This window comes from Chanos chanos, chromosome 2 (genome assembly GCF_902362185.1).
Source record: "Chanos chanos chromosome 2, fChaCha1.1, whole genome shotgun sequence".
Lineage (NCBI taxonomy): Eukaryota > Metazoa > Chordata > Actinopteri > Gonorynchiformes > Chanidae > Chanos > Chanos chanos.
The window spans coordinates 29,383,263-29,455,351 of NC_044496.1; the positions used below are offsets into that span (position 1 = coordinate 29,383,263).

The following is a 72,089-nucleotide window of genomic DNA, read 5'->3' on the forward strand; positions in this document are numbered from 1 at the left end:
TGAATCTCACTCTTTTATTCCCTATACACGGTCATTGTGCATACCTTGAATCCTTCTATTTCAATCCCTAATCTTCTGGATCACGGAGAATCTCATTCAACTCCAGCTCAAAACCCACTTAAAACTGTGCTCACATGTAAGTACTGTCATCTCTACTGTATCAGAAACAGATCTGACCATTAGATAACACTGTAGGTTTTGGAAACTGACCTGATCATTAGATAATGCTATAGGTTTGGTGAGACAGGACTGATCATTAGATAACGCTGTATGTTTGGTGAGACAGGACTGATCATTAGATAACACTGTGGGTTTGGTGAGACAGGACTGGTCATTAGATAATGCTGTATGTTTGGTGAAATGGACCTGATCATTAGAACACTGTAGCTTTGGTGAGACAGGACTGATCATTAGATAACACTGTAGGTTTGGTGAAATGGACCTGATCATTAGATAACACCAGTGGTGGAGGAAGTACTCAAACACTGTACTTAAGTAAAAGTACAAGTAAACAGACAAAAATGTACTCTAGTAAAAGTAAAAGTACCACATTAACCTTTTTACTTGAGTAAAAGTAAGTACCTACTTTTAAATATACTTAAAGTATTAAAAGTAAAAGTACTTGCTGAATGTATTCCCTAATGCAATGGTCTACAATATCATTAAGTGTGCCTACTGTATGTATATTTTGTTTAATACATCAATAGTATGGGCTGTGCCATTTTAATTAACAATGCTGCAGATGATGCTACTGACAACACAGGCAAACAATCTCATATCGGTTATTTGAAAGGTTATTGTTTTTATTGTGTTTACCCTCTGTGACTCAGTTCACACTTGGACTTATGATTCTGTGAATGAGAATTTCAGGGGTGACCTGCAGAGTTAAATGCCATTAAGCAAAATAAGAAAAAGGACTGATTATACCTTTGAAAGTTTTTATTTAACTGTAAATAAAACCAAACACAATATAACACAATGCAAAACCATTGTGTTATATTGACTGCAGTAAACACATTCAAGTCAAAGTTGTTTGCCTGAAAAACGGGGCATTAAACACACCTAACAAAGGAATAGGCACTGATCCTAACACAGGATTTCAACATATTATATATTACAAAATTTATACTTTTGCCAGACTGTTCTTACAGGAGATGGAAATTTGGTTTGGCTCAATATAAGCATGCCAAGTAGGGTTGACAGTCTGACTTTTATGTTCCATTTCAGTGTAATTAAGACAAAGGTATCTTTAAAGTAATTACTACGATGTTAATCCTGTCATTCTATAATACCAACTAATTTTAAACCTTAACTCTGACGGAGCACAGGGCTAAAGAGCCCCTAGCCACACAAGCAACATAACCACCGCTGTTCCTGAGATCTAGCATCCCAGCAAACACCCAGGACCAAAACTACATTGCGTTAGCAACATGCATGTGTTACTTGCCGGTTAACACTAGATTATAATAATTTAATCGTGTTTACTTGTTGCTAGTGGTGCATTTGAATAAGAGGCTAGCTAAGGTTACATAAGACTTCACTAACCTAAATTAATTTAACATGCAAAAGTCAGGTAGCGTTAAGCAACTTAATTTACCTCAATATGTTTCTTCAAATTTGACGGCGAATTTTTGAAAGCTAGTATCTCGTGTTTTCGAGGGAAACAAAGATGGCAACGGAATCTCCATGAATCATTTTTAGAACCGGTTATCTCAAACAACTCTTTTAAATAAGGCCATGGGCGGCACATGTCTAATGGCTGAATCTCCGTGGTGGCCTCTCTCGAATCCATTTTGGGTGTTTTATCACCGGTTAGTGCTGCTGCTGATGCTGCTGCTGCGGGCGCGCCCCGCTCTTGTTGAAGGAGGGTCTAACATTACCTGCCCGCTTTGATTGGTTCAGTGGACCAATTCCCCTCTCGCCATTGATTACTTTAAAGCTAACAAACAATCAAAAAAACGCAATGTGACTGTAACGTGTAACGCAACGCATTGTAGAAATGTAGTGGAGTAGAAAGTATAGATATTTGCTGTAAAATGTACACTGTAGGTTTGGTGAGACAGGACTGATCATTAGATAATGCTGTATGTTTGGTGAAATGGACCTGATCATTAGAACACTGTAGCTTTGGTGAGACAGGACTGATCATTACATAACGCTGTGGGTTTGGTGAGACAGGACTGATCATTAGATAATGCTGTAGGTTTGGTGAGACAGGACTGATCGTTAGATAACACTGTGGGTTTGGTGAGACAGGACTGGTCATTAGATAACACTGTGGGTTTGGTGAGACAGGACTGATCATTAGATAACACTGTGGGTTTGGTGAGACAGGACTGATCATTAGATAACACTGTGGGTTTGGTGAGACAGGACTGATCATTAGATAACACTGTGGGTTTGGTGAGACAGGACTGATCATTAGATAACGCTGTAGGTTTGGTGAAATGGACCTGATCATTAGATAACACTGTAGGTTTGGTGAGGCAGGACTGATTCTCTGTGATGATGGCAGTCTAAACACAGTATGACTGAATGAGACCCATAGAGCTACAAAGTGAAAGAACTAAATTAAATAAACCAGCAGGTCAAATCCTAAATGCCATCATATCACAGTAATCTACAGATGCTCAGTCAATACACAACTGGCTGACCAGTCCCTGTGAGACACAATGCAATCGTGTCGGTGTTTCCTAGCAAAGGTATCCATGACACTGACGAGATGACCGTTGCCATGGAGACAAGACCCAAACTGAAGGATCTGAACGCGTCTATCCTGTCAGATGGGATGACCTCAATCAGTCTGTGAATCCATCGCTCTCTTCTTCTCCATCCTCACAGGTGAAGAATGACCAGCAAACCTTCATCTGTGTGCCCCTTTCATCTCCAGGTAGACACCTCCATTACTGCAGGAGCAGGTGGAGAACTGCACCTCCTAGAGAAAGACAGAATTACAATGCTAGCAGCAGGACCACTGCTGTCCATCACTGTGTGTGTGTGTGTGTGTGTGTGTGTGTCTGGCCATGTGTTTACGTGTGTGTGTATTGGTTTGCGTGTTTGGATAACCCATGTGTGTGCAAGGAAAAGGGAATGGAGAAAATGGGATGCTGATTTTGTTTTTAATTATCCCTAACACACATATTCATGTATGCTGCTAAGTATGCAAATGACCAAGATTTCATTTCAGTACAGGATGTAGTGTGTTTGCTTCAGTGAAAGGTCATAGATCATAAAATATATATCCAATAAAAGTAATCATAAAGAAATTAAATGACTAGGTGCAGCCTCCTTTCAGATGTACTGTCTGCAAATTGGTTTTAAAACTTCATAAAGTGAGGCCAGCAGGAACAGTGTTCTCTGAATGCATAAATCCACTCAGAACACGATCATCTCCGATAATCTCTACTGTTAGCCCACCAACCCTCGTCTCGTACCCTCATCTATCCAACGGGAATGAATATATGGTACACCTAACTGCTGACCTGAAATCAGTGACAGCCTTACAGATATAGTAGACATTAGTGCAAAAATACTGCTGGAAAACCAAATCTTGAACTGCCGTCGGAAAGTAACGAGGAGCAAGTTAATGACTGCAATGTGCCAAGCTCCAAGCGACACGTCTCCTATAAGTTAATAGCCATATTTTATGGACAGCGCAGACTTTCCATTATGGCCAAATGGTACGTCAGCTAATGCAAACAGCCCCAGAGCTGGCGCGAGGCTGCAGGGTTTTAACAAAGTTAAAGAGTTCCCAATGACACCCCAATTACCTCAGCCATTCTCCGCGAGTCCTCTCTCGCAGACACATTTAAAACTCTTTAACTCTGCAGATAAGAATCGTTTCTATCTGGAGGGTCAATTCCCCTGCTCGCTGCATAATATTCTGTTTGCTCCCTAAATAATGGATTGACAGAATCTTAATACACGCCCTTAAAATCACCTAGAAATAAATAAATTAAGGAGAGTTTCGAGGTTCATTGGGTTGGTATATTAAACTTGTTTAAAACTGAAAACAGCTCGATACATTATTTCAAATTTACCTCAACAGTGCGTAACCAGCTTGTATATGTGTATGTATAAATACCCAAACCTGAATATTAGATTAGCTGAGAAACTTCTCAAATTCCTTGTCTTAAAATAAAAAATGGATGTTATGCAGGGTGTAAACAGAACAGGTTTCATCTTCTGGATGTGCGTTGATACTGAGCTGATTAATTAAAGTAGTGCTGAAGTTAAGTACGGGTCATCTCCAGTCACGGTTTGGTTAAACTGATCCATGTGAGAACTCACCTGACCCGAGAAGGCGCTAATTTCACAGGCACATCTTCAGTGATATTTAACTCATTTCTCGCATGACTTCACAACCAAAGCTTTTATTTATATATCCACCTTGTTTTGATTTAATTTACAGGGAGTTACATGGTTTGTGGTCGCCTGTCCACTGATTTCAATTTTCTTTCTTTCTTTCTTTTTTTTACAGTCTTTCAGGTAACACAGTAGATAGTTGATACTGTTCTTATTGATTAAAGACTAAAAACTTTAGCCCTGTACAAACTTCTCCACACAAAATTCAATGTGTTAAACTAACACCAATAGTGTATTTATGGGTCTATTTGGATACAGACACACACACACACACAGATAAAAGTTTTCTTGTGTTCACTTATCTAGACTTTATATAAGAGGGCACAGACTGAGAGGTGTCTGAGAAACTGTCCCATAGAACTTTCTAAATGGTAACAGGCTAGCCTTTCTAACACAGAGTGACTGAAGTAGCCAGGCCCAGCCTTTCTAACAGAGAGTGAGACAGAAGCAGCCAGGCCCAGCCTTTCTAACAGAGAGTGAGACAGAAGCAGCCAGGCCCAGCCTTTCTAACAGAGAGTGAGACAGAAGCAGCCAGGCCCAGCCTTTCTAACAGAGAGTGAGACAGAAGCAGCCAGGCCCAGCCTTTCTAACAGAGAGTGAGACAGAAGCAGCCAGGCCCAGCCTTTCTAACAGAGAGTGAGACAGAAGCAGCCAGGCCAAGCCGTTCTAACAGAGAGTGAGACAGAAGCAGCCAGGCCAAGCCGTTCTAACAGAGAGTGAGACAGAAGCAGCCAGGCCCAGCCTTTCTAACAGAGAGTGAGAAAGAAGCAGCCAGGCCCAGCCTTTCTAACAGAGAGTGAGAAAGAAGCAGCCAGGCCCAGCCTTTCTAACAGAGAGTGAGACAGAAGCAGCCAGGCCAAGCCTTTCTAACAGAGAGTGAGACAGAAGCAGCCAGGCCCAGCCTTTCTAACAGAGAGTGAGACAGAAGCAGCCAGGCCAAGCCGTTCTAACAGAGAGTGAGACAGAAGCAGCCAGGCCCAGCCTTTCTAACAGAGAGTGAGAAAGAAGCAGCCAGGCCCAGCCTTTCTAACAGAGAGTGAGACAGAAGCAGCCAGGCCCAGCCTTTCTAACAGAGAGTGAGAAAGAAGCAGCCAGGCCCAGCCTTTCTAACAGAGAGTGAGACAGAAGCAGCCAGGCCCAGCCTTTCTAACAGAGAGTGAGAAAGAAGCAGCCAGGCCCAGCCTTTCTAACAGAGAGTGAGACAGAAGCAGCCAGGCCAAGCCTTTCTAACAGAGAGTGAGACAGAAGCAGCCAGGCCCAGCCTTTCTAACAGAGAGTGAGACAGAAGAGAGGAGAAACCCTGATTCAGCACACACAGTCCTCCACCTTTCTATCTCATCATCAAGTTGTGAAAGACAGAGTCAGAGCTGGGACTAGGGGAATGAAGTGTGTGTGTGTGTGTGTGTGTGTTTGCGTGCCTGCAAGAGAGAGAGAAAGAGAGGGAGAGAGAGAGAGAGAGAGAGTCAGTAAGCAGTAACTGGACTGCTTATAAGATCCTGTCAGTCTAGATAATGAAAGGGGGAAAAAGAATGGATTCAGAATAGACTCAGATAGCTTAGGCCAGACTCGGAGAATCATGCCTCCACACTGCATCATGTGGTCTTCCAGCTCTGCTTTTTCATCCCATTAACTCCTCTTTGCTCAGAGAGACAAAGGTGGATTTAAAACCTGCTCCTCTCTCACATATGAAAAAGAGAAAAAGCTTGTCATAAAATGTCAGGTTTTACTACTGACATGGCAGACGGGCGTGTCCCCCCTCTCACTGTGCTCATATGATAAGGGCAATCATCACTGTGTCCCCTGCAGCCTCCCTTCAGGCTCTGAATGCAAGCAGATGTGTAGCAATATCAATTATAACCTTATAATCTTTTCTCACCCATGCTCGTATTTGATGAACCACCAGAGGAAAAATGAGGAAATATGTATGCTGAAGTCACTGATATAATGATGCATTCACTATAAGGGTCTCTCAAGTGAAACCCTGGAGTACCATTACATCAGCTGTTACCAGGCCTCTCATCGCCTCTTCATCAGTGAAATGGGCCCGTTGGCACGCGAGGCTCCGCTCAAACTGCCAGTCACCATATCCTCCCTTTGACCTCGGCAACGCTCACCAAAGGCTGTGAAAGGAATACATGTGTTGATTTGAGTGGACCTGACAGGTTTATTCCTCACCTGCTGTGACGCGGTACACACATAGCTTCATGGGAATCATAGGCTTTTTTCTATCTAAAGAATAAGGCCCAATTTCAGCTCTAACCTAAGCCTTCTGAGGTTCTCCTCTTCCATCCACACACCCTGGCTGATGGTTATGTACTCTGGTTGTTTTTTCTGTCCCTTAATTTCCTAGAAATAGAGGAATTATCTGAACCCTGAAATTTGACTGCCATTTTAGCTTTGACACAAGTGCGTTATGAACAAAGCAACAGTAATGAAGTCATCAGACTGAAGTGGGGAACATGGACAACGAGAACTAAACCACTTCAGAGAGCTTGCACCTGAGACAGCTGTGTTTCAATGGTAACACCCTCTGCCCCAGACAACCCAAAGCAGGAGACAAGCTATGACAAAGACATCTTTAAAGACAGCTCTCTCCCTCTGTTTTTTATTCTTTCTCTCTCTCTTTTCTCTCTTTGTCTGCTGACCTTAATCCTTTTTATTATGTCAAGAAAGAATAGAGAATGTTTTTTGCATGTGTGTTCACACACATACACCTTTCTTGGTGTCCAACACATGTTGAAACATGATGAAACTGATGGAAACCCTAACAACCTAACTGATTCATTAATTTCATATTGCTGTAACATTTTGGGGCATGCAGGGATGGAAGACCTTCGGTGTACATCTTTATGTGAGCAAATGTCGTCTTTACTGTAAAAGCCCCTACTTCACTTTCCCTCTGGGATATCCATGCACTTATTCATCTGCCTTCTTTTACCAGTGAGGAGGTGAATCATATCGCAATAGGGATACACACTAGAGCCCTGTGCGGGACTGTTTTCTTAATCCTGCTCCCGCTGGATTTCCACTCCCGCCCGCTCCTGCAATGTGTGTGTCCACTCCCACCTGCAAACATTCTGACCATTTGCATCCGCACAATAGAGTTCCATTGATTTTGTTTTCCATCATTTTTATTCAGCTGATAAAAAAATAAAACTAGAAGGCCACTCTGAGAGCGCAGACCTCCGCCAAGGCTAACAGTCCACTCTTCAAATGATATTCAAATCTGCATCCGCAACCACAGTATGTATCTGGACATATTTCCAAACCTATTAGAACAAAAAAATCAGAATGTATTATTGTGACAGCTAATTTAAGAAACGATTGGCAATTATGCGCACATTATGCAAGCCCAAAATAACCTTTAACAGCTTATTTGGTCATTTGACTTGGAAAATGGACAATAAGGATAATTTAGACAATAATTTAGATAATTTAGACTTATTTCTTACATACCTGCTGCATTTGTTTGTACAGTGATGTCTGAGGTGGCTGTTATGTTTTGCTGTATGTTTAATCGTGGCACAACTAGTGATGTGCTGTTCGTGAACGATTCGTTCATTTTGAACTAATCTTTTGTATAACCTGGGGGTAACAAGTTGTCTAAGTGAGTGATTCGTTAATTTTTTCCCTAGGCCGAACATGCACACCACTCAGGTCTTTCAGGTCTGTGTCTTCCATTCACTTGCCACTGCGCAGTCTCAGTGTAGGAATGAGTGATACATTCACGACTCATAACTACGGGTCTTCCGCTGTGTCCGCAAGCTAATATCCCTACTCACTACCCCCTACTCACTATATAGTGCTTGGTCCATAGAACACCCACTAGGGGATACAGGCAGACAGCTGTTGATACATTTCAGACACTATGTGGATGTTATGCTGCTACATAATTACACGCCGGATATTCATATTGTTTTATTTCTGTCACATAAACAAACGCCAGAACATCTGCATCTAATTGGTCTATAAAGACTTGCCTGATTTCACAAGACATGATGCATGACGCAATGCATAATAGTCTTAGTCGATTGATGTAGGGTACATTGGTTGTACCTTACTTTTCACGATGCATTGCGGGATACTTCGAGTGAACTATATAGGGTATAACAATTCTCACTACACATTCGGACAGCACTACAAAATGGCGGACTCACTATATAGTGCCCTATATAGTGAGTGCTGAGTGGTTTCGGACACAGCGTTCGGGTCCTGAGTGTCATCGTTCACTTGTCACATGCCCGCTGCGCAGGCTCAGGAACGACTGATTCGTTCGTGTTCATTTGATAAACGGCATTCAGATTGCAAGACAAAGTAAGAATTTCATTGTATGGGAGAAACTTGTTTTAACTGTGCATATGACAATAAACGCTTTGACTTTGACTTTTGAATTGAGGCAGTCATTTCTACTGAATAACTCAATAGGCTAAGATCCAAAAGGTTGCTTAAGAGCTTAACAAAAGTGAACTTGTGTATTATACTTTACCAAGTGAAGCGAACCATGTTGCTCTTAGTGTTTGAGAACCGTCTTTCTGTTGACACTCAGATGACAGCTACAGTGCCACACTAGTTCCAATGAACAAATGACTTGAAAAAAGATTCGTTCATCTCACTGAACGCGATTCAAAGATCTGAGTCAGTAAAGATCTGAGCTTCCTATCACTAGGCACAAAGTTCACTGTAATCACGACGGGTTCGCGCGTGCCCTACAAATTAAGTTCATTTTGCCCAATGCGCAATATTAACGAAAGTGGAAAATAATACCTGGATCCACCCCGGGAGTCTTATCCGTTCCAAAATTTAATGGGTTCCTCCTTGGCCCATGCTACACCCCTCCACCAAGTTTCATGAAAACCAGCCAAGTAGTTTTTGCGTAATCCAGCTGACAAACAGACAGACAAACAAACGGCACCGAAGACAGACAGACAGACAAACGGCACCGAAAACATAGCCTTCCTGGCGGGGGTAATAAAACAAACAAACAAATAAATGAATAAAAAATTCTCAGCTTTTAATAGAAAACATCACAACTGTGATTATAAAGCCTACCGAATCACCACATTTGCAAATATAACAATATTAGAAATAACAAAATGAACAGCAGCTTTAAAATTAGCCTATAACATAGCCTATGCTCAACAACACAGACCTCATCACACCGTTTATATAATTAACAAATAGCAAAAAGAGACATATAAATGGCATAAATAACTCTAATAACAAAGTAAACGAACTTAACGTAATAAACGCGGAAATCCCGGAAACCACAGTTTTTTTTTGTTTTTGTTTTTGACTGCCTGCTCCCACCCGCAGCAAAGTTAAAACCGCCCGCTCCTGCGAGATTTGTGTTGGGTTCCGCGGGATCCCAATCCCAGTGTAGTCCTCTAACACACACACACACACACACACACACACACAGAGAACTCTTGGATGAGGCTGGGAAATTCAATATACCAGCTGTTCTGTCAGGGCTCAGGTTGGCCTGAAGTGAAAGGCTGTCTGCAAGGGCACATCTACACACACACACACACACACACACACACACACACACACACACACACTCTACATCCCATGGCTCCTTTCCCAACCCCCCCCAGACACACACCTTCCCATGGCTCCTCTCCTAGCCTTCTATCCTCAGCTCCCTCCTCCCTGTGTCACATGTCCTGAGAGGAGGTGGGAGGCAGGGGGAGAATCATGTGGGCGAGTGTCAGGTGAGGAGGCGACTGGTGAGGATTAGAGGAGAGACAGGCTGTTACCAAGTCTGTCAGCACCTTGGCAACGTGGCAGTGTCACACTCCACAAGTGATGGGGACAGCCAAGGCAAGCTGTGTGTGTGTGAGAGAGAGAGAGAGAGAATATGACATGAGATAAAATGTACTGCTGGCCATGGTTATAAAACTAAAATCGTTTACAAGAACCATGTGTAAGACAAAGTTTTATATTTTATCAAATGTATCATTCTATTATATTCGCAGTGCCATTTATCAAAAATAATGTGTACCCCAAAAAATTGAAACCTGGACAAGACTAACATAATACCCCAGTATCAGACACTGCATTTGGAAACTGTATTCAAATGGTTATTTCACCACAATATTTGTTCCTCCCTAAGTTGGTAAAAAACTTGTGCACAGTGTACAAGCGTTTTATGGACCTACTAACAGCTGGTCTCAAATCAGTGAATATCCAAGCTTACTTCATCATGAGCATATTGAACACATCTCTTTCAGCCATGGTCTAAAGGTTAGCGAACCGGGCTTGTGACCGGAGGGTTGCCGGTTCGATTCCCAGGCCCAACATCCACGGCTGTGTGCCCTTGAGCAAGGCACTTAACCCTAATGCTCCCCGGGCACAGAGGTCTGTTGTGTGTTCACTACTGGTGTGTTGGATGGGTTAAATGCAGAGACAAATTCACTGCTTGCTGTTCACAGTGTGTGTGTGCAATCAGGGAGACTTAACAAGGCCAATTCATTATCTTCATGTCAGGGAATGTGAAAGCATTCTGATTTGACCAGGCAGAGTCTTAACTGGACACTTCCATTTTCTTCCCACAGTCTTTCAGTTCTAGGCCTCCTCCCTCTATCTCCATCCCCTGGAGGGAAGGAAACCGATCTTAGACATATGACATTGGCTGGAGTAGTGTATCACTGGTCGTATGAATGAATGGTTTTCTGTGTGATTTAGGGAGGGCCTGCGTAATGGAACCACACACAAACTACACTCTAAGGCCTTTGAGAATGGGCACCCACATCACTGAAATATATGGAATGGGCCCAAAAAACTGTGCCATGTCACTAAGCAGAAATGGCGACAGGCCAACAATAAGAGAGTTATATGATGAGTGAGACTGTCTGATCATGACCGTGTTCCTTACAGCCCTACAGTGTGGCTGGCAGCTCTTTACCATTTAACATGGCATGAATGGCATGCCAGAACACATCTCAAAGACCACTTACCTCCGCCTCTTATTACATCAGCATTATAACTTGTCACCTGTGGTAGGATTCTCTCCATTATTGGGCTTGACAGTAACTAAATCAGCACTGTACCCATGAACTGGAAAAAGTGGATATGACTGCGGAAAGCTCCAGAAAGCTCAGGTAGGTAGTCTTTAACACCCAGCTGCTCATTAGCTCAGGAGGACATGATTTTATTTGCTTAATATCACAAAGGAAGAGTATGAGTGTGTGTGTGCCTGTTTTTCTGTCACCTCTCATTTTGAATCCACTGCTTGGTGTCAGTCCCACGTCTCACGACATGTCAATTAAAGGGTACAAATGAGCATTACCTTGGACAGCTTCATTTTCATAACAATAACTCTTAATTCCCAGACTGTCTGATCTATTTCCTGAGTCTGGGACCCCTCGCCCACCTTCCGCCAGCTCCCCCATGTCCCCGTCTGGAGACCTGTGAGTATGTGTGTTGTCGGCTGGTTGGAAATCGGGGGAAGGTACTCAGTGTTATCCCTCTGCAGTCACAGCTGTGAGCCAGACAACAGACAGGATGAGTTAAAATAAAGCATAATGGAATTTTCTTGTCTCTCTGTCCTGATGCATGCTTTTGATAATGTATTGGAGTGTTCAGATGTAGAGAACACTCAAAATCATATGTCAGCGCTTTGAAGTCATTCAAGTATGTTTTTGTCTCTTTCATGTTTTCTCTCTTTTTATTTATCTGTTTATATATTACTTGTCCTGGAATAATTTTGTCTTGCTCAGATTTGCAATAACAAAGAATCTTTGTGTGGAATCAGGTCAGTTAAACAGGCACAGAGTGTCTTGTTTGGGTTCTCACTCTTACTGACTGTTCTATTGTGCCTGTATTCTCACTGATGTGTGACTGAAGCGGGGGGGGGGGGGGGGGGGGGGGGACTTCATACAAAGGATTAAAAGCAAACTTTACCATCAAGTTCACTACTTCTCATGAGTTCAAGTAAAAGACATGAGCGCTTCTAAAGTCACAGCACACCATTTCATGTTGTATTGTGTGAAGCTTATTCTGGTCTCAGTCGACAGTTAAACCTATAATTGACAGTGCATAACTTAATTTAGAAACTGTCCGTGCAGTCTTTTCAAACAACTCCCCCATGTCCCAGTGTTGGATCAGCAGGAGAAAAGCACAACTGATCGGAGTTGAGAAAGGTGTTCTGGCTATAACTTCGTTCTTTTTGTATGTTATGAAAAAAAAGAAAGAAAAAAGAAAAGAAGCTCCCAAATAATTAGCCTGTCTCAGCAGGCCAATGATTGCCATTCTGATGGAAAGAGAGGAGAAGAAAAAAAAAAGAAGAAGAGCGAGACAGGGCATACTAAAGCATGTAGCCCATTAGCATTGTCTTCCATCAGTTAAAGTCCTTCCCCCACTAGCTGCCAATTAGAGCAGAAATCAATTAGCAGTCTCTGCAGTTCAACGGGTATCATTATGTTTACTGTGGGATAAATAATTGATTATCGTATTGTCATAGCTGAAATGTAATCATATTGGAAGTGAACCCCCCAGGTCGATAAGAAATGCCTTGAAATGGAGACAGTCTCTAATTCAGGGTTACTGTTACTACACATCTCCATCTCACGTCACCATCATTAGAGAAGCACTGCACACACATCTAGGACTGCTGGCTGCAATCCCACATTAACTGTCTCTTTGGGTATTCTGAAGGGGGGGTCAAAAATCAGACACAAATGCATTTCTAGTGCTGAAATCTCTTCACTTTATTACAAAAAAAAAAAGATTTATAGAAGCTTTCAAGTATAAATTACAACAATATAGGCAGATCCATGGGATTAGGCTGAAATGACTTTGTATTGCGTTGTTCGCTGGGTTTGTTCCATCATAAATAAAATCAGTTATTAAATAAAGCCATTGTTGGGTGATTTGACACTGACATATAGGTTTTTAGAGGGTGAACATTAAACTCCAGTATTCCAAGTGATGGTGAATTGTGTGTCCACAAAATGATTCCTTGCTGTTGCATCAATTTCCAGTTCCTGGAACAAACGAGAGAAAGAATCCAGACTGAGGAAAAGAGGTAAAAAGTCTCTCCAAAAATAAAATTTTAAAGCTGCTGGTATGTGAAACACGCACATTAAAGGCCTTAACACAAACATTTTTGTGTCACTTCTGTCCTATGGGTTGTGCAGTCTTTTAGTAAAAAAAAAAAAAAAAACAGCAACGTTTATCTATGTGAGTATGCAGGAAATGTGGCCAGAGCCGAGAGTGGGAGAGGGAGTGAGGAGAAGATCATCTGAGCTGATTACGCTGCCAGGAAACACTACCCAGGACAAAAAAACCCGGGCACCGGTTTCAAACGCCACTTATTCAAATGGAGACGCACTCCTTCCACAACCTCTTCTTGTTTTCCCTCTCTGTCACCCCACCACCCTTCCAATATAAATCTCTCTCTCTGAAGCTCACCTTTCTCATCATCATTTATGGAAGCGACAGCATTGCTGAGGGATCGGGCTGCGACTTTCCCAAGGCCAGCCGTAGCAAGGCGCAAGGAGAGAAGGGTAATGTAACTGTCTTTCCTAACGTGTCACACAGCACACTTCTCTGCCCTCAAAAAGGTCTGACTTTTCCAAAGCATGCGCCTGAGTTTTTCTTGTGAAAACTCATATTTGTCCTCCAGAGAAATGATAGATCATTGTTACATAGTTCACATTCATCTGACTGACTGTCTGTCCTCAAAAACACTCTCACCATAACATCATTTCAGAGTGAACAAGTACACACTGTGAGGTGTGCGTGTGTACGCGAAAGAGAATGTATGTGCGTGTGTGTGTGTGTGTGTGTGGGTGCAAGTGTGAGCATTTGCACGTGACAGAGTAAGGCCTGAATGGTACTACAAATTATTACAAATTGCACATCATTGCAAATACTAATTTGTAATATTAATTATTTGTAATATTAATTATTACAAATGAGAATTACCGGTCTTACCTGTGTAGCCGTATTGTGTGTGAATGGCAGTGAGGAGTCTGCTTGGCCAGGCACTTTCATGGTGACCTCAGTAACCAGCAAAGACCCTGCTCCCCAGACTCTCACCTTCCCCAACTTCAGACGGTCTGTTGGAGCTAGGCCATTGTGAATTACCGTGATTGACAGAGTATTCTGAGAGTGAGAGAGAGAGAGCGAGAGAGAGAGAGAGAGAGAGAGAGAGTCAAATAATTAAAAACTTGTTCAGTCATTCCACCCACAGTTCATTCTTGTGGTTCAGTGACTGTATGGCTTACCTTACTCACGGAGAATGTCTCATACAGATATGCCCCCCTCTCATAAGTGTCTGTTAAAAACAAGAACAAGGGATGTGGAATCAGATGAAAAGGAGGATGGAAAACAGCATGGAGAAAGAGAACGAAAGAGAGAGACTGTCCCTTTTCTAAAAACAGAACAAAAACAAAAACGAAAAAACATGAGCCTTCACACTGGTTAAGTGTGGAAGTAGGCCATGTGTGTCTCCCTGTGAACAGTGAGTGTGTGCTGGCATTTGTTTTTATTGTTGTTTTTGTTTTGGGTAAAGAACTGAATGGCTCACCAATGCCATCTCCATCATCCCAGAACAGAGATCCCTGTGCCGTTCCATCGTCTCCAAGGGCAACAAGGAGTCCCAGAGGATTAGTGCGACTGCATGAGGAGAAAGAGAGAGACAACAGTGTCAGAGACAGAGAGAGAACATCACATCAGGGGAACAAGGCTATGTTACCTGTATCTACAAAACACATAAACAACAAAATCTTCATTAAGACAGATTTTCTCCGGAAATAAGCCTGAGCTGCCTCTATGCAGAGCAAAGAGATAAAAATGATAGATACTGACCTGGCATTAGTGTTGGCGGCAGGTGCCTGCCAGGGTAGGATGTGACCGCCTCTGACATGTAAATTAATGTGATTGAGAGGAGTATACATGTCAAAATACTGTTTCCTCACACCAATGTCCATTGTCTGTGAGGAGAGAACACAACACTGCCTATTTAACAACACTGCTCTCCAAACCAGCAGTGGATTTAATGGAAAGACAACATTATATGCGGAGGGGTAAGAGGGAGGTGAAGGCTGATGGAGGTGCCCTGTTGTCTTAACCACAGTTCTTCTGTCAGCTCATGTCAACAATGACAAATATGTGAGCAGAGGTACAGCTTACCGTGTGATAATCATACCAGCGTGCATCTGGGATGTAACCTCGCACTGTAGTAACACCCTGAGAGAGAAAAGTTTGTCTCAGTTACTTCTCATTTATCTCTCATAAACAAAAAACAGAGAGACTGACACAACTATAATGTCATTAACTCCATCTGTATCACATTCAAAATGCATATGCGTCTCACCGGATCTAGAGCAGGGCTAATAAGGAGTGCAGGGCCCCAAAGAAACTGTCTGTGGATTTCCCATGTTTGTCTGTCATTCACAAACCTACCAAAGACAACATGACAAGTTAGATAGTCACAGAGAGAGAGACTGACAGAGTAAAAAATCTATTATGGTGTGTTTGGGAAGGACAGGAAAGCAGATATATAGAGAGAGAGAGGGAGATGGAGGGAGGAAGAGACAGAGTCAGGGCGACACGACTGTGGCGTGGGGCCAGATCGATGCTAGCAGCATTGCATCGTCTCAGCTAGAGAAATGTGAGAGCAGCATTTGGACACAGTGCCCCAAGTCATTCCTAAAATGCACTTGGAGTATCACAAAGGGGACAGGAGAGAAAGGCCAGGCGGGAGGATGAGAGGGTGAAAGTCAGGGGAAAGGTCACAATAAGAGAAAGACAAAAAAGAAACAAAGTTGAGAGACAGTGTGTAAGACGTAGCTGTGTTTAAAGACACTGCAAGAGGGAGAAGTGTACTCACTCATGGAGGAGGGGCCGTACCACAGTGCTCCCCTGACTGTGGGCTTCAAACAGCAGGGTGTACAGGTAGGGCAGGAGGGTGTAGCGGATATTCAACACATCACGAGATGCTTCAGCAAAGGGTTGATCCCACGCCACGGGGTCTTGTCTCTGTCACACACAAGCACAAACACACACAGACACATACATTAGTGTATCCCTGTATGCTGTAAAACTCATCTATTTGTGAGAAGAAAAAAAGGTGATAGAATAAAATGACTTGTGCCAGAGGACACAGGCCTCCTACAGACCAATAGGGGCCACACAAACAACTGTTCAACACACTGTGTACCATTTGTATATGTTTGTGTGTGTGGGGTTCTTCCGTATATGTCTCTGTGTAAATGAGTCAGTAAGCTGTTTGTGTATCATTTCAGCTCATAAGGATGGCTACACTGTCAAAAAAACAAACAAACCAAAAAAAAAACAAGCGATTTATGTTTGACTGTGTCAGAAGCAGTGTCCATTTTGAAGATTTCCTCTTGCTGCAGTCTCACGCACCTCAACAAAATGGCTGTCTAGCATAGCCATGATTAAGCTAATGGCATTAGCCGAACGACAGGGTAATGAAGGCAATGTACACCTGTGGAGCTAAACACGTGGACGTATTCAGGGACGGACAGAGAGGCTGTGGTTATACCGTAAAGCCTCACAGAAAAAAGGCTGAGACACAGACAGACCAAAGGGTATCACTGATCATGCTAACAATGAAAAAAAAAATGACCAGGCCTCTCTCTTTCTCGGCTTTGACCTTGGTGAGATTTTGAGATTGGTGCCTTGTTTAGTTGAGAAAAATAAGACAACAGTGAATGGGAGCCTATTTGTTAACATTCTCTCCCACATGTCTGATTTACACACACACGGGCACATGTGCCTGCCTGTGTGTGTGTGGGTGTGTGTGTGTTTCTGTGTGTGAAAAGTTTCAGTTACTTGGCTATTTATCACGTACTTGGCCTTTGTTTAAACATCCATTTGCGAGTCATTATTAAATGATTGAAATCAAAGGGGGGGCTATTTTGCTCACCTTGAAAATTCAATTATACCCTGTGTCTCCCACTCTCAGTGAATCCGTATTACCACCCAACAAGGAAATTTAGCCCCATGCCATCGATCCCGCCGTTCGCCCCCGGCTTATTGGATTTTTACTACAAGCTCCAAACGCTCCACAAAGGTCACATTTTAACAGAATGTCACAGTGAATACCTGACAGTCAGTGTGTCACTGCCCCCCATCCCACACACACACACAGAATATCTGACACTGACCGTCAGCCAAGCCAAGGTCTCTCTCACACACACACACACAAACACTCATGACTGCTGAATACTGCCTGTTCTCAAAGCAAGCCCTTAAGCTCTCTCATTGTTGTGGCCCAGCAAGAGGTCAGTCTGGTTTCCGTCTGGTGCTTACAATAAGACCGAGTGGTTATATGCTGCTTTTATCTGGAGGTTGAGGCTGTGTGTGTGTCTGTGTGTGTGTGTGTGTGTGTACATCTGTGTCCTCACCGGGTTGCCCAGGCCATTGTGGTTGCGTGAGTATGGGTAGAAAGCTCCCAGGTGCATCCAACGTAAACACATTTCATATTCTGCCTTGTTGAAGAAGCCACAGATATCAGCACCAGTCTACAACAAAAACAACATGGACAAGCAGACTCAATTACCGACTGCTCTGTTAGAAAAGCTCTTCAGTATTTACAAAGAAACCTCCTGTAATGGCCATAAATAGCAGTAACAGTGTAAAATAGTTGCTTCAACTGAAAACACAAGCTTGAAAAGCAATAAAGAAAGAGAAAGAAATCAATAGTAGTGTGTGCAGATAGAATGAGTGAGCACTTACATAAGAGATACCAAACAAGCTGAACTCCAACATTCCTACACAACAGCAAGAAACAAGAGTCCCTGTGTGAATTCACCTTAATAAAGCTGTTCTGCACCCCTCACTCACGCACGCACACACACACGCTGATCAAACATGCAATATTACAACCAAGCCAAGTTATCTTTATTATACATGTAATATATGGATTTTTTGTCGTACCAATGATAGACTTGTAAAGCTGGTCCCAGCTGGCATTGTTATCTCCCAGCCAGTGCCCTACCCATCTTCCACTGGACGGGTACGTGGATCGGCTCACAACAATTCCTCTCTTACCAGTTATTCTCAACAAGGCACTGTGAGAAGCACACACAGTCACACACACACAAGGCAAAAACATATTACAACAGAGTACAAAAAATGAGCGATACAAAGTCCGAACGATGACATGAAAAACTGCAGACTGGACATTATCATGCATAAAGACAGTATCTCAAAACAACTTCGAGTGGGACTAACTGTGAAATTCAGTGACGATTCATTCAGTTAAAGTAATTAAGATCCAAATGCAAAGTCCATAAAGACTAGGTGAAAACACGATGTGAATTAAACGGTCACTCACTCATAGCTTGGTTTAGCGTGCGACCAGCCGTACAGGTTGTGGACGTCGTAGTGTTTGACTGGTGTACCATCGTTCAGACGCTGTTCGGCGTTCATACACAGGGTCTTGTGTTTCAGACCCATATGCTTGGATTCCAGGGCTAGAGGAGAAAAAACGGTCTATTTCAGCTGGACGCCTAGACTCGAACGCTATTTCCACAGAATTGTGTGATTTTCATTGCAGTGTCCTACAATACTTTTTTCTCTTAAGATGTTTAGCATGGAACAGGGAAACGCACCTCCAGATAAGCTATTAACTTGCATACTAATGATGCATACATGTGCTAAATATACATTTGCAAAGTCCTCACAACTGAAACGTTAGCACTCAGTATTAACGTTAGCGTACTCATGTTGACGCAAGTTAGCACAAAGGTGCTTACACATAACTAGCGTTGGGGTGTCAACGCAACGCTCTGCATTGGCTTGACGTCCCGCTCAGTCCTGGGGGGGGGGGGGGGGGGGGGGGGGTATCCCAGAAAGCGGGTTTAATGAAAGCTCAGAGTTAGTTAGTAGTAAACCTCCTAACAGAAGAGCCATTCACCCGAGGGCTGTACTTCGAAGCAAAGTAATTGGTTTATTCAGGTAACTTCCAGTTAAATTAACGCAGAGTAAGTAGTAAAACACCTAATAGAAGAGCCCTATGGCTTTGTTTGGCTAGGGGAATGAAGCCATAGGGCTCTTCTGTTAGGAGGTTTACTATTTACTCTGAGTTAACTTCCTGGAATACCCTCCTGAACATGACAAACGTCCTAGATATGTAATCACGGAAGCGCTATTTTAAAAAGTAGATATCGGGAGAAAGGCAAAGACAGAAGTGGCTCTTCTACCTTGTTTTACAATCTTTCTCTGCAAATAAATAACAAAACACTAAAACGGAGTATGCCGGGTATGTAACTATAAATTATTACAGCCGAATCTACAAATCTGGCCCCATTTCGATGCTAACTTTGCATGCATCGTTTTGTTGTTGTTGTTTTGTTAGTTTGTTTTTAGGGAGGTCGGGGTACCACTGCGAAGTGGTGTTATACAACTTTTAAAAGCCAGACACACAGCATAATCTCCAGTCCTCTATTTTGAGTTTAACTGGATCTTTAAATTCAGTGTTTATATTTCGCGCTGGCCATTTTTCTAGTACGTCACTCTTTAAAATCACTGGTTGCCCACGGAAAGGTCAGCGGCAAACAGTGTTGAAGTTCAACCAATTTGAACTTTAAGTGGAGCGTTGCAACATCTGGTTTGGATTGTACGTTGAGGTCAGAACTGAGGCATAGGAAAACAATGGCAAAGCGAGCGTTGGGAGATTTTGACACTTGTCATGTGTAAGCGCCTCCAGTGTATTAACTTAAACATATTAGTGTACTAGCACTAACACTTACGTGGCATGTATGGAGGGAAGTCGTATTTGTTTTCGCCTCGGCAAACTCCTCCAACAGTACCATGCACAAAGCTCGCAGGTTCATTCATGTCCTTAAGATAGAGGATGACAACAAATTTAATAAGCGTCCAAATGAGTTATAGCCCACAAGACTGTCAATGCAAGTGATGAATGGCCTTTTCTCAGCTAAAATACATCGGGATAAGGATGGCTAAAATCAGTTTAGCTTAAAATAAAACAAATATGCCCTTACAGTTTAACATTTAACAGTCAAGTTAGAAATTAAAATACAAAGTTCTTTACCCCATACAGCAAGCGGTTTGATATGATTAGCTGTGTGAAGCAGGTAAACAAAGTACATGTGTACTGACTGTTACAGTTCAGTGGTAGTAGTCCTCTTGTTAGTGTAGCATCTAACTGTTTTGCACAACGGTAATTACTTTGAAGCTGAAATAATTTCTGGACCACTTACAATCCACAAGCCGTCATACTTCACAATGTTGTAGAAGGCCAACAGTTCCTCATACCACCATTCGGATGTTTTGTTATAGAGGAAATCGGGGAATGCCGTATGAGCCCTGTACAGCTGTGAGGGAGAGAAACATTAGCATCATCCACACAGAGTCCTTTATGAACTCTTCAGTAATTCAGGGCCTGGGTACAGCCACAGAAATACAGGACGAGGACTGGAGAGGGAACATGTCTACATGTTTACTTATTATGTAAACTAAGTATAAACAGTTCAATAGAAACTGTGATAATACTAGCGTATGGTTTGCGAAGGAAGTCAGGGATGTGTACCTCCACTTGGGTGTCCCAGTCCAAAGAGTCATCAACTATGACATTTGGATAGTCAGGCCAGACCTGGCAAACAAAGGGATCATGTTGTGTGAATGTCTACTTTGTAAATATGTGTTGAACGTCCACCTTAAATCACATTAGTAATTCACACTTTCTTGGTTCATACCTTCCCCCAGACAATGTCACCGCCAAGTGCTTCAGGCCATTTGATGAAGACGTCTTGAGTAACTCCATTAGTGAAGGGACGGTATGGTTGAGTCTCATTGCCTGACATAGCTGGATCCTGAGAGACCAGAACAAACTTTAGGATATATTTAAAGCCCCTTCATTTTCTGTCATTATAATAAACTAATGAAGAATTGACCTTCCGTCTGATATTCTTCAGCATCTTCAACGAAGCATGCACTGTTTCTTTGAAAACATTCATGTAACGTTACCGTAATGAACATGAAACGCATGCCCTCTGCCTGCAGCCTGTCAACCAGCGCTGGGAGACCAGCAAAGTTCTCCATGTCCAGTTTAAAGGCCAGCTGTCTCTCCATGTAGTCAATGTCGGCGTACTGCACATCCTGCAGGAATGTTGAAGAAGAGGCGTTACTCTCTATTACTCTAATTTTAAATTGGTCTTACCAATGAACCACAGTTGAAATTGTTGACAAATTGGGTCAAATATTTTTTCCCCCCATGCTCTAAGTAAAATACCATTTAATATGGTTACAGAGTATTTGGACAATGTAAGCCAGTTAATGTAACTGCACTCAGAACCACCGCTACCCTCAGAGCCTGTTCGAGGGGAAGGTGGGGTTACTTACATAGGGAATACCTGCTGCCCTCATATCATGGTAAAGATCTGATATCTCTTGATCGTTAACATATCCATAGCGACAGAGTTGGAATCCAAGGGACCAGTAGGCTGGGAGAACGGGGCGGCCAATCAGCTGTCATGATAAAAAGCAAAGACAAAAAAAGTCTGTATGTTGAAGTGTATGAGTAAACATTGTATTTGTTGATAAGTTCCGCATCTATCTACCTGGATGGCTTAAAATAAATATGTATGAGTTGGGAGTTTGTGTATGTATGGTTTAGATGGTGTACACTGAGTGCAATGAGGCAGAACGATCCCAGCTGCTGAAATTCATTAAGTCGAGGACAATGCCATCTCTTGCGTATGTACACGCAGTGTGCAGAGCTACTCACGTCAGTGTACTCCTGCACCACCTGCTCTGGAGTGGGTCCTAACATCATATAGAAGTCCAGGATTCCTCCAAGTGTGCGGTAGGTCAGGGCAGGTGTGGGCTGGACGGTCACATCTATGTTTAATGAAAACACAAAACTTTCATTCACACTGTGTGTGTGTGTGTGTGTGTGTGTGTGTGTGGGGGGGGGGGGGGGGGGGGTTGTATACATCTCACGCCAGTTTAAGGTTTGATTTGTTTATTATTTTTTGGCCTGTGTTACATAGTCTGCCTAATTGCTGTGTGACTGTGAGTTTGTGTGTGTAGTCGAAAGAGTTAATGTGAGTAAATTTGCATATGTGAGTCTGTTAGGGATTGAAAGAGAAAATGTGTGTGAGTGTGTATTCTCACCCATAGCATTACTATTCAACAGAAGGACAGCGTGAGCATGGTTGCTGCTCTCCAAGCCCATGTAGAAGGGATGTACACCATAGCAGTTCAGTTTATACTGATGAACAAAAAAAAGAGGGTCTTTATGCTTTAGGCCTTCGTAAAACAAGGTTTGACTTAACTGATTAAATAGGTATTTCATCAGCTAAGTCTGCAGTATCATGAATCTTGAGTCATTACGCCGAAGTCAAGGCATGAAGAAGCAGCTCAACACTGTACGACAGTGACCTCAAACAGAGATAGGGTCATGCACACAAACACGGTCAAAGAGACTACTGGATGAGTCTCTCTCCTTAACAAAGGTCCAAATGGATTAGACACTAGTCTTCACCATTTTCTAAGATGTGATTCATCAAATTCATCTTGACTCGACTGTTTAGCAGAAGAAAAGGAGCACAAGGGCAGAAGGCATGTTATTGGAGAGCTGACCTGAATCCATTCTTTTCCATTGTTTTTTCCTGGCAGAGGCAAAATAGCCTCCGCCTCCACATTCAGGCCTCATGGCCTTGTCATATGTATATTTATTTATTTATTTAATCACCCCCCCCCCCCCTTTTGTATTTGTATTATGTCCTTCTTTGCAAGTTGTTCTGCAATCTACTCCTCAGTCTCTGTTTTCTCAGTGAGGTTTGTGAGGGAGAAGACTGAGTTTTCTCAGATGGACGTAGTGTATATTGTAGATTGTCCCATACAGAAAGGTAAATGAGTCCCAATGTTAAACTCCACAGTAAAAGGAAAGAAAAGATATGTGAGGCAGGGCAGAAACTGAACAGAGCATGTTAATCAGACTGCTGGCAGCACCTGGTAGTTGTTTTTATAGTTAGCAGTGTGTTAATATGTTCACATTAACATATGAATGAATCAGAGGCATGGTGTGGGGTTTTTCTTTTCTTTTTTTTGCCGCTCACACACTCACCCCAGGAGGCTGGTCCTTGGTGAACATGCCCCAGGTATGCCAGTTCATTTCGTGTTTAAAGGAAGTGTGTTCTGTCTCGCCAAAGCCATAGATATACTCAGTGGGGAGACGCGTGGAGATTTGGATAAACATGTCAGAGAAGGTGAATCCGGGGAGAACAGAGTCCCATCTGGACCAATAAAGAAATAGGGATTTTACTTTTATGAGCTATTTCAGAAATGTGCAGTGAGAAAAAAAACAGAGAAATACCAGTGAGTCTGTTGAACAAGAATACGTTTACAAAACACAATCCATTTTCACCAGTGATCACCAACATTGACTCTCTATGGCGACAACACTGTTTATGACTTACATGACAGTCTTTGTCTCTTTCCTGATAATCCTGATGCCAAACGGGTTCTGGCTGACTTCCACTGTGTACATTCTCTTGGCTGCATCTGACTCTAGAGTGGGTGGCAGGTTGAGAGGAACAGGGACTTCATAGCGACTGCTGAGTGGGTCGTAGACCTGAAACAGGTTGTTGAGGGTTAAAGCCATTCAGATTTTACCACTGAATTAACAAACAGCAGACAGTGACCAAATTAGTAATTATACAGTGTCGTAAAATGGTAGCAATGGATGGGTGTAATAAATTAGCTGAAGCAACTGTAGTTAAATTTGACTAGATTGAAGATTTGCAAATTTTTTTGCTCACTGACTTCTGCAAAGTTTCCAGTTCATTCTTAGTTGATTGACTCTGCTGAATTATGACATTGGACCAATCAAAATGCTGCTTTACACTGTGTGTTTGCTTGGTACCTTAAATCTCAGGCTATGTCCAGTGAGGTAGCTGATCTCCACACGGAGCCTGTTGATGTTAGGGGAGCCTGGCCGTTCAAAACTGTACTTCGTGTTTCTGTTGATGTCGAACTGCCAGCCTGTTGCTGTTTCTGACACCCCAGATGCTGTGTAACCGTAGTCAGTGGGGAAGTAACACCAAGGCACTCCAGCCACATTCGATGTCTAGAGACAACAAGGGCATGTATCATTATGATATTCTCATTCAATCCATGACTCGCACATGCTGTAAGCAGTGCTGTGTATCAGAATTTAAAACAATCACAGTTAATAAGCATTAGGAAGTACATAAGATCACACGTTTGAAGTTTTATTTTGAGACACTGAAACAGTGACTCCAGAAAGACAAAACCAACTGCTGACGTATGCGGGAGGTCAAATGTGACTGGTGTGACCTCTAGGCCTACCTGCCAGTTGCAGCCCCTCGCCCGACATTTAGTCTCGTCGCTGTTCTCCTCAGGGTGGCAGTCAATGCGCTCAAAGTCTGCGATGACTGTGTCCCAGCTGACTTTGTAGTCCTTCCCCAGCTCCAGCCCCAGGCCTTTCAGGTGCAGTACCTACCACAGCACCAAAGCAACGCAAGCAAAACAGGGTTTGTTCAGACTGTAGCACTGAACCTAGTAAACTGCTGCAGCTTTGGGCGAAACCAGAGATGACACATAATTGGCTTATTAATTGTACATTGGGTTGGTGAATGAGACAAAAAAATTCTTGCGATTTTCATCTTTGCTCATTTCTTAGACATCTCTGTTCACATTTATCAGCTACATATGATCAATCTATCGGTAGCACAAACGCACTGATCTGCTGCTGTTTGCCTGGTTTTCTTGTCACACTGTGAGGAAGACCTCACCTTCTTTGTGGCATCATACATGATGTTTGAGGCTGGTACTGAAGTGATCGTCTCGCCTTGAGTGATGGACACAGAGCCTGGTTGGGCCTCAACTCCAAGAACAGTAATGTCCTCAAACTTCAGGTTGTTGGGGTCAGTGTAGCCGTTTTGTGTTACTGTCATGGTCAGTATTCCCTGAGAAAAAAAAAAGTTTCAAAGGAACTCTTTATAAAACACACACACACAGATGGCGACAGTGACATGATGCTGAAAAGCACTGAAGTTGCATTTCGATTAAAAGAAAAAGGTAAAAATGAGAATAAGGTTTGCATAAAGTAAAAATGAGGCTGGTGGTACATACAAGCAGCACTTTAAACTGGTAATGGATGAATTTTCCAGACTCAACTGTGCCTAAGAGAAAAAGGAAGACACACCACGCTCAGATGAGACAAAAAAGGGAGAGAAAGGCAGACTACATTCGGCTGGGTTCACAGTGCGCTCTCAAACAATCCATACCTCTCTCCCTTCATTCAGTGTTTACAGGAAAGCGCATACAAGCAAAGGGGAAGCCATTAAGATATTATCAGTATCTTTCAGCAATACAATCGTCCCCCAGTCTAGACTACCTGGCTGCACAGGTACTTTATACAATATTGACCATCTACCCATCTGTAAGCAAATAACTTTACAGCTGAATTTGACAAACCAAGGAAAGGCAGATTGCCAGCTATAAAGATATAAAACACAATAACCTTGGACTTTTTACTCTAAACATCATCTGAGTGCCGTGATTCACTCACATGACTGATATGACAGTGATAAGACCATAATTCTGTGCATACACACACACACACACATACACAAAGGCACATACACACCAACAAAGTTTCTCTCTTTAAGAGTGAAGAAAAAAAAAGATTTTTTAGTCAAAAGGAAACGCCTCCCCAAAAAATACCTCGCGAGTCTCCATCATCCCAGAATAGCTCGCCTGACGCCTCGTTCCTGTCATCGAGAGCAATGATCAGACCCATGGGATTACGCCGACTGGAGGAACACACACACACACACAGAGCACAGAGATACACATTCAGCAAACATACAACTTCAAGAGAACAGAGTAAAGATGGGAAAAGGTAAACTACTGGCTTTGAAGTTCAGATGGAATTCTTTTTTTTTTTTTTTTTTTTAATAACATAAGGTACACACAGGCAAATTAGCATGAATTTTAAATCTGCTTCTCATACCCCTCCATCTTTGTGTGTGTGTGTGTGTGTGTGTGAGAAGTGTATGTTCTGTTTTGACTATAGATCAACCCAGAAACATGTCTGTTACTTTTATGTGTATTTTTAAACCCGAGGGGTCTTGATGACTTACTCTGATGGTGTTTATAACTGGGATGAGACCTTTATGTTGACCCTGTAAGAGGACTTTCACGTTTCCTCTGCACATTTGAAATTCACTGTGAGTTTACACTCACATTAGTAATGCTAAGGATTTCCTCCCCCCTAGCCAGACAACTAAAGGATTAGTGAGAGCTGGGGAGGCACTGGCTCACCAACACTTGTGATGCACTAACCCCCCAAAACCTCACACCCAATCCCCTTACCCAACCCTATCCAGCAAATGAACTAAAGGCAGTGTAAATTCACTGCCATTTTTCAAATACAGCTTTTCTGAGTTTACTGTAAAGTGGGTGTGGTTGCCACAGCCGTGGGTGTGTTCATAAAGAGGAGTGGAGGTGGGCGTAGCTACCTGAATGTGGTGGTAACTGCAGGTCTTTGGGTTGGCAGGATGGCTCCACCCCTGATGTGCAAACCAAGTTTGTCAGCTGGAAGGTACATGTTCACATGCTGCTTACGCTCAGAAATCTCCATCTCCTGATTGGTTCAAAAGAAAAAGAAAAAAAAAAAAAAAATATATATATATATAGAGAGAGAGAGAGAGAGAGAGATGGATATAGATATAGATATGTATGTATGTATACACTGTATATATCAAAATGCTCTCAGGCTTGAAGGTCTCTAGTTAGCCTTCTGTAGTCTGTCCTATGTATCCTCCCTTGCTATGCATTGTCCATAATCCGTAGAGACCTACTCTCTATGATTCTCAGATTTCAGATCTAAAAACCCCCGAGCCCAGTTAATTCCAATGTCTCTGAGGGCCATCTCTGGCGCAATTTACTCTCTTTCGTGCTGTCTCTCTTTCTCTCCTCAAAGATGCTTCATTGGCAAGACCATAGACAGTTAGGATTTCTCTCAAACACCCCTCCTGCCTGCCCTCTTCCCCTCTCTTTGTCTCTCTCTCAAAAAACACCACGGATTTATAGTACTTCATAGTTTCAATCTCTCTCTCTCTCTCTCCTTCAGACCAATCATCTGTCCATTGATCACATATCACACACACACACATACACAATGGGACAATGACCACTGGAGAGCTACTGCGACAGCAAAGTTTTCCAAAATGTGCCCAGGAGTAAAAGCTTTCCTTTACTGTTCTCTGTTCTGAGATTACTCAGAATCTGAGATTAGCCAGGACTGGCTCTTTAGTGGAATATGTGTGTGAACAGGTTATATATTTGTCAAACTCAGTTGAAGTGCCCTCATGTCTTAACAACACAGCTCGAAGGTCTCTAAATTCAATCCGATTGTTTTGTGAGTTTGCGATGAGCTGATCTCAAATAATCTTTTCCCCAGTCACTGAATGTTAGTCATTTGTTGACTGTGAATGGAGATGAATTTGAAAACGAGGACCTCTCATTCTCTTTGACTTTAATGGCCGTCAAATTCATTTAGCTCTAATGTCAATCAAACAGGCAGGTTGCGCCGACAGACTGATTCAGAGGAAGACCCTGGTGACACAGGGAGATGAGGAAACTTACCGATTCATATTCGTACCACCTGGCATCTGGGATATAGGCTTGCACATGCTCTGTACCCTGAGAGAAAGACAAAAGCAAATATCAGACGTGGTCAGAGGGACAGAGGAATGAACGCATGCTTCTTCAACTGAGAGAGCCATGGACTTTATGCAGAACAGTATGGAATATGCTATGACGGGAAATAGGGTGCAGAATAAGCTAGAAAAATAAGGACAGTGTAGGAGATGTTTAAATGCCATTTTCTCGCATGGATCAGTCCCATACCCACTCCTTTCTACACAGCCACTAACCACAGGCTCCAGAGTCTCTAAAGGGAGTGAGTGATAAGTTGCTCATTACTGGGTACATGAACAGGGGTAGAAATTAGACCAAAAATGATTTACTGCTATTTATGAACAGAAAAAAACATAAATATGTCAAATGAACATAAATATATGAACAGTAAAATAGATAGATAGGCACACACGTCTTTAAACTGTTCCACAAAAATAAATTTCATTTTTGACAATTTATTAATCCTAGCCGTCTCACACATCAAGCCCTTCAGATGGCCGTGCTGTAAGGATCGGTAACGAAGAGGCCGTGCTGTGAGGATCTTTAACGAAGAGGCGGTGCTGTAAGGATCGGTAACGAAGAGGCGGTGCCGTAAGGATCGGTAACGAAGAGGCGGTGCTGTAAGGATCGGTAACGAAGAGGCCGTGCTGTAAGGATCGGTAACGAAGAGGCGGTACTGTAAGGATCTTTAACGAAGAGGCGGTGCTGTAAGGATCGGTAACGAAGAGGCCGTGCTGTAAGGATCTTTAACGAAGAGGCGGTGCTGTAAGGATCGGTAACGAAGAGGCCGTGCTGTAAGGATCGGTAACGAAGAGGCGGTGCTGTAAGGATCGGTAACGAAGAGGCGGTGCTGTAAGGATCGGTAACGAAGAGGCCATGTTGTAAGGATCGGTAACGAAGAGGCGGTGCTGTAAGGATCGGTAACAAAGAGGTGATCTTTGATGTGCTCCCTGGCTCTGTGACTCTAATTATAACCAGGAGACATTAAGGAAGGAAAGATCTGGAAATGAAGAAAGACAGGAAAGAAAGCCATCTATTCTTTCGAGAGAGATGGGTAAAATGTTCTGTCCTCCACTTTGTGATGCTGTCAGTCACCCTCTCCTCCTTCCTGTCATGTTCAACCCCTGTAGGCATGTCTTCTACCCATCTGACAGATGCACGTTAAAGAAGAGAAGAAGAAAGCTGGAGAAAGGAGAGAGTAATGTTGAGAGGATGTAGGCGCTCTTTAAATATCTGTTCTTCTTCCTCTTATAAATGACTGTGTAATGGGTGTATTTGTGCAGAGTTGTGGTAAAGGGGAAAGCAGGAGTGCATTTACCGAGATGGAGTGGCTGAATTGGCTGTGACTGATTTTAGCTGAGCATTGCACAGATATGAGACAGTGATTCTAACAGAGCTGCCAGTCTAGACGTCTCTGGAGAAGACCTGGGACAGTACACCTCACTTAAAATGCACATCAGTTCGCAGCTTTGTCATCTTCAAACTATACACTAATCCTTCCAATTGCTGGCCAAAATAAGTAAACAAACAGACAAACAAACAAAGAAATAAAAATGCCAAAACATCAGTTGGCACCAGTAAAACCATTTCCAAGTTCTAAAGGAAAAGCTATTTATTTCAGATGGTTCCACCCAAACTGTCACTGGACATCAATAGAGAGAATGAGATTCTCTTTTTTTCCTGCATGAGAAAACAGCCCATTTTCTTGTCATTCACTGGTGCCATGAGACTTTGGCACAGACTAGCTGATTGAACAGCAGCTTGATTTCAGTCTGACACTAAAGTTTTCAGCTTTGTGTTTTCTGCTGCACTGTTTTGTCAGATATTTAAAACTGTATTAAAACTTCATAATTTTTTTTTTTTTTTTGTACTTTCATATGTCAAATGTAAAACATCAGGCGTTTCAAAGATCTTTTCAGGCTACTGCACTGCTGTCCAACATAAGACCTCCCTCTTTCTCTGGTATAACTGAGACTATAGATATGTATGCAGACACTGAAGAAAACAAAAAGAGAGAAGAGGGGTGGATGGAGGGGGGCACAGAGGCAGAAATGACTATAGATGTCCCCAGTCCTGCTGAGATCAAAGTTCAGCTCAGAGCTCATCTGAAAAGTTAAACTGTCATTAAAGCTTTGACCAAAAAACAAAAAAAAAGCACGAAAAAAAAGAGAAAAGAAAAAAACAAAACAAAAAAAAACCCATATCTACCCAGTATATTGGCTGGAAGCTTTAAGGTTTCAGAAGGTGACAAAAATCTGCTTGGACCTCTCTCTCTCTCTGTCTGTCTCCCCCCTCCCACCCCTTTCTGTATACATATTTCATATTTAAACTTTCCAAAACAGGGCATTGAGTGAACTTTTGCAGATGACAGATCTAAATCTAAGTGATCTATTTCAGTGTAGCGGAAACATGCGAGAGGCCATGTAAAATTGGCAATTAATCACCTACTTTAACATGACCGCAATCTTACTTTACTTTTCATTTCTTCCTAATGAGGTCAGTGCTCTCATTAGGCAGAGAAGAAAAGAGAGAGGAAATGAAAGAGGAGAAAAAAGGAAGCCACAAATGCTTGTCCCTAGAGAGGTCACGACAGATTCAGAGGAAACACCACATAGCAAGGTCACACTCCACCCCTGAGTTCTCATTGGCCAATGACTGGTCACACTCCACCCTTGAGTCCCTATTGACCAATGACTGGTCTGTATGCACGTGGGTGTACATGTGTGCAGTAGATACATAAGTTTCTGTGTGTGTGTGTGTGTGTGTGTGTGTGTGTGTGTGTGTGTGTGTGTGACTTACAGGGTCCAGGATAGGAGTAATGAGCAGGTGGCGTCCCCACAGGAACTGTCGGTCCACAGTGTAGGTAAAAGGATCAGAATAGAACCTGCCCAACACAAAACAACATCAATAGTACACTCACACACACACACACACACACACACACACACCCCTTTCCACCTGGACCCTGCTGCCTGGAAGCAGCCGTTACATCCTAGAAAACGTCTGAAACCATCTCATTCCTGTCTGTAGTACTGTAAGTTCTTCTGATTAGGAGAAGGCCATTTTCCTCTTAGCAGATCACAGGTCAAACTACATTAGAGCAGACACTCTCAGACTAATGAAAGGACACAGTGCAGGGGACACTGGGAGGGGAGATGTTACTTACTCGTGCATCATGGGCCGCACCACGGTCTCACCACTGACATGAGCCTTGTAGAAAAGGGTGTAGAGGTACGGCAGCAGTGTGTAGCGGATGTTCAGATACTTAATTGAGCTCTTCATCAGCAGGGAATCTTTACCATATATTGCTGGGTCTTGAGGCTGGAGAGAGAGAGAGAGAGAGAGAGAGAGAGAGAGAGAGAGAAAGGGGGGGGGGGGTAGAGGTTTGAAGAGAAAGTAGGAGGTTAAATAAATAAAATAGATTAAACAGATAGATAAAACCAGGCCCATGTTAAAGAGTATGCCAGAAATCTGGCGAGTGAGTCTGCGGTGCGGGGACTCAGGCAGATGGTATAGACTCATCAGTGGCCCTGAGCGCCCAGAGCAGTGCCAGTCAGTGGGCACACAGTAGACTGATTCCTCTCTCACTAAAGATCAGCACTCATTCATCCAATTTAGTCTGCAATACCTCTGCAACACACACACACACATACACACAGCATACTGCATTCTCTTTAATACTACACTCAGATTTGGTGATGGGACTACAGCAGCTTGGGGGTGAGCACTTAAAGTGAAAGCCTCCCTTCAGCACTGCTCTCACTTTTGACTTCAAATGACAAAAGCCTGAAAAAATATGGAAAGAAACTGAAAAATTTGGCAATATTCATACAATCATGTAAACTACAAGAGACTACGGAGAGTCTGAAATCAAAGGATTGGCAGACTGAAAAGAAAAATGTCAAAAAGCTCTCTTGAAATTTCCTCGACCAAATAAATTCCCCTAGCCATGTTTCATTCTGGGTTTGAAACTGGACTTAAATTAAATTTCAAATTTTACTGTTCGAGAACATCCACGTTGGATATTAATCATATCCTTTATCACCAATGACTATCACCAGTGGCTGGCCAGGCCTTGTTTTTACCAAGTGTGGCTGGCCAGGCCTTGTTTTTACAAAGTGTGGCTGGCCAGTTTGTGGAGGTTTTATGCCAAAAGGAAGACGCACTTTGTAATTCTCAGCGTTGTGGTTTCGGCTGAAGGGGTAGAACGCTCCAACCTGCATCCAGCGTCTGCATAGCTCCTCTGGACTGTCATCAAAGAAACCACAAATGTCTGCCCCAATCTGTCAACAAACAAATAAACAAACAGACAAACAAAATCTGAAATATGAGAGGTGAAGAGGTGAAATATCATTTAGGAAAGGAAAATTTAACAAGTGTATTATATACAACTATTACATAACTGCCCCCATTCACCCTGACATTTTTCAGTGCTCTTTTGGCTCCAAACCTAAACAAAACATTCATAAAGACTGTAGGGTTCATGTCTTTACACTCACAGTAAAGGTTTTTTGTGTTGTGAATATGTAATGATGAAAAACACATTACTGAAATATATATCAGAGCCTGCTCTTCAACACCGTCCATCAGAGGGCCCTACAAAAACACCACTGTATTTCTGCTCTTCAGCACCGTCCATCAGAGGGCCCTACAAAAACACCACCGTGTTTCTACTCTTCAACACCGTCCATCAGAGGGCCCTACTAAAACACCACCGTGTTTCTACTCTTCAACACCGTCCATCAGAGGGCCCTACAAAAACACCACCGTATTTCTGCTCTTCAACACCGTCCATCAGAGGACCCTAAAAAAACACCACCGTGTTTCTACTCTTCAACACCGTCCATCAGAGGGCCCTACAAAAACACCACCGTGTTTCTGCTCTTCAACACCGTCCATCAGAGGGCCCTACAAAAACACCACCGTGTTTCTACTCTTCAACACCGTCCATCAGAGGGCCCTACTAAAACACCACCGTGTTTCTACTCTTCAACACCGTCCATCAGAGGGCCCTACAAAAACACCACCATATTTCTACTCTTCAACACCGTCCATCAGAGGACCCTAAAAAACACACTTCTACTCTTCAACACCGTCCATCAGAGGGCCCTACTAAAACACCACTGTATTTCTACTCTTCAACACCGTCCATCAGAGGGCCCTACAAAAACACCACCGCATTTCTGCTCTTCAACACCGTCCATCAGAGGGCCCTACAAAAACACCACCGTGTTTCTACTCTTCAACACCGTCCATCAGAGGGCCCTACTAAAACACCACCGTATTTCTGCTCTTCAACACCGTCCATCAGAGGGCCCTACAAAAACACCACCATATTTCTACTCTTCAACACCGTCCATCAGAGGACCCTAAAAAAACACCACCGTGTTTCTACTCTTCAACACCGTCCATCAGAGGGCCCTACAAAAACACCACCGCATTTCTGCTCTTCAACACCGTCCATCAGAGGGCCCTACAAAAACACCACCGTGTTTCTACTCTTCAACACCGTCCATCAGAGGGCCCTACTAAAACACCACCGTGTTTCTACTCTTCAACACCGTCCATCAGAGGGCCCTACAAAAACACCACCATATTTCTACTCTTCAACACCGTCCATCAGAGGACCCTAAAAAAACACCACCGTGTTTCTACTCTTCAACACCGTCCATCAGAGGGCCCTACAAAAACACCACCGTGTTTCTACTCTTCAACACCGTCCATCAGAGGGCCCTACAAAAACACCACCGTATTTCTACTCTTCAACACCGTCCATCAGAGGGCCCTACAAAAACACCACTGTATTTCTGCTCCTCAACACCGTCCATCAGAGGGCCCTACAAAAACTCCACCATGTTTCTGCTCTTCAACACCATCCATCAGAGGGCCCTACAAAAACACCACCGTATTTCTGCTCTTCAACACCGTCCATCAGAGGGCCCTACAAAAACACCACCATGTTTCTGCTCTTCAACACCGTCCATCAGAGGACCCTACAAAAACACCACCGTATTTCTGCTCTTCAACACCGTCCATCAGAGGGCCCTACAAAAACACCACTGTATTTCTACTCTTCAACACCATCCATCAGAGGGCCCTACAAAAACTCCACCGTATTTCTGCTCTTCAACACCGTCCATCAGAGGGCCCTACAAAAACACCACTGTACCACACTATCTGTTCAGGTCTCATTTTGAGAAACAAAAGGTTGCAAAATGTGAAGCGTGTGCCTAAGCGCTGGCCTTCCAGTCATGGTTTTGTTCATCCTGGCCCAGTTGTTCAGTTAAGCACCTTGTCAGAAGTGCTTATTCAATTCCTCCATCTCTATCAATACTACTCAGTCAACTCAACAAGTACACCTCCTTTTTCCTTCAATTTGAAAACCTTTCATATTTCTTCAGCTATGCTTTCAAAGAGGGATCAAAACACCTGCCATCAGTTGGCAAAATGAGGAAGAAGTGGTTGAATTAGTACACTCTCTTTTTCTTATTTATGATAGCACTTCACAGAAAAAAAAATCCATTCATGTTTCCCTTTCACACTTCTCCCTTTTGTCTCAGAAAAGAGCATCTATGTGGTGGTTGGTTAAGGCAAAGAGGAGAAACATGTTCCCTGAAGAGGAAGGACTCTACTCCTGCCATCCTCAGGGCCCAACCAGAGATAGGGGTGGGGGTGGGGGTGTCAGAATCCTCTGAGATGACGGCGCAGTGCTAAATTGTGAGGGAGTTTGACTCATTGGAAGGTCATATTAGACAGTGTGTGTGATTTGGTGGTGAGCAGACACAGTAACTGGACACAGTGAAAGTGAGTGGCAGTCAGAGTCTCTTAATGCACATCACTCTGGAGTTATCATTTAAGCCTATACATGTAGTGAAAGAGGGAAGTGCTTACGTAAGGAACGCCAAAGAGGCTGAACTCCAGCATGCCAGGGATGGCCCATTTGATGTCGTTCCAGTTGGCACCATTGTCACCCAGCCAGTGGCCTGAGTACTTGCCCACACCAGGGAAAGAGGATCGGGTCAGCATAAGAGAACGGTTCGTCCCATACACTTGCTTTACAGCCCTGAGATGGAGGAAAAGAGAAAAAGAGAGAGAGGGAGAAGCAGAAATCAATGAAGCTGAAATTACATAATGAGTAAGACAAGCTGTTTTGCTAGAAACAAAACTGAGGAGAAAAGATGGGGTCAGTCACAATTAATCAGTAATCTCTACTGCCCGGAGTGAGTCTAGTCAAAAGGGGGCGGGTGTGGGGGGGGGCAGACCTCCCCTTGGTGAGCAGATGAGTCTACACTGTCCCTGCATGCTCCCTTTCACAGAAATCCCTCTATATATACCACCAAATACATAGCTAACCATCAAACTTTCTGTTACAGGGCAAGCTGTGGAGCCACCACTGCTGTTGTTATTGAAGTGAAAGAGTGGGGGAGAGAGAGAGAGTGTGAGTGCTTACTCCTCAGTGGCCAGAACCATAGAGTATCCATACAGACTGTGTACATCATAATGGTTTCCCCAGTGCTGTTTGAAATCCATACACAGAGTCTTACTGTACATCAGGCCATCAAGGATTCCTAAACAGAGAGATTGAGAGAACACAAGGAAAAGAGTTATTTACAGATAAATAAAGAAATAAATCATAAAACATGTCTGTGAATTAGTCATGTGAAAACTATAGACTGACTTGGTGTGTATGGAGGGTAGTTGAGGGGGCCATCAGTGCACCCATTTTTGGATCCTTTCACAAAACTGGCAACTTCGTTCATGTCCTTTGAAATGGCACACACATTGTACAATGAATGAGCTGCACTGTCTGAGTTGTAATGGCTAAAGAAAGATAGTTTAACAGTTTGGCAATGGTTAAAGAAAGATAGTTTAATAGTTTGGTAATGGTTAAACAAAGTAGTTTAATAGTTTGGTGATGGTTAAACAAAGATAGCTTAACAGTTTTGCACTCTACTTACGATCCAGATGGCATCATGTTTCAGAAGGTTATGGAGTTTCACATTTTCATCAACCCACCAATCAATGCAAGCCTTACTGGTGAAGTCAGGGAATACTGTCTCCCCGGGCCACACCTGCATACAAAACACGGGAGAGAGGTGAAATCAGAGAGCAGCAGAGCAGAAGACAGGTGAGAGAACGCTGTTTGTGTCTCAGGGTTTCATCTCCGTCCTTCTGTTAAACTTCAGTGTTTATGGAACTCAGCTTGTACACACAATCACGCAAAGTCTATAAAATGATTTGTGTCCCCAGAGGAAGGATTTATAGACCAAGAGAGAAACACCTTTTAGGCAGATATGTAAGTCCTTCAAGGTCAGAGTTAATTGATTATATACAACACTTTTCATCTCTTTGTCTCCCCAAACAAATGCAGATGCAAACGAACAAGCAAGCATGCACACACACACACACACACACACACACACACACACACACAGCATTACTCATTCTGATTCATTGTGTGTTTAATTAGAGTTCAGGGTTGTGTTGCTGAAGCTAGACTAATGTAGCGACACAGAGAGCATGCCTCAGAAGGCCCAACTTGGTTCTGCAAAAACTGACTTCAGTACCATCACAAAAGCATGTGTCCTTGCATGTTCTCAATGTCACAATGTTAACAAACTCAACTCTTTTTTTTTTTTTTCCAGTTCTGCTACTCTATCTGCTCTGCATTCGTTTTCAGCTTTAAGCTGCAAAGAGCATGCGGAATAGTATTTCAAGCAGAATATAATTTTGACAACATATCTGTGATTTGTAAACTGGAAAGTTTAAGGTTCTGACACTGGCGTTGGAAAAGAACTGGAGAAACCAGTGATGATATCTCCATGTGTCTCTCAAAAGTATCCTTGTTACAAAAAAAAAAAAAATGTTGGGAAGTGTTCACCTCTCCAAGCACGGGAGTCTTGCCGTCTGCCTCTGTGATCCATGCATTGGCCTGGGAGCCTGTGTCATATGCCTCATAAGGGCCGTTGATTCTCTTACTGGTGGCCACAGCAGGATCCTAACACAAAGCAAACATATCACTGAATCAGCAACTTCTTCACCTCTCACTCACTGTCTTCTCATGAACGTTTGGAATGTTTTCTCTGGGGAACAGGATTACGTCCCTTTGCGTGGTGAGTGTCGGCTTTGGTTTACAGTGCAGTATGAGTGCTGATGAGTGCAGTTTTGGTTTATAGTTTCCGTGTGATTTGTGGCACTACATATCTGATACATTGTGCATACAGGGTCCCAGTGACTTACAAGAATCAAAATATACTTCATTCCCTTGTTATGCAGGTAGTCAGCAAACTGGGGCAGATCCTTAAATTTAACCATATCATAAGTGAAGATTTTCTTGTCCTCCATGTAGTCAATATCTGTGTACTGGATGTCCTGTAAATGAAAGGAGAGAGAGAGAGAGAGAGAGAGAAATGTGTTTGTTTAGTCAAGGTTCCTAAATGAAGCTTGCTGTATAGGTGTACAGTTTTGTGGGCGACTTCTGAAACAGTTCAGTGTTGGGTTTCATTTGTAAACATTGACTGTAATGTCTTAGCCATACAAGCATAACACTGCCAAGGTTTGTTTGGTAACTCTAATCATCTGGAAGTATATTAGCTAGAACATGCTGTTGTCCTTATCATATCAAAGCACATAAGATTAATGGGGTGGGGGTGGGGGTTGGGTGTTAGCCTCCCCCCACTATCCTCATAGTACAGATGCTGCCCCCCTCAACAAAACTTTTTTTTTCTTCCATCTGCAGGTCCATTTTGAATGTAGCCATGTACTCACTCACTGAAGTGGAATGCATTTTCCATAGCAGTTTACCCAGTTTGCTTGTTGTTATAAAACAAATCATTGTTTATCTTGTTTAGATGAACTCCATTAAGGTCTAGTCCAGTCTGTCCCATCTCTATCTATCTAACAAGTTCTGTCTGTGTGTCTTTATTCTGATCCAGCTCCACCAAGTCCAGAATCAGATCAAACTGAGCGTGCTCACTGCGCATCTAAAAATACCCCATGAATGGTCACAGGATTCATGTCATATTTTTAATATTTAAATAAATATCCACTCTGTGTGTATATGTGTGTGTATGTGTTTCTCCTCTGGGGTGAAGAAACAACTCTGTTGTGTCTACACTGTTGTAAAAAGTGCTCTGATTGGAGTGAGAAAACTCTGGGGCGTTTTGAAATGTTGGCCCTCTCTTTCTGCAAATTGCCTGGATGTGTTCAGACTCACAAAAGGCAGTCCAGCCTCCACATTCCTCTCCACCGTCCTCTTGACTTCATCCAGACTTCCGTAATTCCAGCGACTCAGCTGGAAGCCCAGGGACCAGTAGGCAGGGATAACAGGTCTACCAATAAGCTATACAGAGAAAGAGCACATGCACACAGTCACATCGATGTCAGGAGCACCCAAACACTGCTACAGATGGCTCAGAAAGAAAGCTCAGCAAATAGCTGAATACAAGCAGGAATGACCATGGTAAGAAACGGTGTAGGAGCAAATAAAGGTTAGGAATCATGTTTTTCACCTGTAGTGGAATGTGAGGTGACTGGTAATGATTTCATTATTCAAAATATGTCCAGACTCTTTAGTTAAAGTGTCTGCGCCTTACAACAGTAAAAAATCTCTGTTTATCTCATTCACTCAGTCACTTTCTCATTCACCCATTTACTCTCTCAGTCACTCTCTCATTCACTTTCTCATTTACTCTCTCATTTGCTCTCTCATTCACTCATTTACTCTTTCATTTACTCTCTCATTTACTCTCTCATTCACTCTCTCATTTACTCATTCTCTCACTCATTCACTCTTTCATTTACTCTCTCGTTCACTCATTTACTCTCTCATTCACTCCTTCACTCTCTCATTCACTCATTTACTCTCTCATTCACTCATTCACTCTCTCATTCACTCATTTACTAATTCACTCTCTCATACACTCATTTACTAATTCATTCTCTCATTCACTCATTCACTCTCTCATTCACTCATTTACTCTCTCACTCACTCATTCACTCTCTCATTCACTCATTTACTAATTCACTCTCTCATTCACTCATTTACTCTCTCATTCACTCATTTACTAATTCAGTCTCTCATTTACTCTCTCATTTGCTCATTCATTCTCTCATTTACTCTCTCATTCACTCATTTACTCTCTCAGTCACTCTCTCATTTACTCATCCATTCTCTCATTTACTCTCTGATTTACTCATTCACTCTCTCATTTACTCTCTCAGTCACTCATGTATTCTCTCAGTCACTCTTTCGTTCACCCATTTACTCTCAGTCTCAGTCACTCTCTCTCTGTCTGTATGTCTCTCTCTCTCTCTCTCTCTCTCTCTCTCACACACATTTTTAGCTTAATATTTTCTCCTCTTTGACTTCTCACCTCGGTGAACTCCTGAGTGAGCTGTTCAGGGGTGTCGGCCAAGAGGATGTAGAAGTCCAGCACACCGCCGATCGTCCTGTAAGTGATTGCAGGTGCAGGCTGCAGTGTCACCTCTTCAGATGATCACCAAATGAGAGAGAGAGAGAGAGAGAGAGAGAGAGAGAAAGTGCAGAATTAGCTGGATGAGCAAGCATGCTCTCTGAAATGTGTGAGTAAATAACCACTGGGACGGTGCTGGTGCCCGTGCCGGTGCGGAGCCAGCGCTGCCTTGGTGCCTTTTGCGAACCGGCCCGGATTTCCACAGGACTGGGAAGCGAACGCTACGTAGAAAAAGTTTGGGTAATTTCCGTGGGGAAAAAATAATGTCAGACAGAACGCATCTGCTTGCTTTATAAATTTACTTTTACAATAGGCTTCCGCACAGTGAAACACCTCGCGAATTTTGCCCTAAAACTTTTCACTCTGGGGCAAAATTTGTGAACATAGTAAGTCTGTCACCTAGCTCAAAAGTTTAAACGAGTGTTTAAATGAAGGTCGGCAGTGGTCTATTTGCACCAGCCAGAGCCGAGGGAGAGAGAGAGAGAGTTTTTTCTTTCGCTCTGGGTCCGACTACGTTTGTGTAACATGTAAACAACAGCCCATGTTGATGTAGATACAAATTGTTGCCTATACATCTTTTAATCATATACATATTTTCATGCTATATATAGTCTTTACATTACCGCTATCTTGGTCAGACTTTTTATGTTACTCCCGCCTCTCTATAGAACGTCATGTACCAAACACATCAAACGCTGAACTGATTCGTTCTCGCGTGGTTTTTATTTGCATAGTCCCTAACGTCAGCGTTTCCAACTTTTAGGACCAGCAATTCTGCGGTGCAGTGCCAGTGCCAGCTTTTTGGCACCAGCACCAGTATTTTTCAGTGGAAAAGCACGGCCCCAGTGCTCGATTAGACACCGGCACCGCGTCAGTGGAAAAGGGGTCATTATGCCTTCAGATCAAAACCCACCTGATCTCCACTGACACAGTGGTCACATGCAAAAGCACTTTGGCTCTCAGATGTCAGGGCCAAACTACACGTGTCACATGTATTCAAGCGCGCACGTGCGTGTGTGTGTGTGTGTGTACTGGAGTTTGTCAAAGCCCACTGAGACGTGTGTGTTGAATGAGTTTAGCATCACTTACCCATAGCATTGCTGTTCATGAGAAAAACGCCAAAGGATTTCCCTTGGTTGTCTTCCAGGCAGGTGAAATAGGGGTAGTGACCATAGAGATTGTGAGTACCCTGGTGATGAAACCAACAGTAAGCACTTTCATAAAAATACATCTTGACACATAGGTCTAGGTGAATTCACTTTTTAACCATTTTTGACTTTCAGTTACTCCAGACTACCGAATACGTAGGACTGCAACATTAATATAATGTGTGTGTGTGTGTGTGTGTGAGTGAGAGAGAGAGTGCGTGTGTGCGTGTGTGTGTGTGTGTAGTCTTACTCACTCCGTTAGGGAAAGCGTCCCTGGTGAAAATGGGCCAGGTCCTCCAGTTGAGATCATGGCGGAAGTTCTGGTGAACGTGCTCTCCCAGACCATAGATATTCTCAGAGGGCAGCTTGCTAGAGAGCTGCAGAAACTGATCAGCAAACACCAGGGGGCCCATGGTGGTGTCAAACCTGAAGGACATAGAGGGACACATCAAATCACACACACAGTCCACAGAAACCACACACACACTGCCCAGTGCTTTTTCCTGGTCGCTGTCATGTGAGTAACAACAGGAGAAGGGTTATACTACACGTTTTATGATCATGACTCCACATGAGATCTGGGCAAACAAGCTGAGCTAATTACTACATTGTTATCAGCTCGAGTTCATGTGAATATCAGAGAAAAAATGTGGGGGAAAGAAAGGGAGTGAGAGGGAGGGAGAGAGAGAGAGAGAGAGGGAGGGAGAGGGAGAGAGGAGAAGGGCAAAGACAGTTATTGAGATCAATAAATAAACAAAACGTCTCTCCATGTTCCTTAAACAGCCAAGAACATCCTCTAATTCCTACAGCCTAAGACTGTGCTCACACTGAAGAGAAAACAATCAAAAACCACCAACCAGTGAGGAGAAACCAAGGACTGACACCAGTAAGCATGGCCAGTAAAAAGCATGCTCTGTGCACCAGCCAAAGCAGGCTAAGTCTACCCATAATGCCTTACCAGCTAATCTACACGTGTTGCACACATGATGTACCAGAGAACGCACTGCATAATAACACAACCATATCACCCTCCCTTATCTTTAGAGCAGTCTAATGACATAGATAATCATCAAAAGGTAGTTACAGCTGTGGATTTCACAAGAGCAATCCTTCGAAGATCATTAAACGTACATAACAGAATGTTTAGTCTCAAATAAAAAAACAATCCCTCTACTGGGCTTCATGGTGGCTCAGTGGTTAGCACTGTTGCCTCACAGCAAGAAGGCCCTAGGTCCTGTGTGGAATTTGCATGTTCTTCCCATGTTTGCATGGGTTTCCTCCAGGTGCTCCGGTTTCCTCCCACCACAAAGACATGCATGCTACGATTAGTACTCCTATCAGTGACCTTGACCACTGGCAAAAAGTTCTGGAGTTGGGCCCCGGGTGCCGGCGGCGGCAGCTACCCACTGCTCCTAGCTCATAATGCGCGTGTGTTTGTGCTCACTAGTGTTAGAATGGGTTAAATGCAGAGGCTGCATTTCACTGCGCACTGCTCAGTGTGTGTGTGACAAATAAAGTACTTATACTTCTACATATATACAGTGACTGGATAATGATGGCAAGAATGATACTAATTACTCATTTGTAAACTAGGGTTCAGCCCACATGAGTGACAAAGAGCTCTCTCTCTCTCTCACACACACAGACATTCAAATAAACATTAAAAAGGTTTTAATTACACAGCCAGTTTTAGAGAATTAAAGACTTCCATAATGACATGGTAACTGTCAGACTGTCTACTGACTGACATCTGTATAATCAATCTGTCTAATAAGTGACAGTGTGCAGGCCAAATAAACCTCACTATTCTCTCTTTCTGTCTTTAAACAATAAGGAGTAACAATGAAAGCATTGTTCAGAGACGGTAAGGTATCAAATCCGACGTGACATTTGTGTTCTCAGAATGACCTCCAGTAAGCTGCTCCCTGAGTGGTGTGAGAGAATGCACCAAAATATCTGCAAAAACCAAAATATCTGCAAACACAATTTACATTCTGCATGTTTTGCATTTCTATAAGGCAACTGAAAGAACGAAAAGCTGATAAACCCTTTGGGAAAATTACCATGGGAGTTTGCATGGAAACATTGGGCCTCATTCACCAATACCTTTCTACTTTTTTTCTTAAATTTGTTCTTGGGAAAGGTCCTAAGAAAACACTACATCAGATTCGCAATGTGTTCTTAATCCACAGAATTGTTCGCACCTTTGTTCTTATAATGATGCATCCCATTGTCCTCGTAAATTGAAAACGCATGCCAGTTATTCCCAGTTAGCACAAGTAAATGCCCTGCCAATCCCCATAAAAGGGCATGAGACTGCAGGGCCATGTGCACACACAGAAATCTATGGAGGCCTGTTTCAGCCACATTAAAAAAAAAGTTTGCTTACTTGCTACTTTATGTCTTGGAATTCTGACTTTATTTCTTGCAATTCTGACCTTTTTTTCTCGCAATTCCGACTTTTTTCTCACAGTTCTGACTTTATTTCTCGTAATTCTGAGTTCTTTTCTAACAACCAACAAGTAGCTTGAGCCATCACTTCCGCCCCTGCTTTAATGGTTTAATGTAATATGCGTACAGTAGCAGACAACAGCGAAGGCTACGATGGCAGCATCTGCTCTGTCCAGGTATTTTAATATTTATCCATATGGAAAAGTAATACTGACTGATTCTCACACACCCGCTTTACAACCTCTCTGGTTTCAGATGGGATAACCCATCAGTAATGTGTGTAAAACTACTGCCCACTTATCACAGTCTTCATCAACTGTTATATTCTCCTATTGCTCTTTTTGTTCATTGTACAAAAGTCTGAATAAATATGCACTATATTCTGGAGTGTTACATGAAGTGTTAGTGTAGTGTTTATTTATTTATTTTAAAAGACTGTAATGCTTTGTAAAATAATGAGAATAATTATTAAAAATAATATAAATGATAAAAAATATTTTTGTAATTTAAATCATATAATATTATACAACTGTAAAATTGAAGAAAATGCAATAAACAGTTTTTTTGCACAAACATGTCAGCCCTCAAATGAGCGTAAGTGTGCTCTTGAGAGTGCGTAGATTCTGTTCTTATCTAAGAACAAATCCCATATTAGAAAACATTGGTGAATGTCAGAAAAACTGCATAAGTGGGTTTTAAGAGGAAATTTCTTCTTAAGAATGGTTGGTGAATGAGGCCCATTGAGTTGTATGTCAGTTCAACTGAAGCTGCATGAAATTTAGTTTCAGTGACACTAATATTAGGAGAGCAGTGGCATGTTCTAAGTCCAGAATGTTCCGGTGTTGTTTCCTGTGTGTAAGGGCTGTGTTTATTTCTATCTGAGCATTTAAAGAGCTGTATAAAGCTACGATCTGGAGAGAATGCAGGATGGGTAGACACTCACAGGATTTTTTTGTTGGACGCTCTGCGCACTCTCACACCAAAAGGGTTTTCCAAGAGCTCAAACTCATAGTTGGGGGCTCCAGTTAAGGGAGTGGTGGGAGGCTTTACATGCTCATGTGGCACTTCAAACCTGGTCTTCTCAGCATCTGTGATCTGTCAAATCAACAACAGTTATTTGTAGAGATGTCCCAATCAAGTTTTATTATTGAGTATCTGCCGATACCGAGTCCCGATCCGATACTTGTATTTTCCTGGATACGTTTCAAGTACGTTAAAGGTATTAAAATCAATTCAGTGTATATGCTTAACAACTGATTAACAATGTATTAAGAAAAAATTGCCTGCATCCAACTTGTTACTTAATTTTTCTGAATTTGTCTGTAATGTAGTGTTGAGAGGGTAGGGCGTACCGTGGCTCCAAAAGCTCCATAAAAGACGGCGACAATCTGAGGTGCGTTCAATTTGCAAAGAAATCAAACATTCGCGAACATTTTCAAACAGTTTTTCGTTTGCTTTGAGTTCACTGCGAACGTTTGTGAACACACGCTAACGGTAGTGCTCGGCGAATAAACATGGATGGTGGACTGAGGGAGATGTGTGCCCAGATGGGAGTTATACCAGAAAATATACGAAAATGTTCGATTTTATTTAATTTTCTTACAATAATTCAAGTGGTTAACTTGTCTGTCAGTTTCGTTGGTGCTTTTTCTTAAAGCCTCTTTCTGTATGCTATTGTTATCAGTCCGTAGCTTTAGTTAAGCGACTGTGGTCTAGTTTAGGCTAACTCACATACATTACATACAGCTACAGCGTTAGGTGTTTCAATTTTGAAATTTTCGCCTCAGTTTGCCGAACTTGAAAGTACCTCTGTATTCGCTACCACAGCGATGGGCTGGTCATCCAAAGCGATTGATTCAATTACCCTCTCGGTCATCTTTTTGGCCTTCTCGCTGTCTCGAGGAAATTTCTCTCTCCTTTTAAATGTATATCCTCCAATATGTGTTGCTTCGGAGCAGCCTTTGCCCGTTACCTGAGTGAACTCACTGTATTTCGTTGAGTGCTTATTTTTTAAGTGCTGTTATCAAAGCGGTAGCAGCCTATTGAACCTCCTACCGCATCGCGAAATGCTCGCATTACAAACATTACAAGTGGCTGCTGGACTGCTTTCGTTTCCTAATTTAAAATATTTCCACACTGCAGACATTTTAGCCGCGTCTTGCCACAAATTATGCTCTCCGTTTATGACACCTGTGTGACAGCTGACGTAAAACAAAGGCCAATCACTTAAAAAATGCCTTGATCGGCCATACCGATCTTTGAGATCGGATCGGGACATCACTAGTTATTTGTTTACTTATTTGTTTAAAGTTTGAGAAATGTAATGTGGTATATTCCTAAAGATTCACTGTGAATGAGTGTGTGTGTGTGTGTGTGTGTGTGTGTGTGTGTGTGTATTTGTGACAGTGTATTTGGGTGTGTATGTGTCTTTATGCATGCATGTGTGTGTAGTAAAGAGACCTTGAATCGGAAACGGTTTTTGGTCTGCATCCAGGCATGGAATGTCAGTTTGGGAATGTCAGCTCCAAACAGGGAGGGGGCATTCATTCTCTCCAAGGTTGCCATCATATCTGCAGCCAAAAATCAAAAGAGAAAAGAGTGAATGATATTTGAATTTAAAAGTTAAGGAGAAGAAAACTTTGAACATTGAACTTCAGAGCTAAGATCAAAGTCACCTCCCTGAGTGGACTGATGAATTTCAAACTATCAGCTTTGAGTTTGATTGACATTGGAGCAGAGAAGATAGTTTCTGTCTTATCATATAGTTAAACTCACGCGTGTTGTCCGGAGTTTGTTTGCTGACAACTTTGTAGCCATGATTTTTGGAGAAGAAGCACCAGGGAATGTTGGTCTCATCTCTTGGACTCCAACAGCAGCCTCTTGCCTCACATCGTTGCTATGGGGACAAGACAGGAAAGGTCAGAGAGAACAGGCAGGGAAATCTGAGTTTTCCCAAATGACTCAAGACTTGGAACTGTTTTCCATCTCTATTACAGTATTTGCCAAACCTTTCAGCTTTGATTTGGACTCTTACCTGGGAAGCACCAGGTTCTGGGAAACAGTCCACTCTCTCAGCCAGTGCGATGTTAGGGCACTCGATATTGATTGGTGAACTCGTAGTTGGATCCGTTGGATGAGTTGGATCTGTTGGATCCGTTGGATGAGTTGGATCTGTTGGATGAGTTGGATCTGTTTGATCTGAGTGCCGTAAAAAAGCCAGATTTCCCCAAGCATCCCAACCCACTGACACTGTCTATCAAACCTGAAAGCACTGCTCAGAATGGGCGGGACATATGTTTTTTTTTGTTTATTTTTTTTTCTCTAACCTCAACCATGTCTGTCCAGGTGTCTGAAGGTCAGGCCAAGTTGTATGAAAATTAGTCAGGGAACACTCCCCAAATTTCTCAGGTCATAGTTAGGATATTTGACCTCTGTTGAAGCAGTATATGAGGGCTGAGATTTCTCAGGCCATATTTAGAGCATTTGACCTCTGTTAAAACAGTGTATGAAGATGGAGAGTGACAGCTGTCATAATCGTGTATTCTATGGGTTTTGGTAGACAAGCCATCTCTGTTCCAGCTGCCCGGAGTCCTGCTTCAATCTGTGTCCTTGACAAAAGTGGGGGGTATTGGGCATAGCTTAATTAAGTTTCCCCGCAGCATGTGCAGGCCATGAATGTATCCTCAGAACACACCTCACTCTGTTAGTGGCCGTGGTTTACACTATCAGTGGCTGTGGTTTCTCTGTCAATGGGTGTGGTTTACTCAGTCAGTGGGTGTGACGTTGTCAGTGTGTGCGGGGTATTGTTGTGGTGTTTGTGAGGTGTATCTGAGACAGTGAGCTGTATAAACGTGTGCGAATGTGTGTCACTCACCTTTAGTTACAGCTGGCTCTCCTGTGGCCATGAGAACTATCAGCACCACCGCAACCACTGTCACCATTAGAAACAAGACCATGAGAACAATCTCCAGTCCGGAGAACTTCCTCTTCCCCATCTGTGTCAGAGAGAGCGAGAGATCACATTTAATTATCACATGGCACATTGTTTTACAATCACACACAAGTGCCACTGATTATGCCATGGTCAAATGTTAGAATGTTTACAAGCCAGAAACACAGAAATGCACAGAAGCATTGCAGCAGAGAGATTCAGAAACTAATGGTGTGGCAGAGAGTGAGGGTACAATCAGACTGGATGACTGGAAACAGCTAAATGAAAGGTTAGCGAAGTGCAGACTCACAGACAACAAACAGGTATTACACAGACATGGCTCTTCGTTCTCACAGAAATGAGCGAACAAACAAACAAACAAAACCCTGTCTTACAATACGTTAAAACTGGAATTGAAAAAGTATACATGATTTTAAAAATGGGTCTTTATGGAGATATAGAGAAGGTGACACTGATAATCTGTGGCTTTAGAATTAAGCTGCCATTGTCTGCTGGTCATGCAGGCTTAAGACATCACAGAGACAGGGTAGAGAAAGTGACCTCTTCCCTAACCAGCTATATGCACTGTACAGAAACACACACTTAATTTAGCCAAAGCACAATGACCAGAGAAATGCATCCTATTGTACCAGTTAAGACAGTGTTGGGCCCTTGGCCAACAAACATAGAGACTTTAAAAAAATAAACAAGTTAAAAAAAGGCAGCTCTGACTGCATTTTTAACCAGACACTTATATTGTTCTCACTGATCTGAAAGGTTGTCTAAAAAGTAACAACCTATATCTGAGCCCTGAGAATTAGTGAACAGTCCACAAAGCAATCATTTACTGATGGAATTACAACAGTAATAGACAATTCACGGAAAGCATCATTTCAACAGCAAAACTATGATATATTTACATCAAATTAAAATTTGCCTTGAAAATAAACAAGCTGAAAATAGAGAACAAGCCAAGAACATTTTATCATTTTTTCCTCAAGACTTTTATCACAGTAATAACAGGCAGAATGTCATTAACAAATGGTTTCAAAGTTTTCAAACTCAAAACTTTAATTGAGCCCAAAAAAAGAGAAAATTAAGAATAAGAGAAAATAAAAACCTGAAACATGAATTAATTGATCATTCATTTTCAAATAATTTGCAGACTACACCTGACAGCGTCTAAACTTTTTCATCTCAGGAAAATTAAGAATTACACAGCTGATCTCCAATGCATTTTCAAATTCTATTAGATCATTCAATCACGGTGTGCCCAAAATATTCAGACTGTAGAAAGTGAGTATATGCAAGCAGATCAAATGAAATATCCTTTACCTTTGTTGCTCTATTGCTCTCCTTGTTCTGATACTTCTGCTTGTTGAGCAAAGCAAGAACAAACTGGACAACTGTGTTTCCAGCTCCCTGGTTTTATGTAAAACATCTGGTATAATCATTTATGGGAATGTGGTTATGTGTTCCAACTAATGGTGGGGGTGCCGGGGAGAGGGGGCGGGGGTGAAAGAGAGAAAGAGAAAGACAAGGAGGGATTACTGTGCATAGCATGTTTTACAGTTCTTTGGTAATAATTCATGGGAAGTTAAAGAAGTTAGATAGCTCTGATTACAATACCTCCTCATCATTCAGACAACTTTATCACAAGTTATGCTTTAACCAGAAAACAGCTGTATGGTTTTTTGTTTTTTTTTTATTTATGTAAGACGTGACTTTTTATGACATTGAATTCTCAGTGTTGATGTCGTAAGTTTAAATTTCACCTCACTTTGAACCTAAAGTGTTTTTTCTTTTTATTGCAGTGCATAAACTGATCTAATCTCTGAAGTCTCTTTCCTGAAGTTTCTCACTGTTATCAAAGCCTTGTCTGTTGTTTGCTATGACTGGAATACAATGGAATAGAATAAAAGTTCATTCTTTATTCCTCTTCAGAGAACATATTTATTATTATTTTTTGATCTCAAATGTATAATTAAATTGCACAAGAGCACTCAAAATTTCTAGCACTAGCACTAGAAAAAGTACTTCAAATGAGCAATTACAATGCTTCTAATTTCAGGAGACATTGAACTGAAAAAACTGAAACATTTAATTCATCTTGAAGGGAAAAAAAGCAAAGAAAAGCACTGAAACATAATTTGGAGACACAACATTCTTCACAAAGTAAGAAGTACGCATTAATGAAGTAACTATGTGTTTCATAAGGGAAATTAAGCAAATGATAATTACTCTCAATAGTTTTCCAGTCTAAAGGTAAACCTACACTCGACATGGAATGGTGATAATGTGTGCATGATGGAAGCTTTGGTAGCTGTTTATTTAATGGAGCTGAACGCATGAATGGTTTTGACTGAGTACCTGCATTTTTGAGAGCCAGGGCTGCTGAATCCACAGCGTTTGAGTGAAGCTCTGAGAGGCAGCCATCACAGAGAAGAGTGGAGTTCAGAATGAAAGAATCAATGCACAGGATTGAATTGCTGATTCCCGGTTTAGGTCTTGCGATTGGATTTGAGCAGGTTTGTATGTGAGAGAGCAAAATTGGAGGTTATTGAATGGGATTGGATTCAGGGGAGAGAGAGAAAACAGGATGTGGGAGAAAGTGAAAGAGAGAGAGAGAGAGAGAGAGAGAGAGAGAGAGACAGAGAGGTGAGACTGGGGACTTTTTCCTTTGGTTGTAAAATAAAACATAGTATTAGAGAACTTCTGAAAACTACTCTAAAAGGATAAAACCAAAACTGATAAAATAATGTTCAGAATTTGTCCAAGGAAAACTTATGTAAAAGTTGTTGTTATAATAATAATTTAGATTATAATAATAATTCGAATTTATCAAATTGTACTTAATGTCAAATCAGAATGTTATTTCAAATTGCTCCTGACCGTAAAGAGTGCAGATCTCCTAAACACAATGGCACCAGTCTGAGTTACAGTGTATCGCTACGGTGTACTGTTACAGTGTATAATGACAGTGTATAATTACAGTGTACTGTTACAGTGTATAATGACAGTGTATAATTACAGTGTACTGTTACAGTGTATAATGACAGTGTATCGCTACGGTGTACTGTTATAGTGTATAATGACAGTGTGTAGTGACAGTGTACTGTTACAGTGTATAATGACATTGTGTAGTGACACTGTATAGCTACAGTGTACTGTTACGATGTACAATGACAGTGTATAGTGACAGTGTATAGTGGCAGTGTATAGCTACAGTATATAATGATGACATATAGTGACAGTGTATATCTCATACACAGTGCAGTGCAAAGTCACTGAATGTTCAGTTGAGAAAATCTCTCTCCCTCTCTCACTCACTCTCACACACACACACACACACCACACAAAGTACAATATATATACAGAATGAATGGAAATGACAGTTATGCTGTCATTGCTGTGTGGGGGGGCATGAGGATCACAGTCCTCTCTGTTGGCTTTTGTCACCTAACTGAGGAAGGAGATTTGTCAGGGGGTTTTTGGCACTGAGTTACTAGGTTATTCCAAGTCAAACACTACCTCTTTGAGGTGGGGGGGGGGGGGGTGTCTCTGCAAACTCTACTGAAAACAAGAGCTTGCAGTTTTACTGACAGCTTCAGTACAGACTCTATACTCTAAATATATACAATTATCTATTAAACATAATAAGACCAAGCATTGCAGGGCAGATGTAAAGTGTCAGTGTTCCAGTGCTGGAGTATTCAGTGCCTCGTAACACATGTATAATCTTTATGGTGTGTTTTCAGTGGATGTCCTGGAATGGCTGAGAACTGAAAAGATCTCTGTGGAGGGCTGGTTGCCAGGGCAGACAGCCTTGCAGGAAAAGCTGTTGAGGTGATTTCAGTTTTGACTGACTTTTCCGGAGGTCAACTCATAAAGCAAACGAGTTACCTACAAGGTTCATTGACAGTCTCTCCTGTTTTGCCAACTTCTTTGCTGTGAAGTTTTATAGTTTAAAAACAGAGGAGGAAATGCAGCCTGTGAGTTTCTTCATGGAGCAGATAGGTTTGTCCAGCGCTGAATCACACAGTACTGCATCAGTGAGTCCTGAGACGGGGCGCTAGGAGTCAGTAATGCCCCCATATTTATATGGGGACTCTATCACCATTTTGGGGAACAGTTCAAAATATGAAATTTAGTTCATGAGATAGGTAGTTAATGACCATTTTATAGTTCAAATTTTGCCTTGAGGAAAAAAAAGAAAAAAGAAATGAATAAAGAATGAAAGAAAAAAATGTAATACATTTGTGATAAATTTGACCCTAAACATCATTGTTAAAAACTGTGAAGTGAATTAGGAATCAGTTACGGCATTTCACTGGGCAGTCAAAACACACATATAACACATATGATGCAGTGCCACAATAATGCAGTGTTTCTGTTTTTCAAAACACACATATATAACACAGTATTACAACAGTGCAGTTTTTCTGCTATGGAATAAACTGTACTTCAGCTCTGTATTATAAATATTAATAAATATATAGATTTAGCATTTAAATAGCATTTAAATTCAATTGCAGACAGTGAAGTCAAACTAGCAGCTAAGTTAATGTCAGAGTAACATTTTTACCAAAGAGATGGAAGAGCTTTAGAATTCATCTGTCTACTATTCTTGACACATTTCCTGACATACCATATCTGAATAGCAGAAGGCAAAACTCAGTAGACTGGGGAGGCTAGTCTGTACTCATACTGTCTATTGTTCATTTTAGTCCGTCCTGAGTTAGAAAAGTATGTACAAAATTTAAATAGAAAATGCGAGTCATCTTATTCTTTATGGTTTATTCATTTTGTAATAGATAACTAGAATACATGGCAGAAACTTCACAAAAAACAAACAAACACACAAACAAACAAAAATTGATTACTTGTGGCTGTGTGTGTGTGTGTGTGTATCTGTTTTAGATATTATTATTTTATTGGCCACATTTCATTAACTAAAATGAGAATGTGTTTATGTGTGCATGCATGCATGCATGCATGTGTGTACGCGCGTGTATGTATGTATGTGTGTGTGTGTGTGTGTGTGTGTATAAGGTAGATGTCTGTAGCAGTGCTCTTTAAATGAGCCTATTACCCAGTAACACTGCAGCTGAGGAAGAGAGAGAGAGAGAGAGAGAGAGAGAGAGAGAGAGAGAGAGAGAGAGAGAGAGAGAGAAAATGAGAGAGAGAAAATGAGAGAGAGAGTTCTTTTCTTCATTGCCTCACTGATGTAACTTCTTCATTCAGTTCAACAAATATGGCAGGCTGAGAGATAAAGAGAGAGTTATGCTGATAAGAAGACAACATAAAACACAGAGGCTCTTTTAGCAGGTCAATAAAAGTCAAGGTACATCTTGGCTGTGAAAATCTTTGAAACTGCCTGGGTGCAGGGTGAAGGTTACGAGGATCCAGGAGCGTGTTGGGTGAGTTGCCGATCACACAACGAACTCTGATCCTAGGCAGATGCCAGTTAGCCTATCAGGAGCCTCCCTTCACCCCAACCTCTGTCCTTTTTTAACCTGCTCTATCTCCTCCATCAATCAGTGATAAAAGGCTTTGTTTTTTTACATGAAGAAAACTTTCCATACATCTAACTACTGAATGGAATCACACATGCTTTGATAAAACTGGCTTTGATCACTAGACTATCCTTCTGAATGAGCCGTGTTTGGTCAGTCCATTAATGTGTGTGTGTGGATGTGTGCGTGGATGTGTGCACGTGTGCACTGAGCGATCACTCAGTTTTTCTTTTCAGCCAAAAGCCTTGCCTGTAAATTCAGTAGAAAAATCATAAAGCCAACAAAACATTGAGAATGTGCAATGGGGCAATCTCTACCATATTTCACCAAAAATATGAATGAAAACAGAACTAAATGATGATTAAATGTAATTCTGTTGCTGTGAACATTTTATATAATAAAAACAATACATAAAGAAATTACTTTGAGATGGGTCAACATTTCAGTAACAATGTTATGATTCTGTTCAGTTTACAATATGTATTTGTAAATGTGTATTGTGTGATGTGTACTATGTGATTTGAATGAGAGAAAAGTGTGGATTATAGGTCAAATCTCTGTCCGTCTCCCCTGTCTACATTATTAAATACATATTTCATTAGTTCACTAAACCTATTGAAAATGTGTATTTAGAATTTAAAACTAAGGTTTGAAAACAAACCAAAAAACGTGTTCTTTTTATAAATATACAGCACTTATGGTGAATGTAATTGCATCTTTACTCTTTATTAAGATTGTATTGTTTATTATTACTGTTTGTTATTGTAATTATTGTTTTGTCCATTGGAAAGTCATGACTCAACAGAAACACTAGCGAAGGAATTTAAAAGCATTTGCAAAAGGCAGTGCTCTGTTATAATGTTTATTTTTAGACATTTTTAAAAAAATTCTTGTTTGAGATATTTTTGTTTTGTGATGGCTTTTTTCCACAATGAGTTCTTGCTTTAAATGTGTCTTAGCTAGTTTCAGCCTTCATGCTGTATGCTGTATACTGTACACACCCAACCCTGGGTAAGGTTGTGTGTGTGTGTGTGTGTGTGTGTGTGTTCACGTGCTCTCTGAGATTGCTTCACTGACACCAGGATATTACACAGCACAGTGAGTCATCCTATTATCCAAAGACAGCCTTCCTCTCAAACGCCCTCTGAAACTCAGGTCATGCTTCTCGTTGTTATTGTACATGAATATTATTATTAGACAAACTGGACTCCTCTTCAACCATTATCACGGACAGAATTTACGCAAAACACAACACCTGTTCACACAAATCAGTATATAAGTCAGTACCTGGGCTTTGTAGAGTAACTTTCTATGTAAAAATGCTGTCGTTTCAGACTTGGTATGACTGAAGGTGATAAAAAGTTTAAAATGTCATGAATGTGATTTGTATTCGGTGGACTGTTCTCTTTTGTGGTAATCAGTGCTGTTACTTAGATTCAGAATGCACAAAATCAGTAACTGATTACCTGTAAACATACGATAGTTTTTTTTTTTCTTCCCACATTTCCAATATCATCACAACTTTTTATCAAAGTCTGAGCGGAAAAGAAGAAAATTACAAAATGTTTATATATACGCGCGCGCGCGTGTATATATATAAGTCCAAGGAGCTGCATTGAGCTCCTTGGACTTTCCTATTTTACTGTGTTGGTCAATCCAGTGAGTACGGTCAAACAAACCCTTTTTATGTTGGCACAAAGAAACTACCAGCTGTAGTCAATCATGATCATTAACGAGAAGTTAAGAGGCCTTGGCCTTGGCAACTTAATAGATATTTTGGAACTTTCAGCATCATTATAGTAATAATCTAACTGAGTGTATGTATATTTTTGACCCTGTATGTATAATTTTGACCCTGTGTTGATTTCAGAAAACCCAAAATAAATTACAACTTGTGCACCATATTCTTGTTTTTTTTTCTATTAAAGATGTATGTTGTACAATCATTCTGCCCCAGAAAAAGAACAGTTCAAAGGAATCATTGAAAGCCCAATATTGCTATGACATTCATGTCCATGATGAGTGTATGTAAACTTCTGGCCGCAATATATATATATATATATATATATATATATATATATATATATATATATATATATATATTTAACCCTGTTTAAATAAAGTAAAATGTTAGTGCCCTTTTCATGTGTTAGTGCCCTTTTCTGACATTTCATTTAAAGCACTAAAGAAGCAGGACTGAAAAAAACAACAATAAAAGCTGTTAATTTTAATTTTATACTTAAGAATCCCTATGGATTAGTGAGGAATATCTCTATTTTCCTGTTATAGACTATATGGTACAAGCGATGCTTTTGGGATATGGTTATAATCAAGCAGCTTTCTAAAATCAATCATTTACATTTTTATGAAGATGAGTTGCATTCATTTACAACACACTGGTGTGCAAAAATCTACCTTCACCCTTCTTGAAATGCCACATGAAAATGCTGAGAGTGTGTGAGAGTGCCTGTCAAAAGTTGGACTTGGTCTTACCTTTAATGAGCAGTTCTATACATCTGACTGCCAAAACAAGACTTTGGAGTCTGAACATATTCTATTGTTATTTGCCAATAAAACTGGCCATTAAATGTCTCTGTGTGAAGAGTAAGATAAGATCAGATAAGGCAAGATATGATTTCGGCAATGATAACTCTGCTTTTCAGTTATCCCAAAAGACATGTGACCAGGCAGAGGCACTGGTTGTTACTTCTGAAAGATTCTTTCCTCCACTACACTGGCCCAAGGCTTCTGTGTCCGCTCCCTCAGGACCATACATCCTAGATGTTTCACAATACGGAGCACATCAAGTACAGACTCCCATTCTTGAGAGTTCATACCTAGCAAGCTCAACTCGGGAGTCCAGACTCGTGATGACGGGAGCATGCAGTACGCTCAACCTGCATTTGGAACTGCAGTGTTCTTGCTGACATCACAGCTCAGCTATAGCTAGCTTGGTCCACAAGCATATCCGAACATTTAAAGGAGGTGCTATATTTATCGACCCATATTCAAAATAAGAAAGATTGCCTGAAAAATCTTAAAAACTACATTTGGTGACAGAACAACAGTCATAATACGAATACGAAAAGTAGTTCCTCTGCTGCCATTGCTGTTACTTTGTGTGAAATGCATTCTGGGAAATAGGACTACCCAAGTCTACACAAGTCACCTCCTGATGCATCCTTGATAAAACCCACAAATCGAGGACACATCCAGGTATTTGATTTGTACTTGGCTAGATGCGAACTTTGATAAAATTCAATAATAAAGAGAGATGTTCTTCCAACAGACATATGTTGAGCCTTAAAGTGGATGAAGGCCGTGACATCACTGTTTGACGCTGTTGATTATTGAATCTTCTAATCTGTTTGCATTCACTGCTGGGTTGTAGGTCTGGGAAACCAATAATAATTACTTATTATAGTTTTAAGTAACTGGAGAGCTGCAGAAGATGCTTTGCTCAAGAGCAGCAGCCTCATGCAGAGTTCTCCAGCAGCTAGCCCTGCGTTCTGACGTTTTCTTTTCAGAGCTGCAGCTTTTTAGTGAGCTCCGTTAACTCGACTGTCTCCAGCTTTATGACCTCTAAATCACTTGCCAATGAAGGTCACCGTCAATGTAAATCCTGGAACTAGTAACAACTGGAATTTCACACTGGAATCACTTTACTATAGCTTTTATTGACAGAACATGTTATGTGAGGTCACAATGTAATTTTACAGAATCTTAAATTGTAAAATTGTTTAACAATTAACCACTGTACATCCTATCATAATGTGTGTTATGATGCTGTATGAAATACCCTGTATTTACCAATTTTTCTATCTATCTATCTATCTATCTATCTATCTATCTATCTATCTATCTATCTGTCTATCTATCTACATGTGTGTGTGTGTGTGTGTATTTTTTTATTGTTTGACCTTCACTTTTTAACAGAATCGACAGCAGTTTCTCCTGAGATGTATGTTTAAACAGTTCGGAAAATTTGGAGGCTGGTAATTATTTAATCCGTCTTTCAGGCGAGTCACACTACTGAAGGGCAGTGTTGGAGTGAAACGATGCTGAGTACACAGGACAGGCTGAGACCAACACAACCTTCAGACATGAGGATCCGCTCCTTTACTTACCTTCTTCAGTAGAGGACTGTAATACTGTCTGACAGCTAATTATCTCCTGTTCCACTCCAGCAAAGCAGGTAAAACAAAGCACGCAGACACACACACATACACATGCACACATATACACAAGTAGACACACACACACACATACACAGATGTACATGCACAGAAATGTACACACATGCACATGTGCATGCACAGATACACACACACACACACACACACGTTTCTTTTCTAATCATTGTCACAATAATAATCGGTGCCAGTACAACTCAATTTTTTTCAAATGCTTCATTAGAGTATAAAATCAACTACAACTACCTCACTGGCCCTCCAGACAAGAAAAGTCCTCTTCTAAATATTTGTTTTCTCTGTACTTCCATCTTTCTCTCCATCCTCTCCAGCAGGAGTCAGTGATATGCTGCCTCAGCAGACATCGTCTTGTGTCTTCATACTCATTAGTCATTCTGATTGCATAGTAACGTCCTTGTCATATCAAATAAAGGTTATAAAGTGCCATTAAAGTTCATTTATTTTTATATGGTTATACAAATAAAAATATCAGATTTCAAGGTTAACGCTGACACAGGTGTCAGAAAAGGTTATCGTTTAGTTACACACTGTTCCTGTATAAAATGATCAGAACATGATATATGTTTATTACGTATTCCACTATAGACGTTAAGTCATTACTTCCTTCAAGCCAGACCTGACAAAAGGAACAATTTATGACATTGTATGAATGCAGCTGTAACATATGTTGCGCGTGCGCACACACACACACACACACACACAGACACACACACAAAGTCAGTCTCTCTCTCTCTCTCTCTCTCTCTCTCTCTCTCTCGCTCTCTCTCTCCAAACATCCACCCACACAACCACATTCACTCATATAAGAGATTTAGTGTGTGTGTGTGTGTGTGTGTGTGCATGTGTGTATGCACATGTGCGTGAGCATGAGCGTGAGTGTGTGTGTGTATGAAAAGCATTGATTTCTGCTTTGTCTTTTCCACTGGTGCACATTTCATTAAGATCCCACTCACTGATTAATAGTGTCCTGATCAGAGTAAATTCCAATATCTTTATTAAAAGGGATCATGACGTATCTAATAAATGTCTCAGCAGTTTTATTTAATTCTCATTCAACACATAAAAAGCCACGCTTTCAGAGAGTAGGGGAGAGAGAGAGAGTACATTTGTTTTGTCATAGTCTCTCTCTCTCTTTCTCTCTCTCTCTGTCTGAAATATGTGTCTGCTACAGACAGACACATATTTCTTGGCTTCTTGTTGATCTGTAGATAGGTATTGTTATGTTGGGATTCTAAACTTCTTCACATTGCTTAGCCCCTCCCTCTAGAGCCACTCTGCTACAGAACTCCACTCCTAAACCACAGAAACACATTAGAGTTCTATAGTCCACTGTTTCACAAAGACAGTGACCTTGCTTGGCTGACATAGTAATGTTTCATATAGCAAAGCCTGCAAACCTCAGGGAGTACAGCTGCCTACAAATTGTGAGAGAGATGTGCTTTTGCTCTCTCTCTCTTTCTGTCTGTCTCTCTCTTTCTGTCTATCTGTCTGTCTGTCTCTCTCTCTCTCTCCCTCTCTCTCTCTCAGAGTTGTTAGTGGAGACACTAGCTGATTTGTGCTTGTAACAAGAGTCTGGGCAGATTCTCCAGGGAAAGCAGAGTGAGAGCATGAAGCTGATGGTACTACTGAATGGAGTTTCTTCTCATCAGAGTTCAGTCAGACAAGACCTCAGTTCATTCAGACATGACCTTTGACCTCAATTCATTCAGACATGACCTAAATTCATTCAGACATGACCTCAGTTCAGTCAGAGATGACCTCTGACTTCATTCAGACATGACCTCAGTTCATTCAGACAGGACCTCAGTTCAGTCATACATGACCTCCCAGTTCATAGTCTCCTCTACTCATAAGCATGTTTTATCAGTACAGCAAGGGTGGGGGATGATGAGGGGGTGATTTGAAAGAGAAGAAGCAAAAGAAAGAGAGGGACAGAGAATTAGTGAGCTTACTTATAGAAAAGCTAGGCCTGCATACACAAATCATTTATTTAAATCTTCTGTCTTTTCATGCAATGTAGTGTTTCACAACTCCTCTGGCTCACTCATAGCCTTCTATTCTCTCTCTCTCTCTCTCTCTCTCTCTCTCTCTCTCTCTCTCTTTCCCCGAGATATCCTGGGGACAGTGCAGGTCAACCTACAGGCTAATGACACCTTGGAATTTACACACCTCACACTCTAGTCCAATATCACTGACCTTCATATCAGCTACTCACAGAGTACCTCAAGATACTGTTATACTGTTAAACAGGACTGAAACAGCAAATCAGAAACACACACAGACAGAAAGAGAGAGAGAGAGTGAGGGAGAGAGAGAGAGATAAACACATATGCCTGTACACAGGTCAAAAGACTCACACATCATACAAATTCACTGATAAAATTATACATACAATTAAATTAAATCTGGTGGGAAAAACTATAAATAACACAGCACAATACGCTGAGTCATTTAGAGGTTATCAGATATTAATTTTACATTGAGTGAGATCTCTCTTAATAACGTTCTCTCTCTCTCTCTCTCTCTCTCTCTCTCTCTCTCACACACACACACACACACACACACACATAAACAGGTGCCTGTGGGTTTCTGGTCAGACCTCTGCTGTACTGTGTGTGCTCTCCTGTTCTAATAAATGACAGAGCCAGTCTTTAGTAAATTGGTGTTAATTAGAGGCCCTAAGGCCACGCCCCTTCCTTCTCTCTTTCTCTCTCCCACATCTTGTTAAATGCCCTGGTGACTGAAGTGTGGGGGTATGTACTTTTGACCCACTCCTCCCTCACCCCACCTGTACATCACCCGCAAGCAATTTGTCAAATCAGAGAGAGAGAGAGAAAGCAGAAGGCTGTTGTTACCTGGTATTACTAGGACACAAGATCAAAATGAAAGATGGAGTTAATGTTACAGAGGGAAAATAGCAAGGGAGAGAGAGAACAAGTGTGTGAATGTCATGAATACTTACATGAATGTGTGAGTGAGTGAGTGAGTGAGTGAATGAGTGGGTGTATGTATGAATGAGTGAGTGAGTGTGTGAATGAGTGAGTGAATGAATTCCACCAGACAATGTCATTACTCAGATGAATCAGATTTCTGTCCATGTAAACAACACTGACCCTCTGTTAACAACTAACACTGACAATGTCTGTTCACATACTTACACATCCACTAGCCCCCCCCCGCCACCTCTCTCTCTCTCTCCCTTTCTAGCAAACACAGATTCATGCACAGACCTTGGAAGAAAAGCATCAAAGAGAAGCAAGGATCCTATCCAAACACACACACACACACACACACACATGCCTAGACAGACACACATTCACATGCACACACACACACACACACACGCACGCACACACACACACACAGCCATAAGTAAGAGCATGCCTCCTCAGCACTCTGGGTTGCAGTGTTTACCTGGTCAGACAGTGCTGTGGTCTATTTCAATTAAAGCTAGTGCCTTTCAGCCTTTATGCCCCGCGAAGCACTCTCTTTCTGGCCCTTTCCATGGCTTGGAGGCGGTCCGACGGAGGGGGAAAGAATGAGGAGAGGAGGGCTGTTCCTCTTTTTTAATGCAACAGGAGAGAGACCCCTTCCCTCTCTCCCAGCCATTCTCTCCCAGCAGCTGACACAGGCACCTGAGGCTGTTAGTGCATCACAGAGCGATCAAAGGCATCCCTCACAAAGTCATCTTATATTCTGTCTAAAGTGAGGAGGCAAACACCTCCTCTGGCTGCCATTGTCCACACACACACAGCACGCGCACACACAGACACACACACACACACACATATGCAGGCATACACACACACAAACATATACACACACAAGCTCATCAACAAAACAAAGCAACAGTCTACATATACATAAAAATACATGCCACTACTTAACGCACTCATTAGACACACAAATATGACATTTTGTTCTAAGTTCTTGACACACTCTACATATAGAATACACTTATATGTATTCTAAACCCAGCAGGTAACCATATATACAGAAAAGAGTTCTTGTGATTGTATCTGTTTTATAAGTGAGTGCGTGTGTATGTGTGTGAGTGACTCTGTGTGTGTGTGTCTGTGTGTGTGTGTGTGTGTGTATGTGTGTGTGTGCGCATACTTGTGTCCTCTAGATGCAGAATCCCACTGGGAGAGCAGGTGTCAGCAAAATCCTTACACTTACACATACACACACACACACACACACACACACACACACACACACCCACTCCACACACACTCTTCTAGATGCATACCACACTGGAGGAATCCAGTTATTACACAAACATCAGGCTACAGGATTTCCCAAGTAAAAAACAACAGACAGTATAAAAAACAAAAATACACAAGTGGAGAAACAGAAGGCAGATGGACCACACACACACACACACACACACACACACACACACACACGGTCTCGGCCATTACGTCATTGCACAAGCCTGGCAGGATGTTGACAATGCATGACTCTCTGACCCCATTACTGCTGTGTGTCAGAGCTCTTCACAAACATGCAGAAGCCAGGATAAAGACACTGAGAGGAGGAGGAGAATGGAAGGAAAGATAGACAGAGAGAGAGAGAGAGAGAGAGAGAGAGAGGGACTGTCAAAAGAGAGGCTCTGAGTTATAAGTCAATCGTGCGCAGTTCAGACAGGAAACTGTCCAGTTGGCAGCCGATAGACCTGCCACACAGCCTCATGGGAAATGGACGAGAGACAGAGCAAAAGAAAAGATTAAACAGAGCCTCCCCACACAATATGGCTATCACCCATCCCCCCCACACACACTCAAACACACACACCTGAGCGTCTAAATCTGTCAAAGTCACACTATCTATGTCCTCTAATTTTCCTCCATAACCTGACAGAAAACACTCATTCATTTTCTCTGCAGAATTATACATGTCATTTAGATTATATCTAAAATAGGCTCTTGTCTGGGCCCCTCTCTGGCAGGCTGGGTGTGTTTGTCTCTGAGGGGTAGACAATGAGCAATGTCTTGTGCAGGCCAGAGAACAGTCAGAATGCCTCAGACTCACCGGTCTTGCCTCTGTCTGAGATGAAAACAAGTCAGATATGTGCTGGAAATTACCAATCTCTTAGCTTCAGCTAAAGACCTCAGCCATCCACCCTCCAGTGACAGAGCTGACTGCACCTTACCATATAGGGCAAGAGCTGAACAAGCCAAGCACTGAACTGACCAATCACTGTGCTGTAAAAAAAAAAAAAGACAATCCCTGATAGATTTTTCTGTAGGATATTCTATAATATGTTTATGTGACCACTGCTCCATAACAACAGAACTAACCAACCCATACTCTAAGAGAAGAACAAACCAATCCCCAGTCTCTAAGAACAAATTTGACCGGTCTCTTTTGTCTGATGCCAAAGCTGACCAATTTCTGTTCTCGAACAACAGAATTGACCAATCTCTATCCATCAAAGACATTCAATGAAACATGAGAGCATGGAAGCTTTTGAATTATGTTAACAAATTTACCCAGTCTATCCTCACATGCATGCTATGTGCATCCATAACTTTCAACTTATATAACCGACACACAGAGAGAGAGAGAGAGAGAGTGTACCAGTCTGATACTCATTAATTCAAAGTATTAGATTCAAACAGTAATAATTCGGTCAACTATATGTGTGTACTCTTTACACAGATAGGCACATATTCATTCACCCCACACAAACAGAGTATAAGTAAATAGCTCTCAACAATGAACAATATGAATACAGGCTCTCCCCAATAAGCCCGACATTCTGGTTTGGCATTACTTTGATTCTATGCCATGATTAACTGTCAGAATGATTCTTTGACTGTGTATCAAAGAATCAAGAATCATTCAAAAGTGCTCTCAGATTTTAGTATATGGGTGAAATAAATACCTCAGAGAGCATCTGCTCACACACCGCATATCATAGTTTGGCTCAGTTAGACGCTGCCCAGGCTGTGGGCTCGGGCGCATTTGGAGACTGCCCGTTTATGCCAAATGCACTCTACATTGTACAAAACACAAATCGGAGAAGCCTTTAACATTCGTGAAAAATGCAACCTCTCGATTGGAAAGCGCCCCTCGGCAAGCTGTTCGTGTAATTGAATAGTCACTTGGTTTTAGACCTCACCAGAGCCACACATGAGCTCTCCTTTCTCTTCAGTTTGGTGTTTACTGATGTCGTTATTCCATGCTCTTGCATGTCATCGCTGTTTTGGTGTCTGAAACTATGCAAAATGCGCTAGTAGGAATTGGAACCACCATGAAAACATTATACGTTCGTTAACCTAACGAGTCAGTTTATGAGATGCTCTCTCTCTCTTTCAATCGCTCTCTCACTCACTCACACACTCACTCTGTGAAGACTTCTCTCCACCTGCGCAGTGCGATTGTCTCTCCAACAGAAGTAACCCCAAAGATGTTTACTTGCTTGCCAAAACAAGTAATTGTAACACGGCAAATGTTTTCGTGTATGACATATGTCTTCATTAAACATTTACAAACCGCTAGGCCACAGGACGTGCTGTTAATAAGGTCAAAGTGTTTACGCTTCTACCGTTCGCTGAATTCAGCTCTTGATTAAAACTTCTCCGCTTTTGTGCTCGGCTCTAAATCTAAAACTGCGGTGACGGGTGACACGGGGCTCATTAGGTGAACGACACTTAGCTTTAATGTCCCCCATCCCTTTCTTTTTCCTTTTCCAAAGACCATACATTAGCCTCACATGGACCACCATCAGCAAAAACTTCAGCAACGCATCATTATACACGCTAACAGCCACCAGACTTAAACAACATACAGGCTTAAATGTTGTCAAGGTTGACGGCGTTAATGGGCAAAGCATAATGAGTGGACGTGAGATTAGAGTAGGAGCTGTGCTGAGGCACAAAAGTTTTACATGCATCCAAAACTGCAGGTTTGTATAGCTGTATTCCAGTGCAAACATGCAGATTTTGCTTTTTGTTGTAAGGAAGAGTCAGAGTGAAAAATGAGCTTGACCGTTACAGAGGTCACCCTCTGCGTGACGACACAGTGACGACATCTATTAGGTTAGTCCCATGAGCTCTGTCATTATGGTGACGAGATTCAAAAGTGTAAGCCTAAAGTTCACTTGCTCTCTCACTCTAGCAATGTCCACCAGTATCTCAAATAAACCTTGCCTCTGTTTGTGTTAGCATGTTAGTAGCAGACCATCTCTCTCTCTCTCTCTCTCTCTCTCTCTCTCTCTCTCTGTCTCTCTCCCTCCCCCTCCTTACACTGCATCTGCACCGTCAGCCACTACAGGAAGTCAGCACTCCCAGACAGAACAGCAAATGTCAGCGTCATGGTCATTAATGATGCTGCTGTACCCTACAAACACACACACACACACACACACACACACACACACACACAAATAAACAAAGGCAATCGCTACATATGCTTCCTTGTTTAGTGAAAATGCTAAACGAGATGTACACACACACACGCATGCACACACTGCATATGCATCCTCATTCAGTGAAAACAGTGAAAATGATAAAATAACTGTACACACACACACACACACACACACACACAATTGTTACATATGCATCCTTGTTTAGTGAAATGCTAAAATAACTGTGTACACACACTAACACACACACACACACACACACACACAGTTAAGCCCTTGGTACAGATCTCCATATTGAGCAGAGGCAGAAAGCAGCGTTTGATCGATTGGCTGGGCTATGCAGCTATGGCTCCAGAGATGCATTCTAAAGCAGCTGAAGAGCAGGAAGTTGCCTGATCTCTACACAAGCACTTTTTAAAAACCATACACTACACTACACAGCACTAAAATGCTTGAGAATGCTCTCAGAATGTTCCAGAAACATTCTGTTCGTGCTTCCCACATAAAGAGCCAGGCACCATGCTCAACAATAGCACAAATGTGTGCAATGCCAATAATATGTCTGTACCAAAGAGCAACAGCAAGCCTATCTCTGCCTGCTGCCTTTTTATAATAACAATAGCGGTATGAGCCTCCACAGAGACTGCTGACTGTGATTAGATTTCTCCCCTGTTTTTCCCTGTACAGCACCCTGTTGGAAACAGGGACAGTCAGACCAGGGGTTCTGGTGTCCAACTGTAATAATGGTGCCTTTGGAGACCTCACAGTAATCTTCCCAATACCACTGCCCACTGACAGAGCTCTCTCTCTCTCCCTCTCTCTCACTCTCTCTCTCTTCCCTCTTAGTCATAGTGACTGAAAAGCAAACTAAGAGCCTGAGAGAAAAAAAAGAAAAGTAAAGAGAGGGAAAAATGACAGCTTCTGTAATGTTACAGAACACAGATAATAGTACATTTACAACAATTACAACAGTATTCCAGATCTTTCTTTCATAGACACTGCTTAGCCCTTTTTTCAGTACCCCTTTTCTCTCTTCTCTCTTTTCTCTGTCGTTCTTGTTCATAGAACACACGTATAAGCATACATGTTGGATGATAAATCATATGACATATGAATCACTCACATTTTTCATACAGGAAACAAAGGTTATTTATGTATGGGGAGAGAGGTGTCAGGTTAAAAAGAATATAGACATCACTCCATATGACTTATCAACACATCACTCCATATGACTTATTAACACATCACTCCGTACGACTTATTGGGGATGCATAAAGAAAAGGTCAAAAGTCCAAAACAGCCAAAAGCAAATTTAATGGACGGCCCATCTTGAGACATATCTTAAACAGCAGACATTAGACAGACTTATAGCAGCGGCAGTTTGATATCTCCACATCTGAATCAACTGCCAATGAGTGTCCCACTTCTCTCCTTCACTGGACTCTTATCAGTCCAGTTCTCTTATCCAATCAGCTCTTACCTACTGTAAGAACAAAGAGATGTCAATGCAAGGTATCAATGCAATGCAGTTCCTCCTTCTCTATCAGAATGCAGTACTCATTTGTCAGTGCAATGAGATTAGATGCTGAAGAGTTGCACATTTCTGAAATGAGAGTTCAGATCACAGGGCTCCTATTGCACCATACACACTGTCAGGACCTGGTCCTCAGGTACATCCAGTCAATATTTTTATCCAGTTGTAAATGAGGAGCTCAAGCAAGTGGAGCTTCCTTCACTGCACTGCAGAGGAGAACAATGCAGTGGTGGAGGTGGTCTGTGTGATCCAGGCTACACAGACAGAGAACTGTCTCTGACCGGCATCTACAGCATACAGATAGATTCATTTACAAGTCCATACAACATAAGCGTGTTTATACACACACACACACACACTCGCACGCACACACACACTCACATACACACACTTTGTGTGTGTGATCATTTCAAAAGTGAATAACTCCCTTGTTTATAACACACTGATCCTTGGGCGACCTGTTGAAGAGGTTTTGTGAGCTGACACTGCAGGCTAAGCTTGTCTATCTCTTTCTTTTATCTTCACTGTTTTCTCTTCTCTGTCTTCCACATGGCTTTTTCATCATTTCACAGCTAATTATGACTCACACAGAATTCCCAAATACAAACACAACAATTACCATCAAAGGGGAAGAGGGAGATAGAGAGAGAGAGAGAGAGAGAGAGAGAGAGAGAGGGGGGCTAAAGATTTATTTGACAAAAATGTAGATTGAGCACTTCATCAGGCAGGACGCAGAAAACTCCCACAGTAAAAACACAAACAAAGAATGGCAACACAACACAACAGACGGGCAGCATTTATAGCCAAACATACAGTAATGTTTTATATATAAAAAATGTCAGTGATCGACAGGAACTAACCCAATCTCCAATAACACAAATACCAAGAAGCCAACCCCCTCCCACCCTCTTACAGATTACATAAAGCCTTAACCAGCCAATGGTGATCAATCCAGTATAGATCCAACTGGCCAGGAACAAGAATAAACAACAACAAAAAAAAGCAGCAAGAGCAGTGAAGCTAAAAACTACCTGAATACACTTCATCTTACACCAGACCAGCATCGGCAACAGTGAAGCAGACCTCTATAACACTTTACAGTCCAAGCACCCACACAATCTACACACACACGCACACGCACACACACACACACACACCTACACACACGCGCTCACGCACACACACACACACACGCACACACGCACGTGCGCACACACACACACACACACACACACACACACCACAGCACATTGTTCAAACACACAAGCCTCAGTACTCTCAATCAAGGGCAAAGTTTTTCAGTGTGAAATTGACCCAGGTCAAATGCCTGATTCAGACAAACTGCCCCCAACTAATCTGTTTTACCCCAGTTCACCTGTCTTTCCTCCTTGCTTTCTTTCACAACAAACTCAAATTGATTCAGTTGGTGAAGGCATTTATGGTGGAGATGCTAACATGTGAATGAGATGGCAAGTTCTTTCCATGGCACTTTTAAGAGAGGGAATCAGAACAAGGGGCACTGAAGAAATTGCTGGAAAGTATTCCAGTCACAGCCACCATAGTGATACAGCTGGCCAAAACCTGCTGGGGTGACAAGCAAATCCTTTCAGAACATCTGACACAGCATAACCTCACAGTCAGAGAAAAAACACATTATAACATGAATAACAAAGGCAAGATGAGCGGGCCATGTGGTCTCAGCACCATTGACAGCTCACTCTCTCTCAGTATGTTTCAATTCAAATCAAGTCTCTGCAGCTCACCCAGTTCAGTTTTTAATGTTCAAATTTGGCTTCAAAGACAGTTAAACAAACAAGCAAGCAAGAAAACAAACAAGCAAACAAAAAAAAGCAGATAGACAAACAGACAGACAGACAGACAGGCAGATAGATAGATAGATAGATAGATAGATAGATAGATAGATAGATAGATAGATAGATAGATAGATAGATAGATAGATAGATAGGTCCTGTGGGTTTTTCTGAGACTGGACAAGGAAGCCATACTTTAAACAGTGATCCTTTTGGACACTGGGACTTGGGGATTGTTTTGTTCTATTCCACTGGGCACATCTGTCCTCTCTCCCCTGACACCCTACATCACCCACAGGAAACCAGCCACAATGAACAATTGTCTGTTGGAGAACAAGTGTAAAATTATGAGCTTCAGCGATGTAAGACTGTGTCAATAAACAGTCATCTATTCAAACAGTCCCTTTACAACTGAATGTCTCCCTTAGGCACCAACAGGTCAATAACTTAAATTCTGCCAATTAAAAGTTTACATCACATGAGGATGCTGACTGCATGTGATAAAATATGGATATGTCAGTGGTCATGGGGTCACCCCCAACAAAATCATAATGGAATGTTTTAAATGTTTTAAGTAAAATTAATGGAATGTTTTAATTTGATTAAACTTAATGAAACATTTTCATTCATCAGCACTCAGAACTGTGCAAAAAAGAACGTTGGTATCCATGGATACAAATAGAATTTATTAAAACATTGGCAAAGCACTTGTCAAGATATGTGAAACGGGAGTATTACTTTCAAACATAGACGCACAAAAGCTGAATCCTGTCAGAAACTTATTTCAAAAAGGGTTTTGTGTGTGTGTATGTGTGTGTTTTTAATATTCATACCTTTTTTATGTTTATTAGATTCAACTGATGTGTCTTTTAATGAGAGAGCATGCAGAAGCTGTTTGTTGAAAGACTGCAGGAGAACAGAAAATGCTGATGAAATGTGCATTGAGCCTTATCTGGTGGATTACAGTAAAAAAAAAAAGAAAAAAAAAAGTATTTGTTGGTCTTGGCTATATGACAGATAATTGCCCAGTTAGCGATTAAATGACAGGAAAACATGAGAAATCCTATCACTGCTCCCAGTTTGAATGCTGACTTCAGACTTCACACTATATCTGCTTTTCATGTTTAATGACAGTTTCTTTGGGAGAGGAATTAAATGCATAAATAAAGTAAATAATTTGCAATATATGTGTTCTAACCCTTATTTTTGCCCTCTGACTGCTACTCCTGTTTTCACGACAGGTGTTTGGCTTTAGAGACATTTATGATTTGCAAAGTCATACCCATCGTGAGGGGGGGAAAAAAGCGTCATACAACCTCATAGACGGGCAAATGTCTCCCACGCTATTTAAGACCGTTTAAATTTCCACAAGTACCTTCCATAAATGAAATATGCACTTCATCGCTGGAGTTCAAATTAAGCGGGAAAAAAATACATATGAGTGTAGAGTATGGCATAATAGGGGCATTTTAAAACACTCTCCGTTTGGTCTTTGTGAACCAGCTCTCCTCTCAAAATGATCTCCTGTCTATTTTTGGCAACCAATTCAACAAGCGCTCTCTTCCACTGTGACTGAGAGACTAGAAGTGAGCGTATCACTGTTGCCCTCTTGTGGACAAAACTAGCAGCAACAATTGACGGCAATAACCACAAATATTTGACGAGTGGGTTGTACTCGTACTGTATATAATCTACACATAATAACGTTTCAATTCACCATTATAAACTTCAAAACAGTATTCTCTTCACTGTTTATCGTTCATTGTTTCATATACATAAAATGTTCTGTTAAGATCCTATCTATCTTCGCCTTACTTTGTACGGCAGGAGGGGATTGTTTACTGTGAGCTACGGCGGCAGACCTTGGACAGATATATAGGTATTTTCTAGTTTGTGTCGTAAAGTGCAGCGGCAACATACCTCAGCACATCGTCGTGTCAGAATTCTAAGTTTACTGCATTGTTTCTTTTCTCAGAAACCGTATGCATTGGTACCCTTTTCATTTATTTAAGAGTTTTATTAAGAAGGCTATACCAGACGCATAATCACTATACATTGATTTAACATTACCTTTACAATTCAATCTTTTCACTGAAATTACAGAATAAATATATGCACATTTTTTTTCCAAATCTTTGTGTGAGAGAGAAAACATTAAAAGTGCTTCCTAAAAAGCCGTTAGTGATAATATCCAGAAGCATTTTTTCCTTAAGAAAGTGCGTTGAATTCCATAAAATCTTGAGCGTCATCATTATTCACAAATGTTGATCCTTGGGTGCGTCCTTGATAAAGAGCTCGTCTGTCTTTCATATATATTTATATAGAATATATTATATTAAATAGACCACTGAACAACAGTGCGTTGCAGTATCTCTATTATAAGTGAATGATAGTTTGGAGCAATACCCACCCCTGCAGTTGAATTCATGCAGCAAACTGCAATATTCTACAAACTGTGCCTGACCTTGGGCATGTATCCGAACGCATGAGCGAGAAAAAGAGACAAGCCGGTGGAGAAAGCCTGCTCCTCGTATCCGAGCGCGAGCGGAGGGCACACCACTGCGTAAAAAGGACTTCGTCTTAACAATTTGACTGATACGGTCCGGACAGCTCCCACGGCAACAAATAAAATGTGTTCCATACAAAAATAAGGGTTGATAACATTGCTGGCTACTCTGAAAAAAGGCACTTCGTTGAATATCTGAGTATGGCCATTCCTCCAAAGCATTTTGGGGGAAAAATTTCTCTTGTGATATACTACACACACACACACACACACATATATATATGTGTGTCTGTATGTATATATATATATATATATATATATATATATGTGTATGTATATATATATATATATATATATGTTTCATTTTTGTCATGCTGCTTTTTTGTTATCTATTCGTTTTGGAGGGGACGGAAGGGGGTTGCTATGAAAACGATTACTTTTCCGTCATTAGAATCTATATGATTTCTCCAAGACTTCGAGGTAATCCGGCTTGGTTTGGAGTTTGGCCCTTAACTCGAGGTATTCGCTTTGGGTTTGATCGGGAAATCCTTTCCCTGCGGTGAAAAGAAGTGTTTCTTTCAATCTGGCGTCTTGCTGTAAATCGGGGTATTGCATTCCTGGGGGGTGTGCGTGTGCAACGTGCATGTCCTTTAATTTTGGAGCGGTGCCGTAAAGGCAGTCTACAAAACCCACCGTAGGGGTGGGTCTCTGGCTGTCTATGACTGTGGGGCAAAGCACCCCGTTTTCGTGAAAACTCGCCATGTCACCAGATTGATTGATGGTGACTATGGTGTTTAGTTGGGAATTAGACACAGCCATCGTCCATTCCTTTTCCTTTTCCAAAAGAGTTCGATAATTGCTATTGTTTTCCTTGGTCTCGGTGAACTGTTCCCCTTCGATTTCCCCTTCCCTCGGTTTATAGATGGGGTTGTTACACATCTGGGTGACTGGATGCGGGATGTAGTCGTAGACGTGTCCGGGTGGTTTCTCTGGCGACGCCGTCTGTCGTTCCTCAAATATCCGACACTGCATTTGAACACCGGTTAGATCCATCTCTTGACGCTTTCTGAAGGGCTGCTTCTTCCGCCTCCTCAGGACGAAAGCAAAAAGACCAGCGGCCACAAACACAGCAGAAATGAATAAGATTAGGAGACTGAGTATAAGTACCGAAAGAGGAACAGCTCCCGTGGCCGGGGCGTACCCTATCCCAGAGCCACTGGTGGATGTCATGTCAAAAGGAATAGCTGGGGATGGTGCAGTAAGTTTCAGTTCGGGGCAGATGACCTCGGCGTCCAAACTGCGCAGGTCCTTCCCGAAAGCGAACTCCGGCGTCTTACAAATGACTTCCCCTACCACGATGACAGTGCTGAGTTTCTCCATCCACTGTTTGAGCGGGATGATGTCGCAAGAGCAGTCCCACGGGTTCTGGTGAAGGTCGATCTGGACGATGGAGTTCAGGTGCTCCAGCACGCCGCTCACGGGCAGGTAGAGGAAGTAGTTGTTACGCAGATTGAGTCTGGCCAGCGAGGTGCCGGCGAAGGCGTCCACAGGCAGCGTGCGCAGGAGGTTGTCATTCAGGAAAACCAGCTGCAGGTTCGGCATTAAACTGAACGCAGCCGGCTGGATCTCCCGGATAACATTATATTCGAAATATAGGTAGTTTAAGCTCTGTAGCCCGCGAAACATGCCCGGAGTGAGTCTTTCAATATCGTTGCCATTCAAGTATAAACTTTTTAAGTTAGGCAAATTGATAAAAGCCCCTTCCTGAACATAAGATATCCGATTGTTGCCCAAATGCAGTAAATCCAGACTAGAGAAATTCCAGAAATCCGACCGGTAAATTTTCTGAATCAAATTGCCACTTAAATAAAGTTTCTTGGCGTTGAGAGGGCGTGGCAGGAGTTCGGAAATGTTGTGAAAACCTCTCTCTTTACAATTGACGGTGAGCCCAAGATCATTTATGTGTAGATTACAGACACATCCAGTTGGGCAGATGATTGGAATGGGCGGTCGGGTCTGGTAGGCAGCAATAGGGGGCTGATTCGGACCTGGATAAATACTGCGAGGGGTCGGTGGGGTTTTCGTAGCTTT

General features: G+C 41.9%; 2 protein-coding genes across 2 annotated transcripts in view; both read right to left on the reverse strand.

The window, feature by feature from the left end:
• Positions 1–13,274: 13,274 nt before the first annotated feature.
• On the reverse strand, positions 13,275–47,109 carry si (sucrase-isomaltase). The gene is made up of 47 exons (XM_030794448.1): positions 46,989–47,109; positions 46,149–46,258; positions 45,890–46,010; positions 45,575–45,684; positions 44,058–44,209; positions 40,918–41,089; positions 40,605–40,704; positions 39,417–39,529; positions 38,258–38,383; positions 37,282–37,413; positions 36,923–37,039; positions 36,000–36,113; positions 35,720–35,804; positions 35,492–35,609; positions 34,933–35,104; positions 32,208–32,324; positions 31,208–31,362; positions 30,841–30,925; positions 27,988–28,044; positions 26,859–26,983; positions 26,062–26,150; positions 25,468–25,517; positions 25,128–25,301; positions 24,682–24,831; positions 24,236–24,439; positions 23,790–23,944; positions 23,438–23,606; positions 22,483–22,579; positions 22,094–22,206; positions 21,709–21,834; positions 21,334–21,465; positions 21,063–21,179; positions 20,897–20,959; positions 20,568–20,681; positions 20,097–20,187; positions 18,680–18,818; positions 18,280–18,413; positions 18,079–18,113; positions 17,748–17,864; positions 16,205–16,353; positions 15,689–15,773; positions 15,505–15,561; positions 15,181–15,305; positions 14,900–14,988; positions 14,598–14,647; positions 14,305–14,475; positions 13,275–13,352 (listed from the first exon to the last, which is right to left on the reverse strand). The coding sequence occupies exons 1-47, from the start codon at positions 47,107–47,109 to the stop codon at positions 13,275–13,277; spliced, it is 5,475 nt and encodes a 1,824-aa protein (XP_030650308.1).
• Positions 47,110–70,445: 23,336 nt separating this feature from the next.
• Positions 70,446–72,089, reverse strand: part of slitrk3a (SLIT and NTRK-like family, member 3a) — a 2,637-nt gene continuing 993 nt past the window's right edge. Inside the window, exon 1 of the mRNA XM_030766383.1 lies at positions 70,446–72,089. This exon is cut by the window's right edge and continues 993 nt beyond it. Coding sequence (XP_030622243.1) covers positions 70,446–72,089 — 1,644 coding nt within the window.

What these genes read in the sequence shown, in the direction of transcription:
- si (XM_030794448.1), bottom strand. Translation starts at nt 47,109, where the DNA reads ATGGGGAAGAGGAAGTTCTCCGGACTGGAGATTGTTCTCATGGTCTTG. An exon ending in AGACTCCCGTGCTTGGAGAG is followed by an intron (nt 36,114 to 36,922) that starts GTGAACACTTCC and finishes TTTTGTATGCAG; the next exon opens with GTGTGGCCCGGGGAGACAGT. An exon ending in GACATAGCCTGAGATTTAAG is followed by an intron (nt 23,945 to 24,235) that starts GTACCAAGCAAA and finishes AACCTGTTTCAG; the next exon opens with GTCTACGACCCACTCAGCAG.